The 72,089-nt window shown below is 44.2% G+C and overlaps 1 protein-coding gene across 1 annotated transcript; it reads left to right on the top strand.

The window, feature by feature from the left end:
* Nucleotides 1-35,773: 35,773 nt before the first annotated feature.
* On the top strand, nucleotides 35,774-54,562 carry LOC126284832 (uncharacterized). Its single transcript, XM_049984051.1, has 4 exons — nucleotides 35,774-36,009; nucleotides 48,356-48,475; nucleotides 52,044-52,302; nucleotides 53,418-54,562. The coding sequence occupies exons 1-4, from the start codon at nucleotides 35,918-35,920 to the stop codon at nucleotides 53,421-53,423; spliced, it is 477 nt and encodes a 158-aa protein (XP_049840008.1). The 5' UTR covers nucleotides 35,774-35,917; the 3' UTR covers nucleotides 53,424-54,562.
* The last annotated feature ends 17,527 nt before the right edge of the window (nucleotides 54,563-72,089 follow it).

Raw genomic sequence — 72,089 nt, 5'->3', positions numbered from 1 at the left:
TTTGAGCAGAGCATTAAAAGACAAACGGCAGCAATACAGAGAGAGGCACGATAAAGTGATTTTGCAGCACGACAACGCTCGACCCCACGCTGCAAAAGAGGTGAAAACGTACTTGGAAACGTTAGAATGTGAGGTCCTCTCCAGACATTTCTCCCTCTGACTATCAACTGTTTAGATCATTGGCGCATGGCCTGGCTGACCAACACTTCCGATCTCATGAAGAAGTCACAAACTGGATCGATTCGTCGATCGCTTCAAAAGATGAACAATATTTTCGACGCGGGATTCGTACACTACCCAAAAGATGGGAGAAAGTAGTGGCCAGCGATGAAAAATACTTTGAATTATACAGGTGTAACCAATTTTTTTCATTAAAGCTTAGATTGGTTAGTACTGCCAAGAACATTTGCCAAGAGCAAACCATTAATGTTTATTTTCCTCTGTTTCCGTATTGTCCTGTGTGAATCTGGGAATGATAGTGTCTTCATGTGCTTGTGTTTCTTTCTATTCTAATTTATCTGTCTGTTCCTGTCTCAGCTTTGTATGTGATCAAATGTACCGTTATGCGCGTATACTTTGTTGCACCTATTTCCATGTCTTCTTCGTTCAGGGAGCCCTGAGCTCGATAGTTTGATCCTCATTGGCTTAAACGATCGACGTCTCGAGTGCTCTTTGAGCTTCTATATTTACATAATGATGAGGGACGTTATTAATCTCATTTGTTTGTGGAGAGCACGTGTTGCATGAACCAGTGACGCTTTCGGCTTTACTGGTCTCGTTGGTCTGTACACAGTGCCTCATAATTTAGCCTCATTTTCGTAGTCTAATTTCGTGATTTTTACCTGTTCCAACGACGTGTTGCACGTTGAGTAATGTGCTCAGCCACGTATTCGTTCTCTATCATCATATGTACTGTGGACACCAATTTGCCGTATTTTATACTTGTTTCAGTTATTCGGCCGTTACAAACTATTTTGCCGTAATTGCATGCTTGTGCTGAGGATTAATTTCTGTCCGACCTTTATCTTCTTGTGTGAATCCAGCTAGAGTCCATGAGTCTGTACGTTCCTTTTTCTTTCCTTTCATTTCTTGTGCGATGAAATACGTCGTACGAATCGGTATTAGTTTAACGTGTTCTGGTGAACTGTTTCATTCTTAGGCACCAGCCACTTTTAGCACTAGGATGCTCTTATTTATACTAATTCGATTTAGGAATAAATGTCTCACCGTCAATAAAAAATAATACTTTATGTGCAGTCGTATTCTTTCTCACATACCACGTCGTCACCTTCATTGTGAAATACAGCGAGACGAGTAATTATGTTTCTTCAGGATTTTTCAATGTTCTTTCTTACAAGCTGCGTAAATGAATGAGGTAACCAGAGAAATAAAACGTAATTTGAGAAAGAGTTTTCATTACTGAAGTTTATAGCCCACACTTAATGAGTTAATTGCTTATTTTATTGTGTGATTACATATTTCGATCTCGCGTAAGTTGATTAAATTAAATTAAATTCGATAAACTCCAGGCATCCAGTCGCACGAAAGTATCTAGTTTGGTCTGATCTTTCACGTAAAGAAGGCCTTGGATTCGTGGCGGTCCTGTAATTTATAATAGCTGATACATTACGTAACTGACTTAGCACCGAAAACTTAGGTCCACTTACGTTTTTACCAGTAGTCGGGTATGTCACAGTCTCAAGGATTTTTCTGAGTCAATAATTACTTAATGTCTGGCAAATGTATACAGCGAATTTCGTACTTGTATGTACATTTTGTAAGATACAGTATTCCAAGTTCAGCTATAAAAAAAGACATATCACGAACTTCCAGTTTTGCACGACTGAAAATCAAGGAAGCGGACAAGTGTATCATCCTATTTGCGCTACCTCAATATGAGAGCAATTAACGTTGAAAGGTACGGCCATTACAATTGTTATAAAACAAAATTTCTCAGAAGCTATTGCTCCACAATCGTCAGCTGCTGCACTACGTCATAGAGACAACTCAGGTTCGCCAGTACCGCCAGGGCAACGCCTCTCCGCGTGTGTCCACACACTTAATTTTCACGAGACCCGCGGAGAAACACGTACCTCCCCGGCCTTCATCTTAGCCGCTGATCGCAGAAGCGGAAGTACGGCACGTAACAGCTATCCGGGTTGCCGCAGACAACACGCCGCATATCTGAGTGGCCCAGCCGTCCATTTCCGGGCCCCTACCGTGTCCGGTCTGTTCTGGTCTGGTCTGGTGTCTACACTGTTGTGCCCTGGGCAGCCTTGCGCTTTCTGTCCGGTTCTCGCCGAGGCTGTCTCTGAAGACAGACGTTTCCGGATCCGCGACGTCTTCGCCCGTTTCGTAACGCGTCGTTAGCGACGCATTAAGAAACATTCCAAACAGCGCGAGTTTCCTGTTGCTCGAGGAAAGGCGGGTAATTCGAGGCGGAATCTGAATATCGTTTCAGTTTAACCGTTACAGAGTGCAGACATTTCCAACGAGCCTCCCGCATAGGTAGAGCGCCGTAACTTGTCGCACTCTCTTAGTGATTGAGTAATTGTGTGCTTTTACGTGCATTTCGATCTTCACATGACGACTTGATTTGTGACTGAGCGGTGGTTAGCACACTGGGCTCCACGATTCAAACCCACATCCGGCCACTTTGATTTGGATTTTTCGCGATTTCCCTAACTCACTTAACTCAAATTCCTTGATGGTTTCTTTGAAAGGGCAAGGCCACTCTGTCCTTCACTAATCCGAGCTTGTGCTCCATCTCTAATGACCTCGTTTTCTACCGGACACTAATTCTCTCCTCCTCCGGTTTCATTTTTGCACTTTCCTGGGATCTGGTCAGGAATATGACACGGTCACAAACAGCATCGATGTAGCTGAGAAAGTCTCAACGTGAGAAAGCAAAATTCGATCACTTGGGCAAAAAGCCAAGACAAGATTCAGGAAGCCGTACAGTAATTAATCTCACCAATGAACAACTGGACGAGGGTATAGTGAAGATCATCGCTAAAGGAATAAATTTCGCGCCCAATCCAAAAATATTGGCAATAGCTTATTCCCTCAGCTCCGTAGAACATGTCGTAGCTTCCCCCACATCGGAAGCAGCAGGCGAGGTTTGCCACGAAGCCTGCAGAGCACTTACCAACACACCAACGCTAAAATCCAACATCCCCAAAGAAGACCTAGTAGCACTGCAAAATCTACGGAAGGGCAATGAAACTATAACTCTTCCAACCGACAAGCGCAACGCTATAGTCCTAATGTCACTTGTGAACAACTGCAAGAACGTTTTCTATCTTCTGAATGAGATTGACCATAGACAGACCAGTAAACCTGTCACTTTGAAGACTCGGACTCCTGTGTATAAATCAGCTCTAACATGCCGCGCGGTTAGAGGCGCCATGTCACGGACTGCGCGGCCCACCCGCCGGAGGTACGAGTCCTCCCTCTGGTATGGACGTGTGTGTCGTTCTTAGCATAAGTTAGATTAAGTAGTGTGCAAGTCTAGGGACCGATGACTTCAGCAGTTTGGTCCCTTAGAAATTCACATACATTTGAACATTTGAACAAGCGTCTGATTAATACAGAAATGAGTTAATGTGTTAAAAATTTGCCATTAAGCGTGCGTGCCAGAACTTATGGAAAAACTTGAAATCGTTCTTAAAGTCGTTGAATGTACCGATTATGAAAGATTGGGTGAGTATAAACCGGGTAATTTGTGCTTGATTTTGAGGAAAAATTAGTTTTTCACGAGTCTCACTGTTTATGACACAGTATCTCCTTAACTATGTGTCGTCCAGTGATGTAGTTTTGCTGGTTCATTCAGCACTATATGCGGATACTGCCTGCAGAGTGTGTTGCGAATACACTACTGCCCATTAAAATTGCTACACCAAGAAGAAATGCAGATGATAAATGGGTATGCATTGAACAAATATATTATACTAGAACTGACATGTAATTACATTTTCACGCAATTTCGGTGCATAGATCCTGAGAACTCAGAACCCAGAACAACCACCTCTGGCCATAATAATGGCCTTCATACGCCTGCGCATTGAGTCTAACAGAGCTTGGATGGCGTGTAGAGGTACAACTCGGCCTTCATACGCCTGGGCATTAGGTCAAACAGAGCTTGGATGGTATGTACAGGTACAGCTGCCCATGCAGCTTCAACACGATACCACAGTTCATCAAGAGTAGTGACTGGCGTGTTGTGAGGGGCCAGTTGCTCTGCCACCATTGACCAGACGTAATCAGTAGGTGAGATCTGGAGAATGTGCTGGCCAGTGAAGCAGTCGAACATTTTCTGTATCCAGAAAGGCCCGTACAGGACGTGGAACATGCAGTCGTGCATTATCATGCTGAAATGTAGGGCTCGCAGGGATCGAAGAAGGGTAGAGCCACAGGTCGTAACACATTTGAAATGTAACGTCCACTGTTCAAAGTGCTGTCAATGCGAACAAGTCGTGACAGAGACGTGTAACCAATAACACCCCATACCATCACGCCGGGTGATACGCCAGTATGGCGATAACGAATACACGCTTCCAATGTACTTTCACCACGATGACGCCAAATACGGATCCGACCATTGTGATGCTGTAAACATAACCTGGATTCATCCGAAACACAGGTTCGTCGTTGAGTATACCATCGCAGGCGCTCCAGTGTGTGATGCAGCGTCAAGGGTAATCGCAGACATGGTCTCCTAGCTGACAGTCCATGTTGCTGCAAACGTCGTCGAACTGTTCGTGTAGATGGTTGTTGTCTTGCAAATGTCCCCATCTGTTGACTTAGGGATCGAGACGCGGCTGCACGATCCGTTACAGCCATGCGGATAAAATGCCTGTCATCTCGACTGCCAGTGATACGAGGCCGTTGGAATCTAGCACGGCGTTCCGTATTACCCTCCTGAACCCACCGATTCCATATTCTGCTAACAGTCATTGGATTCAACCCACGCGAGCAGCAATACGATAAACCGCAATCGTGATAGGCTACAACCCGACTTTTATCGAAGTTGGAAACGTGATGGTACGCATTTCTCCTCCTTACACGAGGCTTCACAACAACGCTTCACCAGGCAACGCCGGTCAAGTGCTGTTTGTGTATGAGAAATCGGTTGGAAACTTTCCGCATGTCAGCATGTTGTACGTGTCGCCACCGGCACCAACCTTGTGTGAATGCTCTGAAAAGCTAATCATTTGCATATCACAGCATATTCTTCCTGTCGGTTAAATTTCGCGTCTGTAGCACGTCATCTTCGTGGTGTAGCAATTTTATTGGCTAGTAATGTAGGTTCATTAGTGAAGAAGTAACAAAGTGAACACCAAGTGTGACCTGAAGATTTGCTGCGTGAAATGCGGAAATGTTATAAACAATAAAGGCGGTTTCTTTTTCATCTGTTTGTGGTGAGTGTTAGAGAAGAAAGTTTCGTAAAGGTTTGAAATTTTATGTAAAGTTTGTTCCAAATTGTTAAGTGCTCTTATTGTCAAATATCAAATGAATGAAGTCTATGTAATATTGCGTCCTCATTTATGCTGCCTCAAGATAAGCACACAGGTTTTAACTGTGACACTTGTCTTAATGTGTTAAACTTTTAATATAAGATTACACCTACTGATGACTAGATCGCGATAACATTCAACATTTTTAAATTCGTTCGGTAATTATATATTGAAAACCGAATTTCTGTTTCTGCGGGAAACCGTTACATAGGCAGCCTGCAAGTTGTGATGAGTTACAAAATGGTGTTTTATTCACATACGAGGGCTATGCGGGAAGCATGATACGAACGGGCGCGAAATGGAAACTTTGTACAGTTGTGTTGTTCAGTGTCTCCATTGTGTCACGTCGCTCTTTTCACTTCTGTGTGCACAGTGAGCGCGTAAAGATGGGTGGAAAGTTTTGTCTGTCGCCAATTATGATGGCCTGGTGAGAGATTTCGCCTGATGTCAACCAGCCTACATAACGTATCTGGCATGCGTTTCCTTCTTCTTGCAGTTCTCGGCCGGACTTTGCAGGGTCAAAAAGGAAAAGGAAAGAATATTCGGTTTAACGTCCTGTCGACATTGAGGTCATTAGGGACGGAACGGAAGCTCGACTTATGTCAAGGGTGGGGAAGGAAATAAGTCATGCTATTTCGAAGGAACCATCGAGGTATCTGCTAGGAGCTATCAGATGAAGGCACGGAAAACTTAAGCTGGATGGCCGGACACGGGTTTGAAAAGTCGTCCTCCGGAATGGGAGTCAAATGTGTTAACCATTGCATCACATCTGGTTTTCAGCGGCAATGAAAATGCTCCTGCTGCGTTTTCGATGGGAAGTGTTTGGTCACCTACCACATAGACCGTAATTGGCCCCCCTAGAGTTTCATTTCTGCTCACCTGAACCGCTAGTTATGTAGACAACAATTTGGCACAGAGAACGAGCTGACCAGCGCAGGCACAGGCGGCTCCCTCATATGACGAGGGTATTGGAACATTGGTACAACGCTACGGCTGATCATGAAGTAGGAGAGACGGCTATATGGAGAAGTAGTTGGAAGTTGTAGCTATCTGTTGCAAATGAAACATTTGAGTTTCAAAGTGATTTCCATTTCGCAACCGATCGGACCTTAGTTTCCGAATAGCCCTCTTAGATAGATGTGGATCGTACGAACGAAATAGAGAGGAAGATCTGTGCGTCACGTTGGCCGCATGACGCCATTAGAGCACGAACGACTATCCCACCCCGACTATATGGGTGCCTGAAGGTACACAAGGAAGACATTTCTCTAATAAGATACAAGGAAGTCTATCCACTAAGATCCACAGCACATAATATTGGCTCATCTTCACACGAGTTGATGAAATATCTGAAACGCATTCTCAACGAATATGTGGGCAAGTGCCAAGACTGCATTGGCAGCTACGATCAGTTCGTACACTGCTTCAGTTAATTCTGTCTCCGGGATACAGATATTATCAGCTGTTTCGATGTACTCTCCCTCTTTACAACAGTCTCCCTCGCTTATTCCTTGGAACTTAACAGGGAAGAGTTTGACGGCTGTTTAAGTGAACTCTTTAGGCTCGGTGTTGCGTCAGCTCATTTACCGTTCCACGTAAAATACCGTGTGATCAAAAAGTCAGTATAAATTTGAAAACTTAATAAACCACAGAATAATGTAGATAGATAGGTAAAAATTGACACACATGCTTGGAATGACATGGGGTTTTATTAGAACCTAAAAAAAGTTAACCGGCCTTTTTTCTTCGAGAAAATGCATGATTCTGGTTTTGTAACTGCTACCGTGACGGGTGAGGGGCACGCCGATATGTTACAGAATCGCATCATCCCCAGCCTGGCTGATAATCACCTACTGGAACGTGCGTTGTTTATGCAGGATGGCGCTCCACCCCATATTGCCTGACGCGTGAAAGATCACTTACGCGCGTCGTTTGGTGATGATCGTGTGCTCAGCCGCCACTTTCGTCATGCTTGGCCTCACAGGTCTCCAGACCTCAGTTCGTGCGATTATTGGCTTTGGGGTTACCTGAAGTCGTAGGTGTATCGTGATCGACCGACATCTCTAGGGATGCTGAAAGACAACATCCGACGCCAATGCCTCACCATAACTCCGGACGTGCTTTACAGTGTTGTTCACATCATTATTCCTCGACTACAGCTATTGTTGAGGGATTATGGTGGACACATTGAGAATTTCCTGTAAAGAACATCATCTTTGCTTTGTCTTACATTGTAACGCTAATTATTGCTATTCTGATCAGATGAAGCACCATCTGTCCGACATTTTTGAACTTTTGTATTTTTTTGGTTCTAATAAAACCCCATGTCAATGCAAGCATGTGCGTCAATTTGTACCTTTCTATCTACATTATTCCGTGATTTATTCAGTTTTCAAATTTGTACTGACTTTTTGATCACCCGGTATTACCAACAAACCGATGGCTTGACGATGTGCTGTCCGTTAAGCCTACAATGGCGAAGTTGTGTATGGAGTACTTTGAGACGAAGTAACCAGACTGCTCCAAATTCAAGCGTACATGTTCCTACCGATACACGGACGAAACGTTTGGGGTTTGGTCACAGGAAATGGAAGATCTTAATGAGTTACTGGAATTTTTTAAGCTTCTCCATTCTAATATAAAATTCGTGATAGAACTTCAAAAAGAGAGGAACCACCTGTTTCTGGTGTCTTGCTTAAAAGAAGAACGGATGCATCGCTGGATCACAGTGTGTAAAGAAAATCCACGACCACTTATCTCTCTCTGCAAGCCTCGAGCCGTCGCAGCCAGTCAGAACGATATTGTGTGCAAAGGACTCTGGTCTGTAGAGCTCGGAAACTATCGGACACGCAGGACCTCACCGAAAAATTGCAATTCTACGGTTAATATGCCAAAGGAATGGGTACTCAGAGCTTCTAACTGATCGGTAGCTGCAGACGAAATCAGCAAATTGTGAGAAAAAGCTGACAATGACATAGGAAAAGAAAAGCCGAGACTCGATTATTTACCATACGGTCGCTCAGATTCCGGAAATATTAGTAAACTGTTGTGGCAACATCGCATCTAATGTACGAGTATTTCGCTCCCTCCAACAAAGACGAAAGTTCTTTTTTGTAATGTTAAAGACGATCTAGGTCTGCGAAAGCCGGTTGTGTACCACATTCCGTGGCAATGTGCCAAATCGTCTAGACAGTGGAGAAGAGGTGCAGGGTACATCAGCCACCACCCAACTAAATCAGCCAAACAGACCACCTGTTGCCGTGCGTTGCTTCAGATGTGATCACAATGTATCGTGGTGCAAACGCCGAAATTGTGGGACAGCGTCAGTAGAAAGCCTACCGAGACAAAACTGCCGCAAAACGTGATAAACCAGGAAAAAACTTTCATTTTAAAAAAAGGATGGGAAAGGTGGGATAAATGATTAGTTGCTAACGTCCGGTCGACATCGAGGTCATTAGAGATGGAGCACAAGCTCGAATTGTTTCAAGGGTTGAGAAGGAAATCAGTCGCGCCCTTCCAAAAAGGACTCGGGGTAGGCGCTCAGTTTATTAGGGACTCTGCATCCACGCCGTACGTGAATGTAGACAAGCTCTGAGGGAACGTACCTTCGGAGAAGTGACGGTGCGGGCTGTGGAAAAAATGAGCATCATGTACGTGGTAGGTGTAGCGAATCTAACTGAGCTATAAATTTTAGCGCTAGATCGATAATAGTAGACAGTTCGGTACACACAACCCAGCGACCCACGCCAGCTGAAGAAAACGACCGTGCATATTGTAGGTTAAATAAAACCAGCAACTGTGCTGAACACCTTAGAGTACATCGTTAGTCATAATCTGTTGCCAACATCGTAGCTCGTGTGACTCACCATTTTATCAGATACGAGGATGCTGTAGCGAGAACGCAGACGTATTTACATTTGTGCCTGCAGCTTGCTCCGCAAGGCCTTTTCGGTATGTCGAAGTACCTGTTTCACCGGCGAATGATGCGCGGAAAGGATACAAGACGAACACAAATTCTCTTCAACTCGTCGTGGGCATCCCGTTGCGAAATATGTGCGAGAACGTAACACGTCGCCTGACTCATCCGAAAACATACCATCTCGTAAATTCAACAGTAAAACTCTCCGTGACGGCATCAAATTTCTGCCGTACTCGTGATACATTCCTGAGAGATCTAGTTCTTTCAGAGTTTTCAGAAGTAATAAAAATAAACAAATTTTAATGTACTTGATCCATTAATTACTAGATGGTCCCATTAGTTTCTGTCTTTTTTGAAAGTACAAGGGGCAATCAAAAGGTTTTCGATTGAGGGCGTCGCTCCAGCGTATGTGCACCCCAGAGCGACTGCAGTGTGGGTAAATAAGCACCAATATATAGACAAGGGGTCACTGTGGCCTTGTAATCGAATCTTTCTGATCGTTCTCATATCTATATCTCTAAAAGTTCAGTTCTGTCCAAGAACAAAACTACCATACATTCATCATAAAAATTGTCTGAGTACATCTTCGTTCTGAGTAAAATCGAAAATTGACCCTACACAGTTAACTGTCTCTGGTTCCGCTGCTACTCTCTGCTGGAAAAAGTTGTTACCTTTCGCCTGCGCTTGCGTCATCACAGTCTTCATAAAGCGAAAGTCCATCGCCTAACCACAGCACACATCAACACTCTACACTCATGCATTACACATCGAAGAAAGAAAAATAATTTTTGTATATTATAATTTAAGGTATTCATCCGTATCTCATTCCTCTCAAGTCACCAAATACGCTGGAGCAAAGAAAAGAATTACGTTGGGTTTTGTTCTGTTAGGACAAAGCGTGCCCTGACAGTGGACATGGCATTCTTGTATCGTCTCTCGCCGTCGTTTCACGATTGCTTCCTAATTTTCTCGCGCTTGCTAGACGGACCCGCAATGTGTCGCTCTTCATTTCATCTTCTCCATTTCCTCGGTTAATCCTACCTGGAAAGGGTACCAGACTGTGTAGTAACACTCAGGAATAGCTCTAACAGGCGCTTAGTAAAGCACATCTGTCAGGGATGAATTACATTTGCTTATGTGTGTTGCTATTCATTTGATCCTGGTAACTGTATTCCCCATAGCTATACTCCTGGAAATTGAAATAAGAACACCGTGAATTCATTGTCCCAGGAAGGGGAAACTTTATTGACACATTCCTGGGGTCAGATACATCACGTGATCACACTGACAGAACCACAGGCACATAGACACAGGCAACAGAGCATGCACAATGTCGCCACTAGTACAGTGTATATCCACCTTTTGCAGCAATGCAGGCTGCTATTCTCACATGGAGACGATCGTAGAGATGCTGGATGTAGTCCTGTGGAACGGCTTGCCATGCCATTTCCACCTGGCGCCTCAGTTGGACCAGCGTTCGTGCTGGACGTGCAGACCGCGTGAGACGACGCTTCATCCAGTCCCAAACATGCTAAATGGGGGACAGATCCGGAGATCTTGCTGGCCAGGGTAGTTGACTTACACCTTCTAGAGCACGTTGGGTGGCACGGGATACATGCGGACGTGATTGTCCTGTTGGAACAGTAAGTTCCCTTGCCGGTCTAGGAATGGTAGAACGATGGGTTCGATGACGGTTTGGATGTACCGTGCACTATTCAGTGTCCCCTCGACGATCACCAGAGGAGTACGGCCAGTGTAGGAGATCGCTCCCCACACCATGAGGCCGGGTGTTGGCCCTGTGTGCCTCGGTCGTATGCAGTCCTGATTGTGGCGCTCACCTGCACGGCGCCAAACACGCATACGACCATCATTGGCACCAAGGCAGAAGCGACTCTCATCGCTGAAGACGACACGTCTCCATTCGTCCCTCCATTCACGCCTGTCACGACACCACTGGAGGCGGGCTGCACGATGTTGGGGCGTGAGCGGAAGACGACCTAACGGTGTGCTGGACCGTAGCCCAGCTTCATGGAGACGGTTGCGAATGGTCCTCGCCGATACCCCAGGAGCAACAGTGTCCCTAGTTTGCTGGGAAGTGGCGGTGCGGTCCCCTGCGGCACTGCGTAGGATCCTACGGTCTTGGCGTGCATCCGTGCGTCGCTACGGTCCGGTCCCAGGTCGACGGGCACGTGCACCTTCCGCCGACCACTGGCGACAACATCGATGTACTGTGGAGACCTCACGCCCCACGTGTTGAGCAATTCGGCGGTACGTCCACCCGGCCTCCCGCATGCCCACTATACGCCCTCGCTCAAAGTCCATCAACTGCACATACGGTTCACGTCCACGCTGTCGCGGCATGCTACCAGTGTTAAAGACTGCGATGGAGCTCCGTATGCCACGGCAAACTGGCTGACACTGACGGCGGCGGTGCACAAATGCTGCGCAGCTAGCGCCATTCGACGGCCAACACCGCGGTTCCTGGTGTGTCCGCTGTGCCTTGCGTGTGATCATTGCTTGTACAGCCCTCTCGCAGTGTCCGGAGCAAGTATGGTGGGTCTGACACACCGGTGTCAATGTGTTCTTTTTTCCATTTCCAGGAGTGTAGTTTTGTGAAGGTCTCCTCCCCTGGAGGTGCTGCCTTCAAAACCGAGTAGGGGCGGGGACGTTTCCCCGCTCCAGTCCCTCCAGGAGGATTCCAGTATCAGATGAGTGCCGGGTGTCCCCACGTGGGCCACAAGGCGGCCACGGCGGCTGCCGCGCCGCCCTCCCTCTCCGTAGGCCGTGGCAAACGTGCGGCTGCACACTGCCTGCAGTCAGGCCAGAAGGTTGTCCACGACACACGTCGGTCTACCTTTTAGGTTTGTGCATCCGTTCCTTCTTTAAATAGCTCAAGATACTTACTCCCACATATTTTACGCTCTTGCTTGTTTTCAGTGATTTATCGCTGTTAGTTTGTTTAGGTTCGGTAGAGGTGTAGGAACCGCTGAGGCAGTTCTGAACCTGTGACGTATCTTAGAAGGCAAAAAAGGCTGGCATGCGTATATAGTAGTTTCAGGTTTAGAGAAAACTTGTTGCCTTGTTGACCGGACTGCACTTTTCGAAATTTTGAAGGTTGCACCGATAAAATAGAGGCAGTGAAAGGTTATCTAAAAAATTTGCAGAAACTAGACTGCAGTTACAAGAGTCGAAGGAGAAGGAAGGAAAGCATTAGTTAAGAAGGGAGTGAGCTCAATTTGCACATTAATCAAGCTGTAAAGGAAGCTAAGTAAAAATTTGAAAAGGGATTAAAGTTCGAGTAGAAGAAATAAAATCTTTTAGGTTAGCTAATGACTCTGTAATTGTGTCAGAGAAGGCAAACAACTTGGAAGCTGAACTGAATGCACAGTGCCTTGAAAAAGACGGTATAAGATGCACATCAATAAAAGCAAAATGGCGATGGTAATGGATGTAGTAGAATTAAATCAGGAGCTGCTCAGGGAAGTACATTAAGGAAAACTAACAATAAAAGTAGCAAATGCTTTTCCCTGTACGGGTAACGAAATGACTGATGATGACAGAAGTAGAGAGGATACAAAGTGCACAGCGGGAACAGCAAGAAAGGTATTTATGAAAAAGCGTAATTTATTTGTTGGTTGGTTGATTTGGGGAAAGGACCAAACTGCGAGGTCATCGGTCCCATCAGATTAGAAAGAACGGGAAGGAAGTTGGATCTACCCTTTCACAAGAACTATCCCGGCATTTGGCCGAAGAGATTTAGGTAAATCACGGAAAACCTAATCAGAATGGCCAGACGCTGCATCGACCCGTTGTCTCTCCACATGCGAGTCAGTGTGCTAACTACTGCGTCACCTCACTCAGTAATTTGTTAAAGTGGATATAAATTTAAGGGACAGTAACTCTTTCCTGAATGTATCCTTCTGCAGTGTATCTTTGTGCCGAAGGTGAAAGGTGCACAATAAACATTTCAGAGAAAAAATAGAAACTTCTGAATTGTGATGGTGCTTAAAAATGCTGAAGATTAGAAGGGAGGATTGTACAACTAAGGATGATATACTGAACTGGATTAGAGAAAAGAAATCCATGGCACAAGCTGAGTAAATGAAGGGAATGGATGACAGGACGCTTTCTGAGAGATCTAGTTTGATAATGGAGGGGAAAGGGATAGATAAAAATTTTAGAGGAAGTGCAAGGCTAGAATATAGCAAGCCTGTCTAGATGGATGTAGGTTTCCGTACTTATGCAAAGATGAAGAGGCTTGCACAAGACAAGTTAGCATCAAGAGATGCATCACGGCACTCTTCGAACTGAAGATCAGAAGAACAATGAACGCTTCAGTTATGGTTCACCTCTCTCTCTCTCTCTCTCTCTCTCTCTGGAAATACGACATGCTCGGCGCAACTCACCTCCCACGAGACACTTGTCACGTCCTTGGACAGTAGTCCGGAATTTTCAGGCAGCTGCTGTGAAGGAAATAGAGCACAGAAAAATCCCCGCCCCTTCCCGGAAGATGACAAAGAGGCATTCACTCTGAAAACAGAATTACTTTCCATATGAGCGAGTCAAGTTCCTTTTATTGGCGGACGAACAGTATTCTGTCTGTCACAGAATGACAAGACAAAATAATAAGTTACATATGGGTTGATTCTACATCACTCCCTGCCACATAGGGTACAGGAAACGTGGGGAGTAAAACGAAATTAAACGCAAATGAAACTATATGGTTCCAGAAATCATTTCGACTCTCAAATGTATACGGTGTATGTACGCAGACTCAAGTGACGAATAAACTTGTACCGAGGCCAGGATTCGAACCCGGGTATCCATTTTTTTCGGGCGCTCCGAAATTATGCGCTCATCGGCTAGCTTCTTTCAGCTGTATTCACTTTTCGTTAAGTAACTACATTATTCTTCTTTAAATGTAACTAAATCTTCAATTCCCTTTTAAAATCAAAATCTCCTTTTATTTATTTCGTGGCATCTTAGAAGAACTGAAATTATGTTCTGGCTGTATCTGAAATAAGGGAACCAATCTCGAAACTTCGTCTGAGAGGTAATAGTTTCGTGTTTTTCTTTTTATACATCTTTGTTTGTAGAAAAAGTATATGGATGGGCCACATTTTTCAGTTGTCTCTATCCTGAAGAATGTACCGTTTGAATTCACTTCCATCGTTGATGACGTAGGGTATATAAAAATATACAGGGTGAACATTAATAAAAGCGAGACGGATTCCTGGCTGGGAATGGAGGAAAACAGGCCCCGTGAACATGTGTGCGAAAATGCGTAGAATGAAAGTTTCTCTGACCACGTGTCTTGTGTTCCTTGTGATTTGCAGGCTGTGTGATCGACGCAGCGTACTGTAAGCAGCAGAATGGTCCGGTATTCACGTCTGGAATAAGCCGAGACGGTGGTCGTGTATGTCGAAGCAGGTGGAAACGGTCGAGCGACAGCACGGCTGTACCAAAACAAGTACCCTCACAGACACCAACCATATCACACGACATTCCAAGTCCTTTTTTGGTCTTCTGTGTGTTCATAAGTCCTTTTAGACAGACGAAGGTGCAGGGTGGCGGCGGCGTACACCGCGTTTGAAGTACCGAGCTCAGCAGGGTATTCAGACGAAGAGCGGCGCGAGATCCAGCCGAGTGGACCGCTAACATGGTGTAAGCCAAGGCAGGATTACGTATATCCTGCGTCACAACTGCCGCGCGGGATTAGCCGAGCGGTCTGAGGCGCTGCAGTCACGGACTGTGCGGCTGATCCCGGCGGAGGGTCGAGTCCTCCCTCGGGCATGGGTATGTGTGTGTTCAGTTGTAATCCTTCAAACATGTTACGTAAGCGGCCACAATTACCATCTCATCCTGTTGTGGCTGCTGATCTTGGAAAGTATCCCTTATCTTCTAAGTGATCATTTTGCTCTCGAGATCTTTTTCCTGTGGTTCTAGGATCTTCTTTTTGAATTTCCTCAATTCCCGTGGTTAGCCTTCTCCGTTCTCCACTTTTCTTGGAGTTCTCAAAGAATCATGCAATAGATTTCGATGTTTTTCCTTGTGGTGTCATTAATCCTATACGCTACGTTTCTGAACAGTCTACGAATTCCAGATTCCACCAGCTTATCCCGTGACTGATAAACGCTACTAAAGAAACGCTTCTGATGAACCCATGTTCGATAACATTCGCGGAATACTGTTTCTCCCAATCGACAGGCTCCAGTTTAACTTCCAGTACCCCTCTCCCATTACGATTGGCCGGGGTATACCTTTTATTTTAACTTGGTGGTCCGAGATGTCGACGGAGAGTAATTCATCCGTTCCTGCTGTTGTATAAAATCTGTCCAGTCTCGAGGCCTACAGTAGAACAGTGGGATAGCGTGGTGGCTACTCGACCTACGACGCCTTTCAGCTGTAGTCCTCCAGTCATGTTACGTAAGCGGCCACAACTACCGTCTGATCCTGTTGTGGCTGCTGACCTTACAAGACAATGAGAATCTCCCCCCCCCCCTTATTATGTCACCCTTCGCGTGTCTCATAAACTACGGGAGAGTTTCACTTTAAAACTTTTCTCTACTCGTTCTATTATTTGTTCCTGACGGAGCATAAAAGTTTAATATCGTTATTTCGTTTAGTATAGCTTTGATAATTCATGCCTTCTGTTGCTTTTCTAAGTTCTCTAATTCAAGTTGCATTCTGGTTAAAATGCAGTGACCCCTATCTCTAGAGTCGACACTGCTCTACACACTGTATTGCTGTTACAGGTTCCTCTCTTCGCAAGCTACTTCCGGAAGGAAGTAAATGTCTGCATTATTGGTTTTAAAGAATTTCCCAGAGTCATCGCCTTTTTTCACATGTTATTACGCAGACGTTTAGCGTGAGTCGTGTAAGCTGCATCCTTTTATTCAAAACAAAACTATGTATCAGTTTCATGTCCCTTCACATTTCCCTACTAACACTTCCCTCCGCTCTTTTAACTGTGCTTTGCTTATCAAGTGGTGATTGTGCAAGCTGTTTCCTAACAATCTTCTGCTTTACTTCCCTATTCACATGCTCCAGTCACAGCTGTTGTGGTTTCCCTCAGCTGTTCCTGTGTTGTTGCCTGGTGCACCTTTTCCTGCATTGTTTTTATTCTCTTTCCCTCCTGCGGACGGCTCGAGGAGCTCGCCACTTATCTCGGAATTGAAGAAGATCTGTGTCCGCATAAGTTCCGGTACCAACCTCGGTTACATCCTGTATTGATGGAACGTTATCCGACTTGTGTTTCCTTGGTGTCTGTGCCGACTTTTCTTCAGGGTCTTCTTTGGATCTCTTATTGCTCTTTTCTAATGGCTACTTCTTATTGTTTTGGTTCAGATGAGAACAAGAAGGATCTTGACTTTTCGTGACTGTTTCGTTTTCTTGCTGTTGAATTAAAATCTCGTGGATTCTGTAGCTGTTTTCCTGAACAGTAGTTGCAAACTGATCTTTATCGGTTTCATCCTTTAGATCGTTTTCTGCTGTCTTGCGTACTTCATTTGCTGCTTATCTCTCGTTCAACAGCAGGAATTCCTCCTCAGGTAACCTGTGGGACTAGTCAGTGAAACCCATGTGAGTGTTCTCGGTGTTGCCCGTTGCAGTACTTGAAGGAATCGGTTCTTGTACGCTGCTACAGATCATTTCGTTGAATAAACATCCGCGGTGGACAGTTTTCTCGAAGATGTCCTGGTTGCACACGTGACATGTGGGAATTTTCCCAGCATATATTATGTGTGCCTTGCAGCAGTCTACATGAATGTGGGGCGCGATATCGGACGTAACGAACATTCGTGTACATCTAATCCCGTTGTAGCACTGAACCTTGTATCTAGTAGACCACTTTTCGAATTCGATGCTTTTAACCTACCCCTAATTAGTACCTGTATCGAAGCTTTGTTATCCAGCTCTGGGGGAAGATTCAGCACCCTAAAGTTTTTCAGTTCGCTGCTAGCGTTACTTATATCAACGGTACTAACATAATCATCTCGTTGACACAGGCCAAACTTGCCCTGGGTTCTCAGTAATATCCTGTGTACGAAACAAAACAATGTAATTTAGCAAAAACACAGTGTGTCCCATTAACAACAGAAAGACGCGTCTGCACGGATTGCCCTAACAATGACTACTCCCTCCTCAATCTACATTACCATTCGTGCTTCATCCCACTTGGTATCCCCCTAAAGTTTTGAAATAGCACCTCAGCATCGAACGAAACGAGGAGCGGCCTTGGTACATGTTTTCATTCTTTACGTCAGCCTGCATGTACACATCATAAAATTAAATCAGAAGTAAAGTGGATGACAGGAGTTTAACGTCTCGTCAGTATCTTGATGATTAAATGGAAGCTACCTGCTCAGAGGCACAAGAGGTAAAGAAGGGAAAGCAACGGAAGTCTGGGTCAGGAAGTCTGCATGCCATTAGCTCACCCACTGGTCATTCCCGCTTGGCAAAAGCGGTATTGTCGGTTCGAGCGCGTTGTGGTAACTAGATGCTAAGAGTAACTAAGTGTGGTTCCGCAACCGTAAGTCTTGGACGCCACTTCGGTGACTTTATGTCAGTGATATGGCGCTCCTCCAACCCGGCCTTCTGACACGGACAGTTACCCTGCTGGAAGATGCCGTCACCGTTGGGGAAGACGTCAAGCGTGAAGGGGTGCAGGCAGCTGTAGTAATGTTACCGGATCTTCAGTTGCCACGGTACCTTCGCTTTATACCACAGGGGCAGTGGGAGCCCAGGTGAGCGTCCCAATAGCGAGATAATGCCCTCACGAGCGAGTGTCCTTGGTGTGGTGCGCATTTACAGCCGTGCTGGGACAGGGAAACTGCAGTTAACGTGAAAACTGAACCACACGTTGTTCCAAGTGAATATTCACATCACATCATAGAGAGATGAAGACTAGTTTAAAAATAGACTGAAGTATCCCATGGTCGGAACGGGATTCGATTCTGCAACGTTTCAGTTTCCGGATATGCACTTTACTGCTGCACCACCTACCTAAACCATGTGGCACATAAAATTTTTTTTCATTACCATCCACAAAATTTAGAGTCATTCGGCTGCCCCTATCGATAGGTTTTATGCGGCCCGTAATGCCTTTAAAATCCGTGTACAAAATTTTCATATTTTCTTGCTCGCTACACTCAAACTATTATTCCTAAAGAAATAATGAACAGGATCTTCTTGTAGATGATTTGACGTATTTAAATATTGTACTGGGATACATTTTCTCTCGAGGCCGTGGTTTTAGAGTTTTTCAACGAAAACACCTTTGAAGGTCGTTTTCCTAAGTTTTTCTTGGATAATTCGAAAACTACGCCCTCTAGCGAAAACGTATCCTAGCGCAGAGTTTAACTATATTAAATTTCGTACAAAAAGGTCAGTTCATACTTTCTGTAGTTGCACGCAGCAAGCGACAGAAAGTAAGAATGTTGGTTGTGTTATTTGAAGGCGTTGTGAATTGCACAAAACGCATGGGTAGGGCCTACTGATTTACCCTGTATATCAGTTAGGTATAGTCTACGGTGGTGCTGAACAGCAGTAAAAATTAACTACGGTGCTACAGAGCTACTAGATACTCTTGGTTAATGTATGGGATGAATTTTAAGTAGTTATAGAAGTACGTACAACTGTGTTACTTGTGGTGGTAAATGTAAATTCTTTATTGTTTAGTGTAAGAAGACAGTACTGACTGCTGAAGGTAATCATCTAAGTAAGGATTAATATAGTCTGTGTTTAAATTACAGGCAGTAGTCTAAAATGTAAAAAATAAATACAAAAAAAAGTCGATTCGCACAATGGCCACCTTTGTTTCTACTAAAAAAGCCTATATTTCTATTGACCACACCACACTGACGAATCTCCGAATAATTTCCATTGTCGCTAGATATCCAATCCTGATTAGGCTTGACGCACGATATCGATAAAGTTCAAAGGAGAGCAGCGCGTCTTGTATTAGCGCGAAGGGAGTGTGAGGAATATGAAACGCAGTTTGGAGTGACAAGCATTAAAGTACAATGGTTTTCAGTTGCGGTGAGATCTTTTCAAGACATTTTAGTCAGCAGTTGTCTTCTCCTAATGCCAAAATACTTTGTTGCCGCCAGCCTACTTAAGAAAAGGTGACAATTATAGTAATATAAGAGAAATTACAGTTCTCGAGGAAAGACTTATGTGGTGGTTTTTCCTAAGTGCTTTTCGATAGCGGAACGGTTCAGAAATAGCCTAAAAGTTGTTCTATGAATCGTCTACTAAACACTAAATGTGAACTGCAGAGTAATACAGTAGATGTAGATGTAGAAATAAACACAGGCGTATACCAAGATCATTGTTACATCCAACCCTTTTCAAACCGATATGACACAATGTTATAAAAATATGGCAGAATGAAATAGTGCAATAAACTTAACAACAAACAGAAAAGAACTAATATCAAATGTGTTGCCTTTCCGGATACCTATCATGAATTGTGGGGATTGCCACTGAAGCCAGATTTCCACTAGAGGAGCACTAGAGGAGCCTCTTAAGAGGCAACACTCTATATGGGCTCCACACATGCAGAACTGGAATCCCTGTCCACGAGGCAGAGCAACATTAGTCAGACTCAAAGCTTCAAGCACTTAACGTGAAATTCTCTCGAACATTTGCAAAGGCAATGTGAGCAATAACACTCGTGTAGAAAAAGTTTGAACAGCATACAGGATCATATGGAATGTTTATAAAAGGAAATGTATTTTCAACAGAACCAAACTACTGCCACACCAGACTTTCGTCCTCTCAGACGCATCTACACAATTCAGCCCTCTCCCCTCGCACGCTGTTCCAATGCATGGTGCGTCAGCATGCATTGCGTCAGTACTGAGCAGTTCGTACATAGAGGCATGTGCACGAGTGTGCATTTGTGCATCGTGCTACTGGGGTAGTGTGGAAGTACGGATTAAACACATTGAAGACTGCATAATCATTGTATTCATTACTTTGAATCATTTTCCCAAATACGATGAAATTCAAAAGTCGAAGAGTAAATATTTTTCCATAATTTGCGTAATATTCATCAAATCAATAAGTATCTTCTGCTACACATTTTCTAAAGTAGCCTACGTTCTTCCTCAGTGTTCAGCCTATCACCTTACAAAATTTTATCGAAACCGGTTACGTAGATTAATAACAATAAATTTAAACGTCATGTATAATACGGTATTTTCTCACGCATCTCTGTGTTTATTACGTTATACGTCCTGAACTATGTATCATACAATTATATAATTTTGCGGGTACATTCAGTGGTATGTGTGTACACTGTATGCAAAGTGTGTCGTGAATACTGCGTGAATACTGCATGAACAGAGAAAACATAACTAGCGAGAATTTATTTTCATATCATCTTTTTGTGCAGACTGAAAGCGAGAAAAAGTTTCGTAAAGGCTTGAAATCACGCGCCAAGTTTGTAACAAATTACAATGTGCTCTCGTTCTAAAATACTGGATCGCACATGAGATAGCTATACATCACAAAATGTGTTCATTATGCAACAAATACTGTGGGTGTATGTGATAAACACAATGAATATTGTATAAATGTTATATTCATTACTTTGAATCGTCAGAGATCAACCAACAGAACCATTTTCGCAAATATGACCAAGTTCCAAAGTAAAAAAGTAAATATTTTTCCCTAATTTGAGTAATTTTCTTCAGATCAAGATGTATGTTGTACTAACACGTTCTAACGTAGCCTGTATTACTCCTCAGGATTCGATCTATCTCCAACCAGATTTCATCGAAATCGGTTCAGCGGCTTAGTAATAATAAATGTGAACGCCTTGCATGATGCGGAAGTTTTTCACGAATCTCAGTGTTTATGACGTCACACATCCCAAGCTACATGTCGTGAAACGATATAATTTTGCAGTTACAGACAGCGGTACATGTGAGCACTGTTTACAAAATGGGTCGCGAATACAGTAAGTAGTAAAGCAATAAGAAGTTAAAACGCCATACCTGATGCGAAAATGATTAGCGGAAACGTAGCAACCGACAAATTTTTTTCCTTTCCTCATTTTGTTTGTATGTCAGTGAACAAAAGTTTCCTAAAGGTATGAAATTATGTGTAAAATGCGTTGCAAATCACTAAGTGTTCTCGTTCTCGAATACTGAATGAATAACACGCGCTCGGATTAAAAAGGTTGTAAGACAGGGATGCAATCTTTCGCCCCTGCTGTTCAATCTGTATATTGAAGAAGCAATGATGGAAATAAAAAAGAAAGGTTCATGAGCGGAATTAAAATTCAAGGTGAAAGGATATCAATGATACTATTCGCTGATGACATTGCTATCTTGAGTGAAAGTGAAGAAGAATTACATGATCTCCTGAATGGACTGAACAGTCTAATGAGTACAGGATACAGATTGAGATTAAATCGGAAGTAGTGAGAAGTAACAGAAATTAGAACAGACAGAAACTTGACATTAGGATTGATGATCACGAAGTAGATGAAGTTTAGGAATTCTACTACCTTGGCAGCAAAATGACCAATGAGGAGGACATCAAAAGCTGACTACCACCAGCAAAAGGGGAATTCCTGGCCGAGAGAAGTCTACTAGCATCAAAGATAGTCTATAATCTGAGGAAGGAATTCTTAGAATGTGTATTTGGCACACAGCATTGTATGGTAATGAAACATGTACTGTGGGAAAACCGGGACAGAAGAGAATCGAAGCAATTGAGATGTGATGCTACAGGCGAATGTTGAAAATTACGTGGACTGATAAGATAAGGAATGAGGAGGCACTGCGGAGATTCGGAGAGGAAAGGAATATGTGAAAAACACTGACAAGGAGAAGCGACACAATGATAGGGCATCTATTAAGACCTCATGAAGTGATTTGCATGGCAGTAGAGGGAGCGGTAGAGGGCAAAAACTGTGGAGGAAGCCCAGAGACTGGAATACAGGAATACATTCAGCAAATAATTGAGGACCCAGGTAGCAAATGCTAATGAAGGAGGGTGCATCAAACGAGACAAAAAAAAAGAAATAAAGGTCTTTCTAGACTTCCAGACAGTAAGTGATATGCGTACCAAGTTTGGTTGAAATCAGTTCTGTATGGATATCTTTATTCCGTTATCCGATTTTTATGAAGGAAGCCCTATATGGTGCCCCAAGCTATACTCAAATTACCTCTGAAAACCCGATGAAAACTCGTCTTGCAGTTTTGGAGGCTGGCGTGTTCAAATAGACAGACAGACGTATAGACAAAGTTTTAGTGGAACTTTAAAGCACGATAACCTTTTTTTTCAGTATCCGATTTTGACGAACTCAAGCCTGTACGGTTCTTCAAACTATGTTCAAATTAGCTGCGAAAACCACATGAAAATATGTCTTGTGGTTTTCGAGATTAGCATGTACAAAGACAAGCAGACAGACATGACGGTTTTACAGATTCACTGTTAGTATAGACTGATATAAATTTATGGTTCTAATGAAAATCGGAACAACAACGTCCTGTGACAGAGTGTACGAGCGACACGGCCGATTTTCCCCTCAGTTCGTCGACGGGTCGGCGCTATGTAGTGCGCATATCGATACTGATGACCAATTACTTGGCCGTGCTTCCCTCCTTGCACAGCTCCTCCTGGGATTCCTGCCTGCCTCAGATACACAGCTGCTGGGCGTCTCGCTACAAGTGCTCGGCTCTTCGCTTGGACTGAAGGCCAATCGCCATTTCACTCTAGAGTCTCATGTGTAAGCTGAATGCTCAGGTTGCACGTGTGCAATCAGGGTTGGTCAGAGAACATTTTTCCATTCAAGTAACACATTATTAGCTTCCCCATACGCCTCATTCCTCAGATATAAGTTTGTATTCCTTGGGCTCTTGGTAAAATCTTTAAAAAGAATTCTAAGAGCAGTGGTTCTGAAAATGTGCTATGCTGTATCGGGACATGTAGTCCACAAACACAACACTGAAGTTCCGCAGGTCGCTGAAGCTCTGACCTTCAACTGTCACGCCTTCCAAAGCTACACACTGACAGCCTCAGAGGACAACAACAACATTACGTTGTTTTCGTGGGCAACGCGGACAGCTGCAACCACGACAAACGGTCTCCATTGCAACATGCGGCGAAAGCGGTCCTACTTGCTTGCGCTGTGCCACGTGCAAGAGAATAGGCTGTGACTTGTCCACGCGCACATGCGGTGCGTAGGCAAACAGGTGACAGGCGCTGACTCCACCAAGTCCACGCCTTGCAGAAACGTGTGGCTTATGAGGAGCTGCTCTTCATTGTGCCCCAGAAATCCGTACGCTGAGTCAGTGTACCATCTGGAATTCTGCTAGCATTTTGGAACTGACAAGGGATGCTTCCCGCTGATTTTCATGCGATATTTTACAACCGGCCACCGCAACGCTCTGCCCGTCAGTGCATCTGGCCTGCCTGGTCTTGGCTGTAGTTGTTCCTATGGCTTTCTACGTCACAACCGCATCACCAGCACTCGTCTCGGGCAATTACAGAAGTGTTGAAATGCCAGTGTTATCCGGCTGACGTCCACTCATCCAATGACCAGTCCTCGTTCGAAGTCTTTTTGTTGTGCTCACAGCTCCATTCTGCTGAGAACGCAGTACTCCCCCCCCCCCTTCGGCCCCCCCCCCTACCCACATCTTTATTCTGGTGGATCTTCCTCTCCTGGCGTCTAGTGCTCAGTTCCCCGTTACAGTGCGGTTTCTGCATTAGGCTCACAATTTTTTTTCCCAGCCCTGGACATATGACCATATTTTTTAGGTCCAACCCAGCACATACTTTTGAAATTACTTACAATTTACCGGAATATTAAATTTTATTCGCTCAGTTTTATTTTTTAAGAGACACGATTTTTTTAAGAAATAATCCGTATACAATGTGAGCTTTACAACCAATTTCTAAAATAGGCATGTTTGAATCACTTTGAACTATTCTGAACGCTTTTTCGCTCCCCTTTTTCTTTGAACCACCAGAATTACTGCCAGTGTTGTCTGCAGTGTAACAAACCAACTACTCTCAAAATTCGTATTTTTCTCACACTGCAAAAGATAACGATTCAAAATTTGAGCAGTTTCACCTGACACTCCATGGTAAGTTAAAAGTTTATTTTGCATTTCCCCCCCTCCCCCCATACTGAAATATTTTAGAACAATGGGAGCAATTTCTACTACACTTCAGTATCAGTCAATTATCGTTACGGTTACATAATTAATGTTTTCCAATACTGTTTTTGTCTGGGTTTTTGTACTAGCAGATGAAAAGTTTAGATCATATAAACTTTTAACCAGTTTAGATGTCCAGTCTGATGCTTTGAACTCAGTCCGTGTCTAAGAGTGTGGTATAAAAACCTCTTCAGCAGGACGGTTCACATCACAATCCCCATCTTTGGTTCTAAAAAATGTCTTGTTTGATGAAGCATTCTTATGTACAACTGTTTTCACTCGATCTTTTATATTACCCTTTTTTTTTTGTCCAACAGAAAATTCTCCAGTGCTTTGCGTGCAATGGACATGTCCATTGCTACTGCTATTACAAAATTTAGAGACATTGTATTCCCCTTGCATATTAATATTAAGGAGACACATATTTTCACCCATTTCCAAAGGATTACACAGAAAACGAATACAAATGAAATGATTGAAAACATGTAGACGAGTTACTTCACACACGAACTAGATAAACACTTTGACCTTCTTGTGTTGCAAACTAACGACAGCGGCGCTTGCTACAAGGTCGGCTGGAAAAAGCACGGCCGAAAGAGAATGTTGAAAAACGCGATTTCGAAAGTGTAGATCTAAAATTTAAAATCACGAAATTCTCAAACACTGGAAATTTTTTCCATCCCGGACAATACCCACGACAGCGCTACAAAAACCATACTATCCGAGCTACTTCCGGACGTATGTTAAGAGTGCAGGGCCGTTTCTACAATTAGGCAAGAGTAGGTGGCCGCCTAGGGCACCAAAATTCTACGGGCGGCAAACGAGGACGAACAAAACACCGTATTGTTTTCAAAAGCATTCTGAATAGTTAACAAGCCTTTACTTACTTTTACGAAAGCAAACACGTTGCCTCTACGTAAATTTAAAGTAAAGGAAATGCTATAGAGTACGAAACGGAAATAAATATGACCTTGACATATTTCTCTCGAGAGTTGGAACGAGTCACATGCGATGGCTTCCGGCCATTTTATGGCTCGATACCATACCTCCCTCAATCCCTCTTTTTGTTTCTGTCTCACCTTTAGACAGACACAACATTCATGTCCCACCGGGATTCGAATCCGGACCCATCTCGGACGAATTATGAGAAGCCAATCGCTTATTCCACTGCAACACCTGAATGGTTAACAAAAGTTGTAGAACTCTCAAAAGAAAATGCAAACAAGGCATTATTTACTTATTCAATCGCAAGAAAGTGGATGCTCACGAAGCTGAAATTTATTCCTGATTTCAAGAATATTTCTATTAAAACAGAAATGAAATAACAGATTACCTGCTTTTATGCTTCGGCATGTCTCCCATCTAATTTTTTTAAAAAATTATTCGCAGTAGGAAATAGTTTTGTTGATTTGTTACTCCATTTCCTTGCAATTAAATAACATAAGTAATTGAAATCAAATTCGGTTCCATCGGTATATTCATTTGAGTTCCAATTTAAAATGTCCATTACATTCTTCCCATTTCAATTTTTTTTTGTGAAATTTCAGAAAATGAGCACAAAAAACAAGAAACTGAGTACATATGTTATCCTTAATCAGTTTTAAAGGAATTGAGGAAAAAGCAGTAAATGAGTACATCTAAATGGGTCAAATAGCTCTGAGCACTATGGCACTTAACTGCTGATGTCATCAGTCCCCTAGAACTTAGAACTGCTTAAACCTAACTAACCTACAGACATGACACACATCCATGCTCGAGGCAGGATTCTAACCTGCGACCGTAGCTGTCGCGCGGTTCCAGACTGTAGCGCCTAGAACAGCTCGGCCACCCCGGCCGGATTGAGAACATCTAGTCACTTTAGTATAATAATAGGAGCCGGCCGCCGTGGCAGAGCGGTTCTAGGCGCTTCAGTCTGGAACCGCGCTGCTGCTACGGTCGCAGTGTCGAATCCTGCCTCGGGCATGGATGTGTGTGATGTCCTTAGGTTAGTTAGGTTTAAGTAGTTCTAAATTATAGGGGACTGATGACCTGATGTTAAGTCCCATAGTGCTTAGAGCCATTTTATAATTGTAGGAAATTTGCGCTTTTGTACCGTTGCATGTTGGAGGTGTTGGTGGTGTTGGTGGAGTGGGTTGGGGAGGGGGAAGGGACCAGGGATATCGGTGAGACCAATGGTAGTAAAAGAAAAGGGAGCATTATTTTCCAGTTCTCGCCTAGGGCGGCAAAACACACAGCAACGGCCCTGGGTAAGCGGCCGGTGGTGTCGCTTGGGCCTTCAACTGTGCAACGAAGCTGAAGTAGCGCGCGCGCCTGGCGTGTATGCAACCCTAGCGACGGGCAGCAGGGCAGCTGCGCAGCGGGTGAGTCACGTTACGGCGGCGGAGGTTCACCGGCCTCCGGGATACCCCGCCGAGCGGGAGCTACGAGCGCTTTCGCCACGGCAGCATTGCTAGACTGGACAACCCTACGGCGCCGGTTGTGGAGGGCGGCGCCTGCTGTCGTTCACACTTCACGGTTGTCTCCGTGACGTAACCGAGTGAAAAGTCCTCCAGCGAACTTTAGTTTCTACGCATACGTGACATGCAGCGTTATCAGCGTCCTGTGCCAGGGCGTACTGAGGGTGTGGCGACATAGTCCCACGTCAAGGACGCAAGCACAAATTCGGCGAACAAACCTGCCGAAAAAATTGGCGCAAACAGCTTAGGAACCAACCATAGAGGTTTCTTCCTTTCTCTTCAGCCTACAAGAGGTGTCTATCACTCGGCCCGCCACTAGGGTTGCCAAGTGTCCAGCTTTAACCGGACACGTCTGGCCAAATATATGAAAGTAAGTTCCATTCGATCGCGAAGTGGCAATCACAGTGAAAGATCGAAGAAGCTTTGCACATATGTGTTGGACAGTGTCTGTAGGAAGCCGTCGATAGTGTCACATATCACTTTACAGTTTTGACCACACAATGAACACGTAAAGATGCTGAGGAAATAGTGTCTCCCGCCAAGTATGGGTGCATGTCGAGAGATTTCGCCTGCCTTCAGGCAACCCCACATAACGTACCTAACATGCGTTATTCCTTCTAACACAGTACATTACAGGATCAATGAGTACCGTTTTGCAGCGATTTCAATGGGATGTTTCTGGTCGCCTACCATACAGCCCAGACTGGTTCCTTCTCATCTCATCTCAGAATCGATGCTTATGAACATTTTGCCACAGACAAAGAGTTGCAGACCAGTGTTCAGAATTGGCGAAAAACATGGGTGGCTCCTTTCTATGAGGAGGATATTGAAAAGTTGGTACAACGTTACCACAGACGTCGAAGTCGTAGGGACGAGTATGTAGAGAAGTAGCTGGAAGGGGTAACTAACTGTTGCAAACAAAACATTTCTTGAAGCTTTCCCAGAGAATGTGTTGTAAACAGTCTTCACGGGTTTTCCGCAGGATCAGGTTGTGCGAATTCCACAATAGATGCTCTGAATTTCTTATTATGTTCTCAATATTGCTTGAGGTATTCCATGCAATGCATACAGTTCGGTTGACTTTTCCTCTTGGCTGACGCAAGTTTCAACAGAGTGCGGCCAGAGGGCTTCGAACTGTGGCGTGTAAAGTGACGGTGTCTAACGTAACTATTTCAGTGCGTGAGAGACCCTCGGGGAACTGAAAGCACTGTTTACACGCACGGAGCACCCTCTTTTCAGCATGACAATGCCAGACCACACACGAACGCTGCGACATCTGCCTCGGACTCACCGGTTCGCTCTCATCGGTCATCCTCCGAGCAATCTCGACTTTGCCCCAACAGATTTTTATCTGCTTCAAAAACTTAAACAGCAGCTTCGAGGACTTCACTTCGATGTTGATGAAGCGGTGCAAGCAAAGGTGAGGCTGTGACTCCGTCACGAAGCCAAACACTCTGCGGTGACGATATCAACAAACTGGTTCCTCGTTTTCAAAAATGTGTTCGTCACACGAAACAGGAGCGCTGCAAAAGCATAAACATCCTTCGTTGCTTCGGTGCACGTTCAGATTTCGTCTTTTGAACGGTCGCTAGTGGCTCCACGTCGTAAACGAGAGCAAAAGCTGCTGTCACGCTACCCTACACCCCAAAAGGAGGTCTATCACGTCCGGTGAGGTTGCAGCCACGTGGTGTGCTCCAGGGCGTGCCAGCAGCGTCAGAGGTCGTAAACAATGTTGCTCACTGCGCTGTGAACTGTCGTCTTCGAACGTGGAACGCGTGCTGCTCAACGTCCATAAGAAATGGGTGCTTCCACTGACGCCCTTTATGCCAACCCCTGAGCATTTTTCATGATGATGCTGAGTGGCAGTGTGTCTTAAATTTATTCTCGACCGTCTATAATAAAGCAACGTGCTTTCAACGCTGGACATCTGTCCATCCATAAGAAAGCAGCGTGCTTTCAACGCTGGACATCTCACTTCTGACCTACATGGCAAAAGCGTCAAAAGAAAGCGTGAAGTGTAGTAAGAGGGAATGCGACGACGTTTTTATCGTATGAGGCGTTCACGGTGACAACGGACACACTGTTGTGAAATTTAGTGCGAGTCTGACGTCATTACCAAACCTTACGCGTCACATAATATTCTAAACTCTGTCCTTTTCTCCGCAAGTGTCGCCACCTTGCTGTTCAAAGCTTCGCCGAGCCGGATGGGGACGTCGCAGGATTCGACGCATTCGCACCATCACAGAGGAAGGTCATTGACAGCCTCGAACTCAGTTTCACACTCCTGCGATGCAAAGGGAGACAATTACGTGGTTCCGAAAAAGTGACTAATTCTGTTGCGTAATATAGTTATCGAATATTGACTGGAAATTTTATAAGAGTAAAAAATTAAATAATTAACAAAAACATGAAAAAAGTTGTGGAAGAGTATATTACTAAATAAGACATTACAGATAAAATCTAGAACTACTGAGACGAATTTCTGCTCAGAAAAAAGTGTGCTGCTGGAAGAAGAACGTGGAGGGCAGACATAAACTTCAGTTTGCTACAATTAACTATCGATGATGTTAGTTTAGGTATGAGGAGATGAAAAGATGAACACAGAAATAAATAAATAGGACGGTGTCAAGGCAGTCTATAGACAAAAGACGCAAAAAAAAGAAAGAAGCTGGCCACTTAAAATTTTCAGTATAGTGCCTTTCCTAAACTTGTGATGTGACTTGAGGTTCAAATTTGGCATACATTATGAAGATATTTGTGTTACTGAAACTATTTCTGTCAGTTACACTTGCATTCTTCAGCTAACTTAAGTCTTTATTACGGTCTCCAGAATAATCTAGGTAAATACGTGGATTACTTCCGCACGTAACATGAAATCTTAACTGCAGGTTTTGGTAGCAACAGGTCTTTAAGAGCAAATGTTTAAATATTCCAGTAATGTTGCATACCTCTTGATTTCAAACATTGTACAGCAGTTGTTATTACTCCTGTCTTATTTTCAATTCAGTAAGAAATATTATCTCTTTCTCTCTTCTCTCTCTCTCTCTCTCTCACACACACATACACACACACACACACACACACACACACACACACACACACACACACACGCAGGGTGGGAGAGAAAGAAAAGGAAACTAACAGCAAGGACAGCAGTTATTATTTTAATGTCACATGTGTGCGAACGTTCAGTAAATTTCAAAGTTCGTAGTCTCTTATCGTAGAAACAACATAAATAAATAAGACAGGGTTGTTTTAGAGGTTTCTCTAAGTAACTATGTGTTAAACACATACCGATTATTTATTTTATTGTTTAAAAAAGAAAGTAATGATGTATCCTAACGCCCCTCAACGGCTTAATCACTAGACTATTAACTGAAACAGTTTTCATCCATTCTTATTATCACAGTAAACAGAATATTTGTTTACAATAAGGCTGTTCTGAAAAGGACTATAATCGAGAAAAAAGAATTCTTTGTCTTTCTTCAATTTCAACACCGAAATTTTCTTGTCAGCAATTGTCCGCCGAATGTACTGAACTCAAATACTCCATATAATCTAGAGTTGGTTTGCGACACTCATCTAACCACAAGAAATGTGCTCCTCTTCCCTGTGTACAGGCTGTGCAATGGTAACGTGTTTGGCAACGTAACTTACAATATGCGGATAATGAGATGTACGTTACTGGTTCAAATGGCTCTGAGCACTATGGGACTCAAAATCTTAGGTCGTAAGTCCCCTAGAACTTAGAACTCCTTAAACCTAACTAACCTGAGGACATCACACACACCCATGCCCGAGGCAGGATTCGAACCTGCGACCGTAGCAGCCCCGCGGTTCCGGACTGCAGCGCCAGATGTACGTTATTGTCATATGCACACACACAGTCCTGTATCGATGACTGGACCGGATAGCATAAATTCTAATTCTCCCAACTCACTTCTGGTGCTACGATATACTTGATTGATGACTTTCTGTTGACCATGACATATAGAGAAGTGCATATATTCTACGAAGGCGCAATGAAATAAGGTTTACATATGTGTCTAATAGCAGAACAACTACATCATATTTAAAATTGTGAAGTGTAGGTATTCATTCAAAAAGAAGTAAATGTTAGTCACATAAATTACCGAAATGAAACATTTCTGCGGATTATTTCCCTCCTGTAGGAATCCAGGGGTTTCAGCCATTAACTTTCTTTCGTACTTCAGTCCTAGTTAATGAACAAAAAACAATGTATGTAAAATCTTACACACAGCAACTACCAAGAAAAAGTTACTCCTGACCTCGGAACTGCTTGACAATTTAACGCACTTGTGACAACCGGTGGCAGCCGGTACGTCACTCAGAACAGCTAAAGTGTTGCCTCGTGCAGTTGCACACGCTCCTATGTTCAACATCTCACACACAGCGCGTAAACGTTGGATACTGAGCGTTGAGAAAGGTCCATGTCGAATTTGAAAGTATTGACAAATCCAACATGAAAGAAAACAACTACAAAAAAGTTAAAAAATAAGTCATCACATTTTGGACACAATTTGGCAATGTATTGTGCAGAATATCAAGTCATTAACCATCCCCCCCCCCAGTGACCGTAGCGTCATATTTAAGTTGAAGCTTGAACCATGTGAAGTCAAAATAATATCGCCCTGCTATTTTATGTTGATTTCTAGAAACCGTGGCTTTCCTAAACGGATTATAATAATAATTTCCTAATGAGCATCTCGGTGTGTTCCGATTCAGTTGTAATCGATATGTGTTAGCCTATCAGCAAAATACATTCAGCTTGCGGCTTTATGTACATGCATACGAAAGCATCGTATAAATGGTAATTCTAATCACGTTTCCTGAAATCGGCGCAGTTTCTCTGGCGCCATAGTCACAACTATTGCTGGCACTCTACGGAGATTATCTATTATAGTTCAACTAAAGTCTGAATACGTTCGCTTCAGATGACCGAGTACCACATTCAAGAACTTTGAGTCATAGATGGCACATAGTTTTCAGTAAACGTCGCTATAAATGTTGTATGTTGAGATGTAGTTACACGAATAAGCCTGAGGTTGGGATTCCATTCAATCAGACATGTTGCCCAACATCTAATAAATGAGAACAAAATACGGATAGTGAGCTGTCCACAATAATAAAACTTGGTATACATTCATTCCCTGAGTCAAAATCCATCACGTGTTAATGGTGTATAATGCTGTAGCGCAGTCTATCAGGTTTCCACAAATCTCTTTTATTTTGGGTAAAATTGCTTTAGGCCAGCTATACCTGTCTTCACAGAATTACATTCGTGTGCCTAGCATTAAAAATGTGAAATCACCACCTATTTTCTTCATGCATCATGTAACACACATTTATGTATAATCTGATGATGGGATAGTACTCGAAATAGACTACGGTATACCTAAATATACGTTTATACTTCATTGACATAACAAAGTTACTCGAATGAAGACAGGAAGACTTGCTTGTACACCCTAACGCGCAGCGCTTAAACTTTGGATACTGAACGTTGAGAAAGGTCCATGTCTAATTTGATTGCCAACCATTGATCCGACCTATTATTCGTCCCGAGGACCTAATCTTGCAGATAAAGTCCGGTCTGGCTTCCCAAGCCAAAGACGGAATTACAATAAACTAACAAAGTAAAACATTACAAGAAACTGGACAAAGTTTAGACGCTTCGCAGTCAGATATGATTTTCTCCTCGAACTCAGGATATAGAACGTTATAGGCACATTAAATAATCGCTCAAGTAATCTTGTGTGTTCATTAAGTTGTTCGCATCTTCAACTGTGGAACAAACAGAGCAAACAGCAATCAGTCAGTACTGATTCTCGCATCAGGTTGATTTCAGTCCTCGGTCGTCAGATGATTGCACTGATAGGAGCACAAAGTGTTGACGGTGTCAGAGATTGCAGAAATTTTGTGACGAATCGTGAACGACAAATCGTCAAATACACGCAGGAAGCTATAACAGCGTCATAGGGTCAATTCTACGTAAAGCACATGACGCTTTTCGAGTTACCGCTGAGAAACAGTTCTCCAAATCACTGTCGAACATTGCCCGAGCCCACCCAGGGCTGGTCTGTAGAAGGGCAGCACCAGAAATGGCAAGTTTACTTACCTGCAAGAGAGTCTATCGGAAATACAACAAACTTACATCTCAAAAGAAGACATCAAATATGTACTTTGAAAATTCCTTAGAGGTATTTCCAAGAATGAATCTCCAAATACACTTTTCTTTTGCTACTCAAATATTTCTCACCCTAGGTTTCACGTTACATTTCGCCGCGACTCTCTCTCCAGTTCTCGCACACTCTGACGTGGATCTTTGTGGATTAATGCGTTTAAACGATCTTCATCAAAACCCGAATGTCTTCCTGAACGTGAATTGCCAATAACGTCAGGACGATTGTTCTTAAATCGAGACAACAATTTTCTTACATTGCTCTATCTAATGGCATTATCCCCATACACAGCGCAAATGTTTCTGGCTGTCTCCGCTGCTGTCAGCCATCTACTAAACTCAAACAGAAGTGTACGTCGGAAATGTTCCTATTTTTGGACTCGGCACTCCGTTTTCTAGCGCCCACATCTTCACTCACTAACTCCAAATGACAAAGTGACAATGTTCCTAGCAACTGTGTAACACAAATAAAAAATGACAGTCGATTATTAAACCCGTATCAAGTGGAATATCAACATGTAAAACAAAAACGCTACGAAACTATGCACCTACCTAATATTTACGAAAATCTGTTCTCAGCTTATATGGCGACAAAAGATAAACATCACAAAAGATTTGGTATCGAGCCTACTTTGAGAATTCAGCTTCCGTCAAAAACCTAGTATCTGCTGAAATGAAAATGAGTGTCATTAATCTAATTAAAATTTAAATTCGGAAGTCCGTTTTCTTATTATTTTACGTTACATTGAAATTATTTTACGGACTTTTGGGAAACTGAATTTTGAAGTAAATAAATATTATATGAAATAATTACTGTCTTTTTTGCAGATATCCCGTTTTGGGAATGATCCATAAAAAGATGCTATAGAAGCAGAGGTTCCACTATATTAAAAACAGTTTCACTTGTCGAAGAGCTTAAAAAATACTGGTGTAGAGAACGTGTGTGAAACTTACTAACAAATGTTTTCAGCCTGCAAACGTACGAAAAACATATTCAATTCAATGCCGTTCGTTGCACAAATGTTAAACCCTACTTGAAACCGAGGCGTCCACAGCGTTTGGTTGTGAAAAGAAGTAATATTTCGTTCCACTGGTGACGCTGTTTTAAAAACACTCAAAAATGCCAACATGTTTTGGAGGTTGATTCATTGAATTTACTAGCTGAAGCCAAGGAATGATACCGTTACCAAGCAGAAACGAATAGCCTTCTAATTGAAAATATTTACACGTGAGGGAATAATAAAAATTGAAGGGTTATTTGGTTATACAGTGTACCAATATAGTACAAATCAGTTGGTCTTCAGATGTAAAGGTCGATGAATGAGGAAGATTTTGAGACGACATATTGTTAATATTCATGTCGCTAGAACAGTTTTCCCTACAATCAACGTTTTCTAATATAGTATGGTTGAAATTTTTCCGCGTATCTGTTCTGGATGACGCAAATTTCATAAGAAATTAATGCTCATTTTTCTGGGCAACGTGGTAAATATGTATAGGAACCAATGTAGTTTCTTACAAAATCGTAATGCAACATGACATACTAATTTTTGAGGAATGGGCAGAAAAGTTAATGCTTCTTGCACACTGGTCTTCTACTATTATATAAGCCGTGAACTAGATGACTCAGAGTGCAACAAACAGAGAAAGACTAATTGTGTCACTTGTAAAAATAGAAGAAACTAACATTACAATGTTTGAAGCTGTTAGTTATCCTCTGTCGTGGCCAAATATAATAAACGTTAAGATTGCAATTTTCGGAGAAATGAGGATTAACTACATTACTAAAATCGTAATAGTAATATTACAACTTGTTCAATCGTTAAAGCAACACTTTCAGCTATAAATTAAGAACACTGTATACGTCGGGTCCACTGCGGATGGGGGGTAATGACAAAAATCTGCTTTCTGCTCGCGCCACGTGATTTAAATAAGTGACGATTTCAAACTTTACCACGCAGAGATAGGGGATTACACAGTCCATATGTGTCTAAGGTATCTAAAGAATCTATGGTCCGAGGTACAACCTAAGTCCCTTTACAAGAGAGAGAACGTTTTCTCTAAAGAAGTTACAATTCTCCGCCTGTTGGCAGACGGTGTCTCCCAATATGGGCACACGATCATTACATTTCGTAGTAAAAGCGGGCCACCCGTCAGAAAAGCCGAAGCTAGTAGTGCGAGAGAAAAAGCTAACATCGACGACGGAAGTGAGCAGTGGCCACCTGCAAAAGTCACGGCACGCGGCAGCCCGCTAACACTGCTTGCGCGGTATGTGCTAACAGAAACAAAGGAGAGGCGATCTCGCTCTCGTACACCGGCGCCCAGCTCGACTACTACGTGCTGCCCCACCGGCTGGAGACCGAAGAGTGTGAGCAAGCTTTGGCGCCGCTGATCAACGGGCAGAGGGGGGCGGGCAGGGGAGGGGAAGCGGGAAACCCGCGAGCGGTGGGCGGGGTGGGGGCGCGGCCCGTATATAGCAAGCCCGGCCCACCGCCGGCGACCAGACGTCACCGCAGCATCCGTGGTACCTCATCACGTCTCGCGCCTGCGCTCCGCCGCCCGCCGTCAGAGACCGCCAGCACCGCAGCCGGTACCGCCACACTCGGACGCCCGCCCTCGCCATACACCCGCGCCGCCGCCGACACACCATGTCCCGCATCGTCTTCTCGCTGCTGCTCGCCGCCGTCTTGGCCGCCGTCGCCGTCAGCGACGGCTCCGCCATGCCCGCGGACAACCACAGGTGGGTGCCTCCGGCGTCTGTCCCGCGTGCGGCCACCTACGGCACATCCGTACCGTTACCGCGTCACTTGTAGTGTCGCCAGAGAAATAGCTGTACACGACTTGTGGCTCATTAAAGATACCGTCTTCCGAGCTATCACTGCGCGATTTACCGTCTTTACCAAATGAGATTGACGGAGGACATCGACAAAGTTCCGAGAGAGCAGCTCGTTTTCTACTCTCGCAAAATAGGTGAGAGAGTGTCACGCATATGATAAGCGAAATGGGGTGACAATCATGAAAACCAGGACTTTTCCCCTTGCGGTGAGACCTTTGTACGAAATTACAATCACCTGCTTTCTGCTATGAATGCCAAAGCATATTGTTGACTCCCACCTACAAAGGAAAAGTTGAACGTCATGATAAAGTAAGATCGAGTAGTGTTCGCGCGGAGAGATTTACCGAGCTCTATTCGAGAGTGGAACAATGCACAAATTGAAAGTGGTTCTGTGAACCCTCCGCCACACGCTCAGGCGTGAATTGCAGAGAATTAATATAGATCTAAATGTAGAACAGCGCAGCACACGTCACAATCTAGGCTTTCCTCGTTAGGAAATCGTGCTACTGATAACACAAGACGAGCTTAACAAATTAAAGAAATGTCATCTGATCGGTGCAACTCGTGCGATTTCACTGAACCTTCCCTTGCAACCGATTAACTGGTGCCATCCCCAGCTAATATCAGCTACCAATTACTGTTTCTATATTTTGTAGCCAATTTTGCACCCTATTCCCTCGTTAGGGCCGTATGTTAGTAAATCTGCAAGACCAGCTTGGCAACTCGAAAAATACAATCCGACAGTCGCATGTCTTAGTGGTGTGGGTTCGCTGTATAATTCCTCAGAGTTGATATGTATTTCTAAACGTCATCAGTAGCAGTTGCTGTAGGCTGCCCACTATTTTTCCGGCACAGCGTGTTCAGTTTTCCTCCACTTCCTCATTTTGTAGCTGAGGCCTGCTACAGGCGGCAATCCAGCTTCAGTGCTTCACATTTTGTTGTTTTCCCTTATTTTGCCTCCAGTGTTTCTCCATTCCGTGTTTCTTTTTTCCTGTCCTAGCTCCACTTTGAACCCATCCATCCCTCCTCTCTTCCGTGGAATCCTATCATCTATGACCGCTTTATTCTAAAACGGTCACTGTGTGTAGGTTTCTCATTTACACGCTGTTCCTTCGTAAATCATGCTAGACATCTTCAATACAGTTAGTTTTCTTCGTTGGCAATAAAGTATTTAAAGAGCTGTTTCCTTTATCAGTTGTCATCCATTCCACACAAATTATCGAGGAATATTAGCCCCCTACGTCTTATAATTTCTTTTATATTTTCTGTGTTGTGATTTAGTTCAATATTACTTGTCAATTTCCATTAGTTTACCTTTCACAGAGGACACAGTATTTCCCTTGTGATTTTTTCCAAAGATTCCAATGCATATGACTTACAATTCAGTACAAGGTAATTCAGTACTGCCGTCGGCTGCAAGTCCAAATACCTTCTCCTCGAAGATATTAAATAGTTTGCAAAGCGACATGCGGTAAGCAGCCAGCATTACGAGCTTATCCATTCACTGCCATCATTTTGGCACTAGCAAGCCTAATTTCTCTAGTACAGCTCTGTGGTACTGTCTTGCTGCAGAAACAAAACTTGTTCGGACTTCTGTGTTTTTACCAAAGCCATAACCTCAGAACAGATTTCCTTATTTGGAACAGATTTAGACAGAAGCGAAGTAGAAACGCCCTATGACGTGAGCACCAGGAGAGCTTTGTTTGTGACGTGTGGGTCGCCACAATTCTGACCTGGTCGGCGTTTCCGGCGTATTTCTCGTCCCATTCTTATCCCCACCACGCGGCAAACTCTTTGTCGGAGTAAATACAGCCCGCTGCTGCGCAACGCTTGTCCGAAAATAGGCCGCCTCCGATAGCATCCGCAGTCCACAGAAATTTCCATACGCCTCTGACGTGCCGACTTCTCTTTAGAAGTGACGTTTCGTCGTTTGACCTCACAAAACATTCCTCACTGCCTTATATTACTATCTGGTTCTCATCAGAAGCAGAACTATTTTTACGGTCGTATTTGCAGTGCTGTAAAGCGTCTTTGAAATTTCTTGCATGGCCGCAGAATAAGAGGCAACGCTCACAGTTGCAGTTACACAATTTAACTGTATGTTTGTCTGGATTATAAATATTTTATTAATGTCGCTACTTCTTTCAGCCACTGACCGCCTTTAAACGGCAATTAGCAATCATCAGTTCCAACACAGAATGACCAAGGGAAGCGACCACAGGCCAGCTTTACAAGACTGGAAAACAGTATTGAACTCGCAGTTGTTAAAGTTAATTGAGCAGTCCTGTAAAAATGGTCTATAATAATCCCACTATACACAGGATTCTAATTTCTTTTACTAGCAACTGTGATACCTGGTACTGATTTTTCATCATTCCGTGCTGGAAATAGCGACTGCTAATTTGTTTGTATACATAACTCTCTTTCTTCACATTTTCTTCTTTGTAGAGTTTTTTGGAAGATGGTCAGTGGCTGAAACGCATCAGGAAATTTAGAAAATATTTTTGGTCCAGACATAGATCTTGTAAGTTACATAAGTGAACGTCTTTCGTAAACATTAATTCTCTTCCACATGGGAGCCGACACACGACAGTCTCTAAACGCCTAGCCCGCATCTCGTGGTCGTGCGGTAGCGTTCTCGCTTCCCACGCCCGGGTTCGATTCCCGGCGGGGTCAGGGATTTTCTCTGGCTCGTGATGGCTGGGTGTGTGTGATGTCCTTAGGTTAGTTAGGTTTAACTAGTTCTAAGTTCTAGGGGACTGATGACACAAGATGTTAAGTCCCATAGTGCTCAGAGCCATTTGAACCTCTAAACGTCTGCCAGATGGCGTAACGAAACTTGTGTGGGCTATAATCCCCCCCCCCCCCCCCCCGAGCCCTATCAGATACCTCACTTTACAGTCAGTAATAAGTAAGAAACAGTCAACCTATTGTTTTCTTCCTTCCGTAATTCTATCCGTTTGTTATTGCTTTTACAGCCAGCCCGTCGAAAGACTGTTACTGCACTGCATCCACCAAAAGTAGACGTAGATAAAGGTAAACTGAGAATGTTGGTGTCGATTAAACTGCCACATTGTTAATCATCTGAAGTGGCTGACGAAATCAGGCGAACGATTGAACGATATCGAGCAGATACGCGTGGTTTCAAGTAGAAATCGACAGTATACAGTCGCCGATCCAATCACCCTACGAACACACACACACGAGTGTCTGACGTCACACCCACGACCCACGAACTCACGGTGACTGCAGCAAAGCGGCTGCCGGCGCCCACCGCTCGCAGAGCGAACTGCCGCACTCGAGGACTCCACGACCCGGACACCTGCCGATCTCGGTTAGGAAACTCGCCGCTCTTTATTTGGCGCGCTGTCGGTCGCAGCTCTCAATGCAGAGTGATCCGTACACCAGCGGCCATTGCATCACTCACTCGCAACACGTTTTATCGCGGCGCGCGTAAGTGAGCGCGTCGGTACGAGTTTAGCTTATCTCTTGCACAAGTGTCCTTCACGTAAGCATTTAAAATTAGTTTTTGTCAGTTTAATGTCAACGTCCCCTCTCCTTCATTCGCCACAACTGTCGATCGCCCACATCGCGCCATCACGGCCATATTCTACGGCCGGCACTTCTCTGGTTCTTTTCAGTCAACGCGTTTCAAATTTAACTGGAGCTCTTCGCTTCTGATGCAAAGTACAGTACCACTTAGACACTAGTAAGACACTGCACAGGACGGCAGTCTAGATACCTGTCGATCGTGATTTAGGTTACTGTACAATTGTATCTCATTCAGTGCCATCCTTTCACCTCTCGATTTCACTTTTCTCGCTCGATAACCCCATCCCTCCCCCCCCCCCCCCCCCCTCCTCGAGTTATGATGACATACAAGGCTGTGTGAATAACATTCCTTTGTGAAAGACTGGGATGATAGGAGCAGGCTACACAAACCACGAAGGAAACAGTTCGGTAATGGAGGAAGTGTGCGCGCTTGTTAGAAGCGGGAGGGGAGGATAGAATTCTACAGAACGCGAAGACTCCTCTGCAGTAAGCATTTTGTTGCAGTGGTTAAGAGGTCTTTGTTTTATTTCAGTTTATTGGCTTTCACTTCGTGCCCATTCAGCCATCTCAGTAAAGGAAAGACGATAGTGTACTGGAGACGATTATCCTGTTAGTCCCGACGATACTAACTTAAGGACAACACTTATTCCTCGAGCAGAGAAAATATACGACCGGGCCGGAATCTAACTCGAGCCCCTTCGGTTAGCAATCCGTCGCGCTGAACCCGGAGCTACCGAGGCGGACATCGTGCGGTGCTGAAGGAGCTTTCACGGGACAGAGTGCGTTGGAGGTCTGCGTCAGACCTGTCTCCGGACTGATGACCACAACTGCGACGGCCCAGCCGGGTACTGACCTCTGCCGAACGCTGCGCTGCCTCACTTGGCTGATGCAAACAGCGGACGGGTTGAGGCGGCGGCTGCTGTAGGGCGCTCAGCTCGCCCAACAGCACTCGGCCTCGCGCCCGGCCTGCCCAGTCAGCGGAGTCGCCGCTGAACCCGGGGACCCCTGATAGCGCCGGCCGGCTCTCCACACGTGGCGGCTGGCCCCATTCTCCAGAGGCGGCCAGTGCGTGACACCGGCCGGCGGCCACATTTCCGCCTCCCACGGTGCGCCCTCCTCATTTGCCACCATGTAGTTGCTTCTCGAGCGCCATTTATGGGGGCATCTGCCGCTGCGTTGTTCAGACGTGCTCGCCTAGCTGGCGAACATTGGTGACCAGTATTCTCCAGAGCTCGCAATTCTCGTTTCCGAGTGCAATTGTCTTCACTAACGTTTCAATCGTCACTGCTGGTTTCTTCCTTAGGAGTGCTGCTGGCGCCACACAGGCCTATGCCCAACGGTAGCGATCGACCGCCTTGTAATACCCATCCGACAGGTGTCACTGAATGCAGATGTGGAGAGTCACAGCACACTTCTCTCTCGACCTGACGAGGGCCGAGTGCACCCGCTTGCCAACAGCTCTCGGCAGACCCGGACAGCCACCCGTCCGAGTGCTGGCCAATCCGAACAGCTGATATGTCGGAAACCTCTGTTAGCGCAGCAGCGAGGCTGTTGGCAGCACTGCTGAAAACGCCTCGGCCATGAGGCCCATATCATAGGACCGCTACTGTTTCTCGGCGGAGTTTGCTCACCTGAAATAACGAAACGCGCTTCGTACTCTCCTCCAACTGTCGATTTGATGATCGCGCATTGTACTTTCCAGCAACTGTGGATTTGGTGACTGACGCGAATAACTATGTAGGACATCTATCGAGGTGACCTTTTAGGCAATAAAAGGTGGGTGGCATCTCGTCATTTTTAATTGCTACAGTCCACTTGGACGTGTGTCTGCACTATACACCAAACACACGCAGCGTTTTGTAACAGCTCTTCAATGGGCTCACGTTAAAAGTTTGCACCATTTGACGGCAGCAGGCGCGCGAACCAGAAAATGAGGCAAACTGACGGAGGGAGACCTGCGGTCGCCAGGTGTTGCGCGTCTCCACGGCCGCGTGTCCCACGGTTCCGGCCCGCCCACGCGGAAGGCTGTTAATTAGATTGGGGGCCTCAGCACTCGCGCGGCGACGCAGTAGTTACGGCGACAGGCGCCCGTCCTCAGGACTGCATCGGCCGCGCAATTAATCCGGAGAGCCCCGCCGGACTGCAGGCTGCGCTCCAGCTCCCGGTGGCCCACTTCACGGCCCTGTCCCTCGCACGCGCCAAAGTCCGATCCCCCTCTGTCTTGTCACTGAAGGGTTAACACTGCAAGCGCCGTCTACGCTTTCTAAGTCATATTGCATATTTTCATCTTCTGAAAAGTTAATGTTAACACCGTAAGCTATTTATCGTGAATAATTCTTTATTGACGACATTTACAAACCTAAGACCAATTAATGTGCGTCGCACAATTGTGATAAACTTGTCATGTGATATACAGAACATACGAGAGCAGTATACAAGATTTTTACGTAAACTTCCTACATTAAAACAAGTCTAAACTTGCACAGACGACGAAACTAATGGTCAGTTGTTCATTAAAAGCCGATTATAGTAGTAACACGAATTTCTCTAAATATATTACAGCCGTGGAACATATTTTCTTTTGGAATCACGAAACAGCTTCAGTTTAGGATCACTTGGTTGCTTCCCATTTTTCCAGCACTTCTTGGTCTTCTCCCACGTCCTCCTTTTTTTCCTTCTATACATGTTCCTACACATTTTTTTCTCACGCCTAACCGTCATCTAAACTTCTTGTCTTATACGTAAGAAAAATTGATCTCTGTTATTTCCAGTTCTTAGATGTTGTTTATTCTTAGTTATTTTAGGAGTTATTGAAGCTATGCTACTGTTGACTTCTTTTGCAGAAATACAGCATTAATTGTTTCGGTAGAAGAGTCCCAAGAAGGCTAACCTTAGCTTTGCCACCACTTCCAATATTTCTTTGTACTTCGGCAGTTGTCCTCAGTACTTGTCATTTTCCAGCTAAGTGTAGTTTATATTACACGGCCCGTCGACTGAACGAGATGGCCTGCGCCCCGCTAATGGCGTGCTACAGCACTGAGGTCTCCATATATATCAATGTCTATCGGTGCGGCAGACATGTACCTGCACACAAACAAAACTTTACTTTATCCAGGTGGTAGTTAAAATATCATGACTGTAGGTTGCACATGGAAGAGGATTAAGTAGTGTCAAGCGAGGTTCAAAAGTCGTTAATGGAAGAAAAATTAATAGCAACGAAAACACGGAAATTCCAGGAAACCACTATAAGGTAAAGTGCGTGTAATTTAAATCAACTTGAGAGAAATTATCGACCCAAATAGTGTGAGACATAAAACAAAATGTTGCGGGTGAAACTGGAAACGATATGTTAGTTACTTACATGTGTGCAACTACTTGCTCTACCATAAAGCACAACTCTCTTAGATTCCTAGACAAACAGTTGAGCAAATACGGATCTAACCCTCACGACTGACTAAGGAGCGCCGGTCTGCTGCCTCAGCCAGCCTGTGCGTGGTTCTCACGTGACTTTTCGTGCTATTTTAGACAAATACTGAGCTGCTCCCCTAACTCGGCGCTATAAAAGAGAGGTCGTAATGCGGCGTCGTATGTCATCATCATTCCTTTGAGAAAGAGTTTTCTTTTAATGGGTTATGTTATTTGCGCAGTGAATAAAGAACGCAACTGAAATTCTGTTAACATAATTAAGCTTTTGAAACATATTCCTGTTCCTCAATACATAATTTACGTACCTGTCCCGTTTTGTCTCGCTTGTTAGTGTTACATCTAAATATTCATCCGGTGTCACGTGGTCAGGAACTGAAGTGCCTTTTGTGCGTTTAAGGCGACGAGGAGGAACACACCCTCTTTTGAGAACGGCTGTCTCAGTGCGATGAGTTAACCACGGAACTCAGTGACTGGAGAATACAGTGGAATTTGCACAGTGGCTTTCTGCGGTGTACGAGGAGACGGGGCGCTGAGGGAAATGTAAGGAGTCCTGCCTTCCTGCCGCGGCCCCACACCCCAACAGCCTCCTCCTTCGTTACACGGATGGGAAAATTCCCGCGGACGACAAGGCTGCGAAGATAAGACATGCGTGCCCTCGCTGCCCTTCCACGATTTTCCATTATATTACCGTACGTAAGGAGACTTGCTGAGGAAATGAATAAACTGCGCGCCTTCTCCTATCTTTTCTGTTGACTCAGCCCCACTGCAGCCGCCAGAAAATTGCGGGGGTATCTGGAATGTGCGGTTTAATGCGGAGGACACGGTAGCAGAGCGCGTGCACGTAGTGGGAGCGAGTGTTTAATCGTGGGCAGCGATTTGCGCACATCCGGGCTAAGAGATGCAAATTTAGGATAAATGAAACGAGAGTAACTGTTTTTATCATTTCCGTTTACTATGGAACCGCGATTGGGATCTAACCCGGCGTCGACGGTATAAGCTCTGATTGTGAATGGCGGTTGGGGAAGGAAGTCGGTCCCGCCTTTTTTGTGGGAACGATCCCAGAACCGGCCTTAAGCGATTTAAGACAATCACAGAAAACCGAAATCTGGCTGACGGGGCTCCAGCTTCTCCAGTACCAGTCCCGTGCCTCAACACTGTGACCCTTGTTCGATTTCTGTGTAAGTCTTTCAGCCGGACGTAAAAATTGTTGCTAAAAATGTTGAGTTAATTTAAGGAATAAAAAAATATCACGATGGGATAGTCTACACCGGTGTTGTGAACGCTGTAAGTCTTTTAAATTAGAACGAGATATTCTTAAAAAGGATGTGTAGACTGGAACTTGGCTTGCAAACTTTCCCTTGTGAAAAGATGTGCTAAATAGCAAGATCAACACTCCCAGAATAGATGGACTTCCGCTCCGGCATCTGTTGTTGCCTGACGAAAGCTTGACATCCCCCGCTACTTTTGGCGCCAACATTCATTGCCAATCACAACAAGCGTCAGAACGCTACACACATTTTCTTATGGCATCATAGAATACGCTTCATAAGAGTACATAGTTTCCATTTACGTGCTATCAATTGTTACAAACCTTACTCATTCATCCATATCTGTATACTCTGAAGAGCATTCTGGACTGTGTAGCAGAAGGTACTTCCCATTGCACCGGCATATTAGGCTTTTCTTCGTTTCCATTCGCGTATGGGAGGCGACATAAGCGGCTATTTGGATGCCTCTCTACGCATTGAAGGTACTCTAAACTTGACTTCGCAGTACATGCGGGAGCTATGGGCAATGATTGGTACTCTGTTCCTAAATTCCTCAGTTAAGACTGGTTTTTGAAACTTTGTGACTAGGCTTTCGCCAGATAGATGCCGTTTGTATTCACTACTAGTACTGCCCTTCTCTGTATACGTTCAGTGATCCCTATTAGTTCTACTTCATACGGGCCTCATAGACTTTAGGAATATTCTGGGATGGGTCACACGAATGTATTACAAGCAATCACATTTGCAGGTTCACTGCATTATCCTGGTATACTGCAACGAATCGACGTTACCACCTACTTTACCCACAACTGAGTCCATGTTTATTTTCATATCCTTACAAATTGTTACACCCAAGTATTTGCGTAAGTTCATGAATTCCAGCTGTAACTCATTATTATTGGAATAATATGATATTTCGTTTATCGTTTTCTCAAGTACACATTTTTCCATTCCCGAAAATTTAAAGTGAGTTACCAAACTTTCTACCACTTTGAAATCTTATGAACATGTGACGGTATTTACGTAACGTTTTGCAGTTACTATCGCAGACATAAGTGCGTCTTTTGCATAAAGACTGAGCTCACAGTCAACATTGTCTGAACGACAGCAAGGGTCTCTGCTGCACACCTGAAGTTCGATCTACATTTGTTCATGACAACGTCTCCAAGACAGCACTCTGCCTTCTCCCGACCGATAAATCACCATATCAGTCGGAAATTTCGTCTAATACTTCATACCATCGTGACTTCAGTGGGACATTTCGGTATATGTAAGGGCGGGGAGGGCTCTAGTTACTTTCAGTAATCCACCGTATCTTCCGAACCCTTGTGGGACTTGGAGAATGCTACGAGTAGTGAAGCTACGAGAAGGAGACGCTGCCGGTGCGTGACAGGTTGGGAGCTCGTGTTGGCTGTGAAGTGTGTACGGCTAGCCGAGGTGGTTAAGGCAGCCGTTCTGGAGAAGCGCAGCATCCGGGCTCAAGTCGCGGTCCGGCACACATTTTCTATCTCCGCCACTGATTTATTTAAATGCCGTCAGACAGCGAAGTTCTGTTTCTCTTAATACTGATTAATACGTGTTGGTACGCTACGGAGCAAACTGCGGAAACTCGCACCTTTTATTAAGTAATTGTGCAGAGCCTCGACTGGGAAGGCACGGCGGATACAGCGAGAAGTGCGACCTGTTGCACGGCCGTGACGAGTGGGCGCGCCGGAGGCGACTTTGCACCTTGCGAGGGGCGGAACGTGGCTGCTGAGGTTCAAGCAGCCCGCGAGCCCGCTTCTGCCGGTGGTCCCGCTGCCACTACGGCCAGGGCGGCGCCTTCGGCGGGCTATCGCGCAGACGGCGGGGTCGCGAACCCGACGACGACAAGGTCGCGCTGTGCGAAACGCAGCCGGCCGTCGCGCCTGCCCCGGCGCCACATCAAAGGCGACCCCGTATGGCGCAAGCGTTCCTACAAGGGCCAGACGTTTCCTTCCACGCATGTCACTCAGCAGTAACATGTTTCACTCTCTGAGTAATTACAAGGAGAAGGGCAAAAAAAGCGAAAGCTCAGGTTTCCTACTTTCGGCCGAACTCTTCACCTACAGTTGTCTAAAGTGCTTTCACGAGTGAGGTGACGGTGAAAAGGAGGGACGGTGAGTCGTCTGCCACATTTAGGTTTACCTTTACAGTAACCTTATCGATTACGGATATTTTCCGCCTTCAGTGTCTGACTATTATGCAGTAGAACTTGGTTCGATTCCTGGCTCTGCAGGGGCTTTATTGTTGGTGGGAGGACTGGAAATGGATGCAGTCAGCCTCAAGAAGCAACATAAAGAGCTACTTCAGTGAGAAACACCGACCCCCAAGTTCTGTGAAGAGCGGTATGTTGAGTCCATGCCGCTTCGTATCTGAATGCCGCAATATGGTAAAGGATGACACAGCGGTCGGTCGGTGGTAAACGGCCTGAGAAAGCCAATATAGGGAGCTTTAGCCTTATTACGAATGTTCCAGAACCCGTGTTGGATACAAATACGGAATACGGAAAATTCCGACTCGTCTCTCTCTGAAACATATTTTAGTCCCATAAACCAGTCTTTCAATCTTTTTCGCTCATCTTCAGACGCAGCGTTCAGATATTAGATCCTTATTTCCGTAGAGTGATGCTTGGCTCCGACGGGTAAAACATTGGTAGCACTTTAAAGTGCAAACGTGAGTGATAGTGATATGTCCAAGGTTGTTTGGGAAAAAAATTTCTTCATTTACTGTGGTTGTGCCGTTAGTGTTTCCCTGCCAGCTCACATTCTAATTGTTTATGGGCCACAGACTGACCACTTCTCATTATTAATAGAAATACGGATAGCCACCAACTGTTTCCGAGCGAAAATGGAGCCAGAATGCGTAGTTATATCCGTTTTGCATCGATTACTCGCCTATATGAAAGGTACTCGTAGGTAGCGTAACGGAACGGCGAAGGCAGTAAAGAAATTATCGTGAACGTGTCTGCGATTACGACGCTGAGGTGCAATCTGCCCCTCCAGGTGAGCAGTGACCTACACACCGTCATTTTGTCCTGCTCTGCTACATATGGAGCAGATAGTTACTAAAGAGCGGCGGAATTACATATCAGGAAGATGTCTAGCAAAATACTAGGGGAACAGACGGATACGAGAAAAAATATAAACAATGAGGCAGCTCTTTGACCATGTTCGACGTCACTCAGAGAGGGCAACTCGTTCCTGGGAGGGATTGTTTGCATCCGAGCACAAGAAAGGGTAGGGGCGTGATAAGAATACTTACTCACTGCGGCGGCTGCTATCTCGGCTTCGCGCGTACTCGTGCTGTGCTGTGAATGAGCCGACACTCACGCGCGGGCCGTATCTGTTTACATACAGGGCCGACTTTTTGCTCCTTTCTGACTGTGCTCTTGGCACGTGTCCAGTTCTCTTGCGGCAGGGCTCATTTCTCGATCTTCTTTCCGCTCCACGCTTCTGCGCATTGACGGAGCGATGTCTGAGTTTGGCGTCAAGACGACGTTACGTAACCTGCCGATAGAAGCGGCGACCGCGTTCGTCCGTTTGGCATCTTTTCCCTTTCCCATCTCAGGACGTCTCCAGCTTCTCCGCTCTGATGGCCACAGTCGTATGTGTCGGCACGTCTCGATAACATCTCTCTTTCTCTTCTCTTCGTTCCTACCCCTTCCTGTCACGTTCCTCATTCACCCCCTTCTTCCACCCATTCCCTCACACACAAACAGAATACATAAAAATTTATACGCATACATGCCGGTAACATCGGCAGAATAAGTGGATGGCTACGCAACGCTGTAAGCAGGACGCACCTCGAGTCAGCGCCTGTTTTGCAGGTGACCCACAACGCACATCCGTTATGCATGTAGCCGTGCTCCAAACTCGTCGGCGATTCCTCGCGTTATGATATATTGAATTGTATATTCCGTTAACATAGCGAAACAGTTTCGCTTCTTCTATGCGATTCTAATTGCAGTATTATTTTGTTTACAGGGTAAAGCGCATGTCGGACCACCGCGTCGCAGAACTCCAGACTCTGCTGTCGATGGGCAAAATGGGCGGCAAAGTCGTCACCCACAAAGTCGGATACGGCCAAGTGGACCCAATGAAAGTGTGAGTATAAATCATGTCTCTATGTAGTCTTTTAGCGTAATAACGAAAGAGGCAACAGCGGACAGAGTCTCCTCTCTCACTTCATCACCTGCCTCGATAACTTGTGACAATATGGTTTATGAGCAGAAAGCTGAGTTATAGAGGTTCTTGTTGTCTTGTTTATTTAATTATAGATTACCCCGTCATTTGAAACCAGTTGCAGAATCTAGAAAAAGCTTGTCGAGAAGGAGTTGTGCGTATGGCACAAATTACTTACTGTATCGAACAAGAAGGACCGCATCACTAGCCTCGTGATGACTGGGTGTTGTGTAATGTCCTTAGGTTGGTTAGGTTTAAGTAGTTCTAAGTTCTAGCTGTTAAGTCCCATAGTGCTCAGACATTTGAACCGTATCACCAGTTGCGAAAGTATGTGACAGTGGCAAAATGTTTTGGGAAACTGTGCCGTGACTTATCTCTTAACACTACGGTATCACTTCTTAGGAAACTGCTAACAAATTGCTTTACTATAAAGCACGGTAAATGGTTATAACAAACATTATACATCTATTGTGTGTGGTGTACGACTTTTCACTTCCTGATTTTTATTTCGATCTGTAACGCAGCACAGCAAGGCAAGTGTATTGCTCTTTCTCTCACCGTGTCTTAACAATTCTCGATCGTTAAAAAATTACTGGACCGATAAATTACTAACTACAAATGTACTAAAAATAAGAGGTGACCAAAGGAGTTTGCAGGGGCGTATAAGAAGAAGAGACAGATTTATGGTCCAGGAAGAGTTATTATGGCGCTATGTAGGTACAAGGCGGATTTCAGAAGATGTTAGGTAAGAAAGTTGGTTTAAAAGGAAACGATGAACACAAATTAGAAAAAAGAATGATTGTAAAGAAACTAAAATAAACGTACTTCGACAAAATGGCGATGGATACAGTAGAATAACTTTGCTGTCTGTCTCGAAAACTGACTTATCTTCCCAATAGCGTTCCACAAAAGTTATGTCGACTCTATTCTAAATAATCCTCGAGCATCCGTAGCATCTACCTAGCACGTACCAGTTACAGATATGTTAGCAGCCTCTAAATACCACAAAGAAAGGTTTCTTTCCAGTTATATAGAAACAGAAGTTTGATTTTGCCTAAATGTTCAATTGACACATACTATTGTTAGAGGGAACGACAAAATACTGACAGACAAATTTCAACTACTCGAGCATTGTGAAATGCTGTTCGTATGAGCGAACCAGTTGAAATAATAATTTTGTTGTTGCTAAGAACTCGAACTCGGTTTGGAAAACGACACCAATGTGTAGTGATCTCACTTCGCATCGGTTCTGAACTGTACAGCAAGATATTTCCAGAACGAATATTTAACTCAACAGCGGAGTTTCGGCTGGATGTTTGATCGGTGAGACTGATCAGAAATGCATACCATTAGAGCTGGCCGATCGTTTCTCTCGTTGCTCTCTTCGTTGAAGGGGGTGGAAAACCTCCGCAACTGAAACAGACATTCGTCCTGTAAGTACTGACATTAAGCCTGTCACGCGTATGCCACTTACACGCGCATTATACAGGCAAACTGCCGCCTCCACAGTGAAACAATATTTTCTCTGCGGCGAACAGCGGCTGATTGACGAGGGGGTGGGAAAGGATGCAGGGGTGGCACGGCAGGGGTGGCACGTAATTTCATTTCCGCAGACTGGTTGGCGGTCGCCGCTTCGACAATTGGTCCGCCGCCTCTCCGCCCCTCCTTTCCATGCCGACGTCCGCGAACGTCCTAATTCTTTCGCGACAATCCGTTTATCGGAGCACAGCCACCCCGAATGTCAAACGGCCGCCCCCGCTGCCTGCTGCCTGCGAGCCCGCAGAATGGAAATTAGCCGACGTGCCGTCGCGTCGGCTGGTTCTACCCCGACCGCCGCGAATCACATTTAGCGGTCCGCAGCGGACGACGAGCCGTCACTCCGATCCCCACCTCCCTATTCTCAGTTGTCATTGCAAATGAATCGGTTTAACACGTGATCGTGTACTACTTCCTAACTGCGATAGATACACCGCGAAAGAATGACACGCCGTTGGATTTGCTGATACATTCGAGCACAGATCCGTTTGACTGACGCCGGAGTCAACCATAGTCCGGCACCGACATACGAAATGTTCGCATCTGTAATTCGCACGCCAGCAGAGGTTCCCGCCCGCAGATTTCGTGCTGCCGATCAAGCAGTGTGCGATCTGGAGGCTCCACACTTTCATCTTAAGCATTATCAATTCTTAATCACTCTTAATATATGATCGCTTAATTTACGAATACATGGTCGTTGGCAACGTTTGTTAATGTGAGAAATGCCGATGCACCGTGGTTTACAGTACACCTCAGACTGTAGGTTCCTTTGTAACTGCCTGGTTAAAAAAAATCAGACTTCAGCATACTACATCTTATATGGATCGTGGCTTGTAAGGTCCGGTCGTGTTCAGACAACTTTTGGGTTGATGACTGATTTAACTACAAAACATCGAGGGGTTAGGGCTCAAAATATGATACATTTTGGTTTCTTTCCATTTGAAAAGAAACAGTAACTCCATTTTGGACTGTTTCTGGACATGCCTTCATGCCACGCTTTGTACTGTTGGAGAGAACAACTAATAAACACAGGCAACATACGTATTCAAGGTATTCGTGTATTGTGGCAAGTGCTTCGTATGTACGAGCCGGTTGAAATAGCAATTTTGTTATTGCTGGTAATTGGAAAACATGGCACAACCATTTCGAGAACAGTCTAGTGGGATCAAAGGAAAGTAACAAAACTGTAATATTCTATAGGTCCTCATAGCATGCTGATGGAAGCTTACGAGTGAAGACAATAATTTAGCAGGGCGATATAAAAGTCTGAGGTTTCGAGGTCGATGTCAGTCAGCCGAGCAGAGCAGATACGACCCGTGGCCGTCATCTTGCGACGAGACGCCCAGTTAGTAACTGATTTCCTTTTATTGCGGCCATTCGAGAGTGGAGCGTCCTCGTCATAAAAGCGTTTCGGAGGAGGTAAGCGGCTATTCGCCGGAGAATTGTTGGGGTGAATATTATCGAGATGTTACAACGTCTCGGCAAATTCGAGCGACTTTATGTGAATTTAAGTGGCCAGAGGAGCCAGCAGGATAATAATTTGTTGCAATAGCTTGGCAGCAGTTCCACCGAGTGTGTGAACTCCATTGTCTCCCTACTCAGTTAATAGATCTCGTTGTGTAAAACACCCGAGAGATAGTTATAAATTCCCGTAAACGTAGTTATAACTGCAAGAAGAAGTTTTATGAGTACAACCAGAGAAATTACTTACCCGTCTATACATCACTTCTGCAACAACCACTTACATAAAATATGGATAAGGATATTCTCATCAACGGCCACTTCTTCATCAGTCAAAATAAAAACTATGCAGTTCCTAGCACATCGAACAGCGCATAAGGAAGCAGCTTTGCTGCCATGTTCTGGCGTAGGAGTCAGCATTATCGACGCCCTCAGAAACTCCACAGCTCCGTGTGTCGTCCGTAACTGACAGCTGTCTCTCCTATTGTTACAGGGGACGCCGCCGCCGTTCTGATCCACGCATGCTGTCGCGCCTGCAGCAGCTGCTGCTGAGCGCAGCTGCGGGCGACTCCCACGAGCAGCTTCCGCAGCAGGAGGAGGAGCAGCAGCACCCGCAGCTGCAGCTGGATCCCACCGAGGAGGACGAGCGGCAGGTGCTGCTGCAGCTGCTGGAGGGACAGCGGCAGGCGCAGTCGCCGCAGGAGCAGCAGCAGGCGCGGCTGGCGTGGTGGCCCAGGACGCTCACACCACAGGTGGGTGCTCACCTCACTGCTCATGAACTGACAACGGACCTTACATACCGGCACTCTTACAGTACCGTCATACTTGCAGTATTTTAATTTCATCGCCCGAATTTTCCTACAGTAGTACTACGCAATTCTTAAACTCACAACAGAGAGGTTTTGAGATTTGAGAGAACTATCAAGCAGAAAGCATTCATATCATTTTCTTAGAGATGCTAGTAGCTGGAGTGATGTAATGAACCAGATCACATCAGGAAAGTCTTATAATGGTTTATTGTGTAGTGAATGAAGACGTTTAAGCCACATTATGCCTTCTATGCTTCAGTGACCAATTTCAGTCTCATTGGTCCAGAAATAAATAGGCATCACTGTCAATGAATAACTTCCCCGATTCTAGTTTGACGTGCCCCAATGTTCAACTCTTCAAATCAAAATCTTTAACAACAGCGAAATTACTTTTCTCCAATTTCTGTTCCACAACTTCTAGCTGTTCATGTGGGGAAAACTCGATCAGTAAAATCTTCGTCATATCCGATCCCTTAGCTGAGTGATCAGTGCGTCTGTCATGCAGTGAGCCCGGGTTCGATGCCTGGCCGTGGATTGTATCATTTCATCATCACAGACAAGCAAGTCTCCCAGCGTGGCGTCAGTTTGGAAGAGTTGCGGCCGAACTTCCCCAGATGGGGACTCTCAGCCTTCACTGCCAGACGATCATTTCATTTTTCTTCACATTCCATTGAAAGTTTAAAATATTGTGAGACATGCTACCAATACTGGTTTTCCGTTTTTTTATCGAGATTTAGTGGCCTGTCAAACTGCCCTTGCACAGTATCAAAAATGTAGAGATTAAAGTAACTAGCCAGTGGATCTGTCTAACAAGGTTTAGAGCCTGTACACTTTAACTTTCGAGAACATAGTTCTAGCAACTCAGCCAGTTAAGACCTACGCTGTGAGTATACACATCTCTGTGGTTGCTAACTCCATCTCTACCCTGCAGATCTATTGGCTTTGAGAGGGAGGATAGTTCATAAAGTCTAGTGTGGAAGTTGTGGCAGTACTTTATGTCGGTGCTTGCCTGCGAGCTGTTGCTGACAGCGATGTGAACAGTTGCCTCCTTGTTACAGCTGTAAGCGAGCGCTCCACACCGCCGCCAGCCGAACCGGCCGAGCAGCTACAACAAGCGGCAGCTGGCTGCCGACCCAACCCGCTCAGCTCTGCAGCCCTACCCAGCATCCAGTAGTTGCTAGTTCAGTCGCCATTTAATTATTTATTGTTCCACTTAGAATTCATAGAAACTGCTGTACATAATTACAGTGTAGTCTGTCTGATGTCAATCATCTCATCTTTAATTTATTTATTTATTTAATAATTTATTTCGTGTACGTTAATTGATTTAGCCGTATCTCTGGACAGTATTCACATTCCAATTGTATGTTTCATCTAAAAGGCTGTCTGTCCTGTCACGTCTCTCTCCTTCCACATTCGAGGTTCCCTTCTGTTTTGTGCGTCCTTTTGGACTACAGAATTACACTCGTCGATTAGCCTTGACATTCCATTGTTAATTACTTTGTCAAACTGCTCGCACACTTCCAAAAATCTCTCTGTATCTTTTCGAGAGGGAAGTCTTGTAGTTTTCTTCTCCAATAATTTCCTTTTCCTAGAATGAAATATGCCCCTCAGCACACCCTAAAAATATCATCCCCGTCTCCAGACTGATCCCATCCCATGTTTACGACGCCTTGCTACAGCAAAAACTCTAAAATGTTGGTCTGCATACAATATTTCTACTTATACGATTCATCTTCTTGTTTTCCACTAGTAGATTTGTTTCTACTTAAACTTTTTGTCAATTACTGCTTGAGAAATTATAAATGTGCTTTTGATGCAAAGATATTTACGCAGCTATCTTTTGCCCTGAAATGTGAAACATAAAGCATGAAGATACCAGAAAGTATTATTATTTTTGTTAAGTTTTGTATTTTAACTTCACATGTACCCTTATAGAACTTGTAAGTCAACGTTGCTGGCTGTGTTTTATTTATTTTGACTGTTTCAAAGTTCCTATTTATAGTATTTACATATTGTTTGCATAAATGTGAGTGTTGTTATTTTGTGAATACCGTGTGAAGTTTAATTTATTTTTAAATATTTATAAATGTATTGATTTATTTTGTCACAACATCAGAATGTTTTGTAGGTTATTGTGAGTGTCAGTCTTCGTTCAAAATCTGTTGACTATGAGAAAATATATCTAAATTTGAAAATCAAATTTCTATTCGCCTTATTTTTCATTTCCACCTGTTCCACTCAATACACTAACTAATAATTACTGATAACATTAAATAATGAACATCTAAGGTTTTGCACTTTACACTAAAATGCAAATCGTTATTTCAGAAATGTTCTGCAATTAAACATAAAATCTCATGATCTTTGACACATTTACACTGAATTGTAATTTTACTCACCAGACGTCTTCAGTGACGTATACATTAGTTAAATTAGAATGATACTGGTTTTTCCTTCTGAGAAAAAGTACATGAGTTCCGTTTCTAGTGCAGAAAAAGTCAACAAGTAGTAAAGACATAAGTGATAGGTGCTATAACTCTATTAGTATTCTCTTTACATTAGTTTATCTCCTTTCTGTTCTGTCTCTACTAACCTTTAATTCGATTGCAAAATTACATTCAATATCCACGTATAAACATTAAAATATGAATCTGAATTATGATAGTTTTTGCTTATTAAAATTGGAGTACTGCATGTTATTATTTATCTTGTGACTATATCAAATATTCTGGTTTGTACTACATAAGTAAAGGAAGTCATTAAACTGTGTGTCGGCTCTTCTTCCTATTTGCAGATACACTTTCATGTTGTTTGCTTGTGCTGTCAGTATTTTTCGATGCCCAAGATAAATGCAAGGAACTCTTCTTCTTTACCCGTTGATGTACGAATATGGCTGCTGATACTGTGAACTCCGCCCTCGCTGAATTTGCTAAGATGGCGTGGCGCCTTTCTTGATTCTATACGAATACACACCAAACCGATTATTGACGCCCTTGGGCAACAAACTGGTTTGAATCAAAACAACTTTCCTTACAAGCACAAGTAATATCAGAGCGGTACATGATGGAATATCTAGGTGGGGCTAGTACTTGCAATCGCCGATTTCAGTAACATTTTATCGCAAAGCCATGTACACAGTTTCAGAACAAATATACGGTTTTAAGGCTTTGTAGCATCTATTACATTCAACTTACAGTCATAAATAATGCTTCAAATAAAAGATCAGCTCAAATCAAAAGTTTTTATACGTGGAGCAAAAGGAGGGCGAAGGAACGACCAACATCGACTGAAGAACGTGTCGATTGAGTGAGACTCTTTCACACGTAGCCTGAAGAGATCAGTTGGACGGTTAGTCCTGAATTAGCAATTCCAGTGACGTCTGTGTGGAGACTTTTAACAAAACGCTGACATCTGCGTCCATAACGTTTGCAGTTGTTACAGTTTGTATAGCCTACAGACAACAGTTTATTTGCCAAATTCGCAAGTGAACTATTGTTGGATGACGATGAATATTTTATGGACCGTTTCGTCTTCAGCGACGAATCGACATTTCACCTAATTGGAAATGTGAACATACATACATCTGGGCAAATCCCCACCAGCAGGTGCATCTGCAACGAGACACCCCTACACTGAATGTTTTTGCAGCATACGGCCTGTTGCTGGCTGAAGCAAACTTCTGAGAAGTGTAAGAAAGGTACTGCGGGGCTAAACAGGTGGATTTGTAGCCAAATTAAACATAAAGTCACAGTGAAACGAAAAATGTCACCTAAATACTCATAACCGTAGAAATAAGACGAAATAAAACTGCATGTCTGCATTACAAACCTTCCTCTTCGCATAAATTGACAGTCGCCTATTCGGGATGACAATTTCGCAACCTCGCATTCAACACACCTTGCGAAGGCACAGTGTTGCAGCGAACAAGCAACAGAATTAAACGGCAACTTTTTCGAAACACTGTAATTGCCTCCCACTGCGACGCGTAAGTTGGAAATTTGGCTCAAAGGTACCCTGAAACTTTCTCCAGAACGCTGCAAAAGCATGGCGCTCTGCGATGTCACCCTCGCTTTGAACAGCAAAGCGTCGACACGAGCAAGAAAAGGTCAGAGCTCAGAAGTTCACGTGAGCTGTAAGGTGGGTTGGCGGTGTCACATTGGCATGAAATTTCACCACAGTTGTGCCCAACGCCACCGTGGACGTGTTACGCACATTTCATGCCTTCTTTCGGTGTTCCTGCAATGGTGGTCATGACCGCTGCATCTAGCCCTGAAACCACGCGTCTTTCTTATGAGTGGAGGAGGACAACATTTCAGACTCACCGCCGCTCAGAAACAACACGAAAAGCTCTCAGCGGCGTCAGTTACCCTGGGGCGTTAATTTTCACAAATTTGGCGGTCAGAAACGGCAGTTCATAGTGCGATGAGCAACAAGATATCTTCTTGACAACCTTTGAAACTGCTGACATCCTTGAATGTTTCGATCTTTCTATAAGGACACTGTGCAACTACATCGTCACTGAACTTGTTCGTGCCCGTTTGGAGGGCAGCGCGACCGCAACAGGACAATGTTGACAACCTCGGACGTTTAAACACTTCTCGAAGGACTTTGTGGGGCTTCAATACCACTTAGGGTAGCAGAATCCCTTTTAAGTGCAGCGTGAGTGTAATTTTTGCTGTTGTGCGCAAGTTGGACTACCAGCGACCGTTGAAAACTACTCGACGAAATTTGAACGTGATCCGAAGCAGCAGTTGCTGCGAAAGTACAAAGACGCAGGAGTCATCTATAATAATCTAATGGGAATAATGAAAGAACAAAAGAACTACAAATTCACAGGAAGGAAGGTGAATGTCAGGGTAGGAGCCCGTGGCTATAATTGCTTAAATGAGCGACAAAGTAATGAAGCAAATTTCATAAGATTAACAGTTAATGGAGTAACTAATCACGCACAAATGAATCATTGTGACTGTCTGTTAGGAGATCAGTTGAATTACATCAGTAGTACCCTCAGCACATTATATGGAATAAGAACAAACTAGAATAACAAATAAGATAAAAGTGACACGTAATCGGAAGATGAGCAGAGGTTTACAGACAAAATTAGGAACTACACAGTAACAGAACTGAAAGGCTTCGTCTACCTTGTAAGAAAAATTAAAAAGGTTAATTGAAGTACTGAAGAAACTAAAATGGCCCTGGAGATAAGAAACACTCAATAAAGTAGCTATATTAGGATCAGATGTTCGTGTGGAATTGTGTGAGAGTTAGTGAAAGCATTTCGAATGTGGTGTTGCAAAAGCTAAAAATTAAGAGACGTATATAGTAAGAAATGCTGCAAAGAATGCGAGAAAAGGAGTTCTTGGTACAACTCCTATGGAATCCACGAATAATTAACTTGGAGGTGGGTGAAACTGTGAAAGGGGAAAACTGTAGGGACAGAAAAAGTTTCTAGTATGCTATTGATATTATCGCCCATACTGCGCGTAGCAGTAGATAGAGTGAGACAGCGACAGAATCACACAGGTCAAATGACTAATGATTTACAAATTCTGCTATAGTTTTAATCCTTCTATAGCCATACGGCATGTCTTGAAGGTGTACTCATTAATATTTACATATTCACTTATTTTTGTAATATCCGTGCATTAGTTTAACCATGATGATAGTGGTTGACACTGAGGACATGGATGAATTTTCGTATATAAATACCTATACTAAACTCTCTTTTGAGTATTAGTTCGTTGTCATTCGTTTCGAACTATTCGTAACTCTTTACAACATTTAAACGACATTCGATCTTTTATTGTTTTCATTTTAAGTGCTTCATCGCTCGTGTGCGACTTCTTCTGCTGACTTATGAGTCAAAAATTAACGTCACGTCACATTTAAGATGTACGTAATCTCTGATACCAGTGGTCTCCCTCGTCACTTTCCTGTGTTTTGTTTTCATTATCATCATCATTATTATTATTATTCTCACTGTTGTACAAGGTAGTATAGAACAGCATAGAATCGCAGGGCAGCGTTTTCCAGAAGTCTGACTTAACACGTTCATTTTTACTTGAAAACACAAGACAACTCTAATGCATTACTGTTTTTACTATACTTGTCAAATAAAGGTGTGGAGAGCACAGAAAACGCTATAACTTTCTTTGAAAATGTAAGTACAGTTGCTAAAAATGGTTTTACGTAATCACATATTTCGTCTTTTATACGTAATTATAAGAGAAACTAAAATGTCGACGAACTATATTGAAAGGACCCTTACTTCAGAGTTTTAAAATACGTATTTTTGCCTATCTTGAGGCATAACACGCGTTTCACCGTACACAATAATGACTCGTTTTAAACGCTTTCCTTTCTCATACACTCACGATGTGTGACCGTCAGTTGGTCTCAGGTTGCGCCTTAGTTTTTATAAAAGCTCAAAACTTGGATTCCTATTGACATTGCTTTAACTACTGATTGTAAAATAGTCCTTGGCCCAACATGCGATAAACGTATGGGATGTAGGATGAAATCTAAAACTGAACAACATTTGCGAAGCAATCCACATACTAAGAATAAACAAATATATTCAAAGAAGCGGGTTTTGTTTACAAAGTTGAAGGGGCAGCCTACATCATTTAATTTTACGGAGGACAGTGTCTTCTCCATTTCTTCAGGGATATATGCCGGAACAAGCTTCAGCTATCTGAATTTAAACATATCTCACAGAAATACTGCAACCTCAACAATTCCAACAAGTCTGTTCTGAGGGAGAATTACCTGTATTCTTGCTACGCTGCCATATTACAAAAACCGACGTTAAAAAAGCGGCGGTACTATTGATATACATACTGACAACTGGGAAATTGCTTGATGTATTTTGGCCAAATATAGTGCATGTCCCATGTATGGTTCATGAATTGCAACGAGTCGCAGAGACAGACATCGATTTCCAAAATACTCTGATATCAGTAACGAAGAAGGTTTTTCTTTAAATTTCCTTATCGTATACAACACTACTAAGCAGAAGTTACCTTATTTACCTCTGCCTCGGGAGCCAGTGACAACAGGGTAGGCAACATCCTTCTGGTATATTCTGTTGCGTTGCCAGAGTCTTTCACAGTCTTACAGTACTAATGGCATCCTTTTTGCACGGATACAATATAATTGCCATAAAATATGGCAGAGGATCTCACTAACACACTGTATTTCAGGTTGCCAGACGTGAAAAGAATGGGGGGATGTGGGGAACACAACGTGTGGGGCAGTCCAATAACATCGATTCAGAATGTTACTAGTGAAGCATCTGATGTTGGACTGCTTAAATGCAGCAGTGGTGTTGAATGTGAAACAGTGGCTTTACTCGGTAGTGCATTCTGTTATGTTGCACTTCGCTTTGACAACTTAACTGGAGTCCGCAGCTCGTGGTCGTGCGGTAGCGTTCTCGCTTCCCGCGCCCGGGTTCCCGGGTTCGATTCCCGGCGGGGTCAGGGATTTTCTCTGCCTCGTGATGACTGGGTGTTGTGTGATGTCCTTAGGTTAGTTAGGTTTAAGTAGTTATAAGTTCTAGGGGACTGATGACCATAGATGTCAAGTCCCATAGTGCTCAGAGGCATTTAAAACTTAACTGGAAGGCTACACCTGGACTTTGAAGACAGAATAGCAGCGCGACACTAACAGGTCGCTAGAAAGACCTTGTCTGTTCAGCTGGCATAATTATTTTAAGCAGAGAGAAATTGTATTTCTGGGATACAGCGGTTTATCTTCTAAGCGCATTTCCGTGCGGTTTTGAGCGTTCGAGGTCACGCACTTCTCTTGTCAGTGCTGCACCAACTCCTATTAACGAAAGTATCGTTACACTGGGTGCCAAACGGAGTTTGTGTCCGAATTGAGGATTTGTTGGGACGGTAGGCGAACTACGCATCATGTTACTTTGATTGGAGTGTAGTCTCCTGCGTGCAACAGTTCGAAGGGATATGAGATGGAGTAATCACAGAGACTGATCAAAGTTGGTGGCAGACTTCGATTCACTGGTGGAATACTGGAAAGTCTATAAAGGAGACAGTTTACAAAACACTGTTGCGACTAAATTAGACTCTTGCGAAAGTGTGTGGGAACCGCACCAAATGGGACTAATGGCTGACACTGAACATATACAAGGCAGTGCGATCACAGGTTTGTTTGAGGTACAAAAAAGCGTCGCGGTAATTTCGAAGAACCTCAATTGTCAGTCGCTTGAAGGAAGACCAAATTCTACTTACGAAGTTTCCAGAAGAAGTATTAAATCAAACTCCAAAAGTGTACTGCAGACACGTACGTGTCGCGAACAGGAAACTAAACTCATTAGAACACGTAATAAGCATTTGAAAGATCGTGCTTTCCGCACTCCACACTCAAATGGAGTCGAAGCAACACTACTATGCGATATAGTAGAAAGTACCGTCTACCATACACTTCACAGTGGTTTTTGCAGTCTGTATCCAGACGAAGACGTTTCTGCAAAGTTCTTAGTCTGTTATCACGATAACTGATTATCCTGTACGTCATGGAACGATTATTTTCAATAGTTCTTTCCATTTTGTAAGTCATTTTTCAGTCAGTATAGTGATCGCTTAGGTAAAAAAGAGAAAGAGGAAGATATATTTGTTGCTAATTTTAAATAACTTACCATATCTCATTTACTAATTTCACTAGCTGATTAGAAGTCGCTGTCTCGTTACTGATGAGTTGCGGTGATCCCAAGTCACGGGATACTGATATGCAGACAGCGGTAATATCGCGTACTCAAGGTATAAAGCGGTAATGTACTGGCGGAGCTGTGATTTGTAGTAGGGTGATTGTAGCCGCACGAAGGGAATTAACAGACTCTGACCGCGGAATGGTAGTTGGAACAAGGCGCATCGGACATTCCATTTCGGACATCGTTAGGAAATTCAATATTTCGAGGTCCGTCTCACCATCGACAACGCAGTGGGTGTTGGGCTTCACTTAACGACCGAAAACAGGGCCGTTGGGGTACAGCTCTCAGAACTTACAGACAAGCAACACTGCGTAAAATAACTGAAAATATCAATGTGGGGCGTACGGCAAACGTACCCGATAGGACAGGGTGGCGAAATCAGGGGTTAATGGGCTATGGCAGGAGACGACCGACGCGAGTGCCTTCGCTAACGGCACGACGTCGCCTGCAGCGCCTCTCCTGGGCTCGTGATAACATCGGTTGGACCCCGGACGCCTGGACAGCCGTGGCCTGGCCAGACGAGTCCCGGTTTCAGTTGGTGAGAGCTTTCGAGTGTGGGGCAGGCGCCACGAAGACGTGGACACATGTTGTCGACAAGACGCCGGGGAAGCTGGTGGTGGCTCCACGGTGTTTTGGGCTCTGTTTCATTCAACGGACTGGGTCCTCTGTATGATCGGCAACTTGCAGACCATTTGCAGCCATTCGTGGAAGTCACGTTCTCAAACAACAATGGAATTTTTATGTATGACAATGCGCAATGTCACCGGGCAACAATTGTTTGTCATTAGTTTGAAGGACATTTTGGACAATCCTAGAGAATTGTTTGGCCACACAGATCGCCCTATATGAACCCCGCGAACATTTATGGGGCATAATGGAGAGGTGCATTCGTGCACAAAATCCTGCACCAGCGACTTCTATATAGGCATCATGGCTGAGCATTTCTGCAGAGAACTTCCAGCGACATTGTATATCGCGATCTTATATCAGATAGAAGAATGAAATCTGTGTATGGTATACAAACAAATTTAGCCTATTTTATTCACAGCCCTAATTTTCAGCAACTGTAGTATATATTCAAGAATAAAATTCAGTCGCCAGTTGCAAATACACACTAAAGAGCCACAGAAACTGGTACACCTGCCTAATATCTTGTAGGCGCCCGGCGAGCACGCAGCTGTGCCGCACGGATTCGACTAATGTGTGAAGCAGTGCTGGAGGGGACCGACACCGTGAGACCTGGGGCTGTCCATACATCCGCAAGAGTACGCGGGGGTGTCAATTTTGGACGTGTGGGGTGTTGCATTGTTCTGCTGGAATTGCCCAAGTCCATCGGCACCCACAATGAACGGATGTAGGTGTTCAGACAACGTGCTTACGAACTTGTCACCTGTCAGAGTCGTACCTAGACGTATGAGGGGTCCCACATCACTCAAACTGCAAACTCCCCCACACCATTAGAGAGCCTTCACCAGCTTGAATAGTTCCCCTGCTGACTTGCAGGGTCCATGCATTCGTGAGGATGTCTCCATACACGCACACGTCCATCCGCTCGATACAGAAGTGAGACTCGTTCTACCAGGCAACGTGTTTCCAGTCGTCAACAGACAATTTTCGGTGTTGACGGGTACACGTTGAAAGCTTTGTGTCGTGCAGTCAACGAGGGTACACGAGTGGGCCTTCTGCTCGTGCAGTCATTCCTGATATTCACGGTATACTCGTGATATGGTCGTACGGGAAAGTCCTCACTTCATCGCTACCTCGAAGATGTTGCGTCACATCACTCGTGCGCCGACTATAACACCACTTTCAAACACAATATGTACGCAGTGGGCAAACGGACCTGAGAAATAAATATTTTCTTGTCTGTTTTAGACATTTACTGTAAGAGCACACTTACAGTGGAGTGATATATACAAATCCACTCAAGATCGCAACACATGAAAAGTAATAGTGACTAATATCGCTGACTAATTGTTCTCCGATGTGCATAACATGTTGTTATCTCTGCCTGTATATTAAAATCTTGTACGTACGGTATATAAATCTCAACAATACAAAACTGATTGCACCTACTATTAACCTCACTGCAAATTGTTCTCATTAAGTTGTATTCTGTTTTGTAGATGCTTGTAAATAGTTTAATGCCAAAACTGCAATCGCAAAATAAAATTTTAGTAGGTGAAAGCAAGATAAAGTCCCTTAAAAACTTGTAGAAAAGAAAACTAAGTATCTGCAATATACACAGACAAGCCAAAACGTTATGAGCACTTGCCGCCTAGTGGTTTCAAGGGCACGTGAAAGGGTAAAGAAAGTACACTACAGGCCATTAAAATTGCTACACCAAGATGAAATGCAGAAGATAAACGGGTATTCATTGGTCAAATATATTATACTAGAGCTGACATGTGATTACATTTTCACGTAGTTTGGGTGCATATGTTCTGAGAAATCAGTACCCAGAACAACCACCTCTGGCCGTAACGACAGCCTTGATCCGCCTGGGCACTGATTCAAACAGACCTTGGACGGCATGTACAGGTACAGCTGCCCATGCAGCTTCAACAGTTCAACAAGAGTAGTGACTGGCGTGTTGTGACGGGCCAGTTGCTCGGCCACCATTGACCAGACGTAATCAGTAGGTGAGATATGGAGAATGTGCTGGCCAGTGAAGCAGTCGAACATTTTCTGTATCCAGAAAGGCCCGTACAGGGCTGGCAACATGCGGTCGTGCATTAACCTGCTGAAATGTAGGGTCCCGCATGGATCGAATGAAGGGTAGAGCCACGGGTCGTAACACATCTGAAATGTAACGGCCACTGTTCAAAGTGCCATCAATGCGAACAAGAGCTGACCGAGACGTGTAACCAATGGCACCCCATATCATCAGGCCGGGTGATACGCCGGTATGGCGATGACGAATACACGCTTCCAATGTGTGTTCACCGCAATGTCGCCAAACACGGATGAGATCATCACGATGCTGTAAACAGAACCTGGATTCATCCGAAAAACGACGTTTTACCATTCGTGCACCCAGGTTCGTCGTTAAGTACGCCATCGAAGGCGTTCCTGCTTCTGATGCAGCGTCAAGGGTAACCGCAGCCATGGTCTCCGAGCTGAAAGTCCGTGCAGCTGCAAACGTCGTCGAACTGTTCGTGCAGTTGGTTGTTGTCTTGCAAACGTCCCAATCTGTTGAATCAGAGATCGAGACGTGCGTGCACGATCCGTTACAGCCATGCGGATAAGATGCCTGTCATCTCGATTGCTAGTGATACGAGGCCGTTGGGATCCAGTACGGCGTTCCTATTACCATCCTGAACCCACCGATTCCATATTCTGCTAACAGTCATTGGATCTCGACCAACGCGAGCAGCAGTGTCATGATACGATAAACCGCAACAGCGATGGGCTACAATCCGACCTTTATCAAAGTCGGAAACGTGATGGTACCCATTTCTCCTCCTTACACGAGGTATGACAACAACGTTTCACCAGGCAACGCCGGTCAACTGCTGTTTGTGTATGAGAAATCGGTTGGAAAGTTTCCTTATGTCAGCACGTTGTATGTGTCGCCACCGGCGCCAACCTTGTGTGAATGCCCTGAAAAGCTAATCATTTGCATATCACAGCATCTTCTTTCTGTCGGTTAAGTGTCACGTCTGTAGCACGTCACCTTCGTGGTGTAGCAATTTTAATGGCCAGTAGTGTATATATACGAACCAGGCATGGACGAGGGATCACCCTATGAAAATATGGGCTGCAGATGGAGAAATCCATTGAGATAAGCAACTTAGGCAAGCGGCAGATTATCATTACGCAGAGTCTGTGAATGACTATCTCGGGAACGGCGAAGCTGGTCGAATGATGACGTGCTAAAGTCGTGAGCATCTACAGAAAGAGATATAAGGACAGAGAAACTGCCACTAGGCGCTAAGCGGTCAAACGTCCACGGCTCTTCATAGAACGTGGGCTTCGGAAGCTTGCACGCTCTGTAAAGTAGGATGGACATGTGGGGTCTCTGCCGAAAGAGGACAATACTGCTGCACGCACAAGTATTTCGGAGCTGCATCGCAGACCACCCGCATTTATTCACATGTTAACCCAACGGCATCGTCAATTACGAATGTAGTTGGTACGGGACTATCCGGTTTCAACCGTCGATCAATGGGGGGAGCAGTGTCATGCTATGGGACCTGTGGCAGTAATCGAGGACACGCTGACACCTGCGAACCACCTGCATCCCTGCATCCCTTCATCCCTTCATGCTTCATGACTTCCCCTATGGCGACGTCATCTTTCGTCAGTAAAATCGCCCATGACTCGGAGCCAGAACCGTGCTACGGTGGTTTCAGGAGCATTGTAGTGAACTCACGTTGATGACTCGGCGGGAAAATTCGTCTCATATAAATTTGGAAGCTATTGGGTGGCATCTTATCATACACAAATCAAAGCCCATTATTTACGCAAATTGCATGACCTGTACACTGACATCCATACCACATACCTCCACAAGCTTACCAATAAACTATCTCATCCCAGATACTCAAATGTATTTAGTTCCAAAGACGTATAAGCAAGCAGTAAAGGAAACAAAAGAAAAATTTGGAGTAGGTATTAAAATCCATGGAGAAGAAATAAAAACTTTGAGGTTCGCCGATGACATTGTAATTCTGTCAGAGACAGCAAAGGCCTTGGAAGAGCAGTTGAACGGACTGGACAGTGTTATGAAAGGAGGATATAAGATGAACATCAACAGAAGCAAAATGAGGATAATGGAATGTAGTCGAATTAAGTCGGGTGCTGCTGTTGGAATTAGATTAGGAAATGAGACACTTAAAGTAGTAAAGGAGTTTTGCTATTTGGGGAGCAAAATAACTGATGATGGTCGAAGTAGAGAGGATATAAAATGTAGACTGGCAATGGCAAGGAAAGTGTTTCTGAAGAAGAGAAATTTGTTAACATCGAGTATAGATTTAAGTGTCAGGAAGACGTTTCTGAAAGTATTTGTATGGAGTGTAGCCATGTATGGAAGTGAAACATGGACGATAAATAGTTTGGACAAGAAGAGCGTAGAAGCTTTCTAAATGTGGTGCTACAGAAGAACGCTGAAGATTAGATGGGTAACTAATGAGGAGGTATTGAATAGAATTGGGGAGAAGAGGAGTTTGTGGCACAACTTGACAAGAAGAAGGGACTGGTTAGTAGGACATGTTATGAGGCATCAAGGGATCACAACTTTAACATTGGAGAGCAGCGTGGAGGGAAAAAATCGTAGAGAGAGACCAAGAGATGAATACACTACGCAAATTCAGAAGGATGTAGGTTGCAGTAAGTACTGGGAGATGAAGAAGCTTCCACAGGATAGCATGGAGAGCTGCATGAAACCAGTCTCAGGACTGAATACCGAAACAACAACAATAAACAAGCTACAAGCAGATGGCCATAATGTTTTACTACATCAGTATATTTCTTACACGGTCTAAAGATTTGTGATATTCCTAATTTTGTAGGCTTCTGAAGGTGCCGAATTAATTTGATGAAAGTGGTAAAGCGAATTGAAAATACATTTGCAGCTGGCGACTGAATTTTATTCTGAAAGAAACTTAGCGTACTTTCATGTTCCCGGTCATACTCCTTGAGCTGAAATGTCATCGCTGCTATCATAAATCAGTATTGGATCTCCTGAAAGTAAGAGATTGGGAGTATTTTTACTAGTGGTATGCAGACTGAGTTACAGTATTTTATTTATATCCATGTTTTGAGTCCAACGCGCTTTGGACTTACAATTCCATTCTGAACTACTACCTCGACGGCTTTGGGCGTTGTATCTATTTCATTAATCATCTATCAGTGTCCGCCACCGTAGTTGAGTGGACAGCGCGCCGGCCTGTGATGCCCTGGGTCACGGGTTCGATTCCCGGCAGGGTTGGAGGTTTTCTCAACTCAGGGACTGTGTGTATGTGTCGTCTCCATCATTATTATTCCATCCTCATCGACGCGCGAGTCGCTAAAGTGGCGTCACCTCAAAAGATTTGCACCAGGTGATCAGGCCTATCCGCCGGGAGGCCCTCGCCACACAACATTTCATTTCATCACCTATTAGTAAATGATAGAGATATTTGTTACCTTTACGAGGAAATAAGCATATCCGGCGCCATGTTTCTTAGTTTTATGTGAAATAACACATCGGACAAAGTAAATAAATGTTGAATTATCTGCTGTTGCTTTCATTTAGGAGCGAAATGTTTCCACCAATACATTAGTAAAGAGTAATACCCATGCACCGAATTTACGTCCCCCTGTAAATACTATCATCTGTCGGTAACCTCAGTTCGATAACTCGAACCAATCGCGGTGAAACACCAGACTCGCGAACGCACATAGATACCACAGACATAAGCGACATCTAGCGCCAATCCGCAACAGGGACTCGGTGAAGACCACGCCTCCACTCCAGGACAGCAACGCCCTCACACTGACGTCAATATACCGCCGAGCACGCAAGAGCTCAGCCCAGTTGCAGGCCTCAGCTGCAGGAGTCAACATCATCGTATAGGGCAGTGATGACTCTTAAATTTTCGGATGAACTTGCACTTTAGTGAAGGTTTCAAGAGGACAGTGCAGAAAATGATGATTTCATAGTCAGTGACAATTGTATCAAACAATTCTGTGACAATGAATTGTGTGAAATACAAATAGACGTTTTACTCATTTATATAATATAGTGAAATAATATTTGACGTGTTCTACTGTGAGGAGCCTTCTCCCAGAACAAAAAAGAACCTACAATTATTGCCGGACGAAAGTAGTCTTGTGCGGTCCCAACACACGAAATAAAAGGAGTGCAAGTTTTCGATGGTCCACCGCGTATTGATAGACGTCAGTGGAAGCAACAACACGGCGAAGTGCGGCGCTGCAGATGTCAGGACCGTGTCGTACCCCACGCCCAGGCGGCTGTTGCGCCTGTCAACGCAGGCACAGGCGGACAGCCGCCTGCTGCCCTGTCGGCTACCGCGACTCGCCGACGGCGGCCCGTTTCGCTACCAAGACGCGTCACGCAAACACTTCGCGCTTTGGTTGGGAGTCAGTGGAAACTCAAGTACAAGCACTCCAAAATGGCCGACTGTCTTCTCCGCTGTGCACTGGATCCCACAATTGCCCATACCAGCTTGTTTGTTTCATCGAAATCGACACAGCCGAAATTTTTCTCGTAAATTCCTGTTCTAGCGAATATTTTTCGAAAAATTAACAATGACACTCACTTTGACTCTAATACACTGCAAATTAAAGGAAAAGAAACTAAATTCAAAATCTCGCTTGAGAAACTGGAACAGATGTAGGATATTTTGAATAAAGTTTCCACAGTCTGGTAAAGTTGGAGCATAATTTTCAAAAAGTATACATGTTCTTTCAGAGTTCTTGACAGATACGCTTTCGTTCTAGAGAACACTGTATAAAATTTTAAAAACTCTGCAGGATTTCACGAAGAAAATACTACTCAGTAAAATTTTAACGTTGTAAAAAAAAATTCTTTGCCAGATGTGTGATTTAAAACTTTCCCGGCGCACGTATTGTTCCACAAAATTTCGGGAACTTCCTGCCACAGTTCAAATGGCTCTGAGCACTATGGGACTTAACTTCTGAGCTCATCAGTCCCATAGAACTTAAAACTACTTAAACCTAACTAACCTAACGACATCACACACATCTACGCCCTAGGCAGCATTCGAACCTGCGACCGCGGCGCTCGCGCGGTTCCAGATTGTCGCACCTAGAACCGCTCGGCCACCGCGGCCGGTCTTCCTGCCACAGTATTTCGTCGCAGAGCCTTCTGGCCATCTTCGGGTGATACTAGCTAAAACGCACTGAGCTCTGGTATTTCGGGCCCCGCCGACACATGCGTGACGCATTCACTTGGCGTTGCGCGTGCGCTACTTGAGCGCGTTCGATTGTGTTGCGCGCCACGCTCTCCGTGCTCGCTGTTGACATCTGTCAAAGACGACCTAGAGCTGCGCAAGGCAGCTGTTTACAGGATTCCGTGCGAATGCGGCAAATGTTACATAAGGCAAACGACGCGTACCGTGCCCCGCCTCCTTCAGCCTTGCAAGTCCGCCATCGCCGAACACTATATTTCCACTGGTCATGTAACGAATTACAGTGAGACAAAAATTGTGACCCATGCTTTTGGAGTTCTATTGTTAATGAATCCTTGGAAATACGACATACTAATAGAGGGTTTTCAGTTGAATTCGGCATGGAATCCAGTCGTTAAAAAACTTCGTTTCCTCTGTAGTCGGCGTAGTTCTGTGATGGAACCGCGGGAAGACAATCTAACTGATATCGATGCTGCGAGTTTCCACGACGGAGGGTGCGCGGCGCAGCAGAACAAACGCGCTGAAGCAGCGAACGCGCAACGACAAGTGAATCCGTCACATGTATCAGAGATCAGCGACTTTTCGCGAGTATCACCTGAAGATTGCCAGAAGACTACATAAAAAACAACTTCGTAGACTAGTTCTGTACACAGCTCTGAACAGTAGTACTGCAAGAGTTCTGCAGAAAATGGTCTGTTAAACCCTTACTCCAACTCGGAAAACGTAGTCCCGTGGTAGCAGAACGGTCCGACTCGCAGATGTAGGTTACCCATTTTAACTAAAATTCCGGCAGGGGTACGTTTGGTAGCGTTTTTCACGATCGTGGTAACGAAAATTTAAGCTGCAATGCGAAGCGTTCTACGACCTGAAGCGGTGTGGAGATGCTGTGGTAAGAATTCGCGGTGATGTTTTCATCTATTTACTGGAGGCGGCGAAAACTTATATTCACGTTTGAAAAACGATCATGAGCACAGATGAACTCCTGAATGTTTATTGTAAGGAAGAATATCTACATTCTTTCTCGTTTTATCTTGCAAAAATTGTAGGATATCATGGCCGAGATTGGATCAAAGATGTCATCGAAACACGTTTACACAAAGGGGAGATCGTCACTGTCTTTTTACTTTCGTTAGAAACACCTTCATGCTGGAATGTTTCTTTCAGTCAGTGTCACTATGATTTTATGTACTGATCTTCAGGGACTATTCAGAATTCTGCTCATAATTTTTCTTTCGCTTATTTGTGCATGAGCGAACATATTTTGTATAGAGAAACTCTTGAACTGTTGCAGATCTATCAAGGACTATGAAAAAATGTTTCTCGAAAGTCAGACGCCAACTTCAAATGACTAATCTTCAAAATTCAACTATTTTCCCTTAAAAAATCGCAACCCTTATAAGATCATCTTGTAGTCCGTCAGTCTGTCTGTCTGTCCAAGGGTTAAAAACCCTTTTCTTCTGGAACTGGTAACACGTGACGTTAAAGTTTACGCCACACAATGTGGTCTACGGTCCCTTGCGAAAGCCTCAAGTCTCTAAGTCAGTGCAATCAAAAGATACGAACATTTATGCCACATATTTTGATACACGCAAAAGACACTCATTAGAACCTATTGGGTACTTACTTTTGTCCCAGAATCATGAAATTTGTCAAGCAGAAAGCTGCTACAGTAAAAGTGAAGGAAAAATGAAGTAACTGTTGATTTGTAATTATACCACACTAAAAAATGTTTGTCACTTGTTATCCGACTGTCTGTCTCTCAGTCTGTGAATTCCTTTTCGTCAGGAATGTATGTCACATACTAAGGGCTACGATCTCTTGGCGTTGTAAAACACTCAAACAGAAATGGCCACTCATGTCACATTCACACACTCACTCATTAAAACCGATAAGGTACTTCCCCGTTCACCAGGTACAATGACATTTGGAAAAAGAAATGTTTCACTGAAAAAGTAAGGTGAAAAATGAGACAATTGTTAATTTAAATTGTATCTCGAGTGAGAAATGTTTCTTTTGTCATCTGTTATCCGACTTCAGAATTAAAATTAAAGCTTTGTCCTAGGTCTTTAGATTCTCAATACCGGTATCTTTCCAATGTCAGTCTCGATAAGAGGCAAACATCGTCGAGGTTCTCGATTCCCAGGTAGGCTGAGCTGGCCAGTTATTTTCCGCAGCGACGCTTCGATGTTGCAGTCACAAATCTTTCTCGCATGCAGCTTACCTGTAGTCCCTCTAAAGTAAGCAATAAAGCAATCACTCAACAAGCGAAGACATAGTCATCAACCGCGTCGCTTCCTCATCTGCATCTCCCTATACAACCTGGAAAACACACGGAAATGCATAGCGTAGGGTGCATCACATTGTACCACTAAATACGACTTTTTCCCGCTCAATACGCATGTAATTTGGCTTTTGTCGTAATTATGGAACGCTGAAAGAACGAGTCCTTAAGTACCTCTGTTAATCGTCTCTTCGCTGTCCTGCAGGAACGATGCATGGGAGGATGTACATTTCTAGACCGTTTATACTGTTTCTTGATACTTTGTAAGTAAGCGTAAGTCCCGTGATATGTATAAATCTTTAGCCATCAGAAGCAATCGACTACAGTGGGCTACACATGTGGCTAGTATGGAAGACGGCAGGTAGAAAGCCCACCGGGAAGGCCAAACAGGAATGCATGGATGGCCTCCAGGAAGACATGCAATACTCCGCGATACATGTGGAGAGATGGCAGATGGCAGCGATGGACAGGAGACGACAGAGAATGAAACTAGCAGCAGCGCGCGGTACGTTGGGCCCGATCGCGTAAAACAAAAAGTAGAAGAGAAAGATCTTCAAACGTTTGCCAATTCAGGTTTTTCAGCGTTTCGTAACTCTAAGTCAGACATTATTCGCGCAGCCCGTCTTTGTATAAGTAAAATACCCCAAGTTCACCGTATTTCACGTGGGACTGGAACACTGGAGCAGCATTGTAATATGGGATGCACAAGTAATTTGTAAGCAGTATTTGTAGAGTGAGAGTATTTTTCCACTATCCTATCACTAGCCTTACTTATGACTGAGCCTTCGTTATCGTTCCATTTCGCATCCCCGCAAACTGATTCAGTTAAGTTTTTGTACCT

Source organism: Schistocerca gregaria, chromosome 8, assembly GCF_023897955.1.
Source record: "Schistocerca gregaria isolate iqSchGreg1 chromosome 8, iqSchGreg1.2, whole genome shotgun sequence".
NCBI lineage: Eukaryota > Metazoa > Arthropoda > Insecta > Orthoptera > Acrididae > Schistocerca > Schistocerca gregaria.
This window is presented reverse-complemented; position numbering and strand designations above follow the sequence as displayed.

Excerpts from the sequence above, each read along its gene's own strand:
- LOC126284832 (XM_049984051.1), top strand. The coding sequence starts at position 35,918 with ATGTCCCGCATCGTCTTCTCGCTGCTGCTCGCCGCCGTCTTGGCCGCC. Across the intron at positions 36,010-48,355 it reads ATGCCCGCGGACAACCACAG|GGTAAAGCGCATGTCGGACC; the intron begins GTGGGTGCCTCC and ends TTTTGTTTACAG. Across the intron at positions 48,476-52,043 it reads CAAGTGGACCCAATGAAAGT|GGGACGCCGCCGCCGTTCTG; the intron begins GTGAGTATAAAT and ends CTATTGTTACAG.